Consider the following 72,089-nt stretch of genomic DNA (forward strand, 5'->3'; position numbering starts at 1 on the left):
ATGTCCGAACGACCATAGGTGTACTCGAAGGCTTCGCTTTATCCTCATTAAAACATCGCAACACCTTCTGGGTATAGTTTGATTGATGTAATAGGATTCCATCCGAACAATGCTCGATCTCCAGGCCTAAACAATATCGAGTTTTCTCAAGATCTTTCATCACAAATTTCGATTTCAAGTGCGCGACAATTTCCTTAAGTTCTGCAGAAGTTCCAATGAGGTTCATGTCATCGACATAAACTGCAACGATTGTAAATTCAGAACGTGACTTCTTTATGAACATACATGGGCATAATTCGTTGTTCATATAACCTTGACTTGTCAAATATTCACTCAAACGGTTATACCACATCCGCCCGGATTGTTTCAATCCATAGAATGACTTCCTCAATCTAACAGAGAAAGTGTTCCGTGGTCTAGAACTATTCGACCCAGTTAATGGAAGTCCTTCTGGAACTTTCATGTATATTTCCATATCTAGATCTCCATAAAGATACGCGGTTATCATGCCCATAAGCTGCATATTCAGTTTTTTGGAAACTACCAAACTGATTAGGTAGCGGAACGTTATAACGTCCATTATGGGAGAATATGTTTCCTTGTAATCAATCCTAGGGGCGCTGAAAGAAGCCTTGTGCTACGTGGGGTGCTTTGTATCGCACTATTTCAAACTTCTCATTACGCTACCTCAGGAAAACTCACTTGTAGCCAATGGCCTTCATGCATGGTAGAGTAGGAGCTACAGGCCGAAACACCTTACGTTTCACGAACGAATCGAGTTCGACCTGGATTACTTGTTTCCAATTTGACCAATCTATTCTACGTCAGCATTCATCAACGAAAAGTGGTTCAATGTCATCACTAAGAATGATGTCAGTAGCTACTGAGTACACAAATGCATCATCTCATTCTAATTCCAAACTTCATCCAATACTGCTTAGTGGACCGAAATCTCGCAATTCTCGAGAGGCCAGTTTGTCTTGTCTAAGACATTACCATATTCTAGAATAACCTCATGCATTGGAACAGATGAGTGAGCGATGGTCGAATCCAAACTAGGGTCACCAGTTGGTGCCGATTTCCTCTTTTGGGGTTATGAATCCTTTGAAACAAGGGGTCTGCCATGCTTTAAGGTTGGAGCAGATGATTGCCTAGCTGCTAATGTACCGAGCCATGTGGAAAGTACGGGCTTCCACCTTAAAGGATGGTCTAGCTTTACAGGTGCGTTTGCAGCAGGTATATATATGATCTGGTCACCTTTACTAGATCAGTAAAAGCATCCGACATGCTCTGAGCAATGCGTTGAAGATCTATAATTCTACGCACTTCAGTTTCAGACTAAGCAGTGCGAGGATCTAAATGAGACTTAATGGGAGCACATCATGACAATTTGCGGCATTCTCCAGGAACGTTAGCATACTTATCTCCCCCTAACGACGGGAAGACTGTCTCATCAAAGTGACAATTCGCAAAACATGCGGTAAGAGATCTCCTGTCAAGGGTTCTAAATAGCGAACAATTGATGGCGAATCATAACAGATATAAATTCCTATTTTTCTCTGAGGACCCATTTTGGTACGTAATGGCGGCGCTATTGGCACATAAACTGCACACCCAAACATTCATAAATGCAAGACGTCGGGCTCGTATCTAGTAACCAACTGTAACGATGAATGTGGTTGGGTAGTGATGGGCCTCAGACGGACTAACATAGCTATGTGTAATATTGCATAGCCCCAGGCAATTACCGGCAGTTTGGTTCGCATAACCAAAGTCCGAGCTATCAATTGAAGGCGCTTTATGAAAGCTTCTGCCATGCTGTTTTGGGTGTGAACATGGGGTACAAAATGTTCCACTTTAATTCCTACTGACATGCAATAATCGTCAAAGGTCTATGACGTAAACTCTCTAGCGTTATCCACTCAAATCGACTTGATTGGATAATCAAGGTGGTGAGCCCTTAGGTTAATAATTTTTGCTAGGAGTCTCACAAATGCGACATTGCATATGGATAACAGGCAAACATGTAACCATCGTGTCGATGCATCAACGAACACCATAAAGTATCTAAATAGTCCGCATGTTGGTTGGATAGGTCCACAAATATCCCCTTGAATCCTCTGAAGAAACTTGGGGGGGGGTCATGAATAATCTTTGTAATCGAAGGTTCAGTATTCAACTTCCCTAAAGAACACGTTTTGCATGGTGAAAATCCAACGTGGAAAGGTAATTAATGCCTATAAGATGATTTGAGGATACAGCATATCATGTCACGTCCGGGATGTCCCAAACGGTCATGCCAAAGCAGCAAAGTGATCTGGAACTTAGGCATAGGGTCGGCCACATGGTGGGCTTCTATGCCGCTAGTGGCTGGGATATACAACCCACTTGGGAGACATTTCAACTTTTCATAAATACGCTTCTGGCCATATTCATACGAAATGATACAAAGAAATTCAGAACCATTATCTTCAGTGGTTTCAACATGATATTGATTATCTCGAATATCTCCTTAGCAACGTTCTTCAGGAACGTGAAGAATAGAGGACCTCTACTGTACCATTGGACAACAAGATACGGGCTTTTCCGTATCCTTCAATCAGGTTGTATAAGCCTAAGAGAGTTGTTAGAGATGCTTTCTTAGGTACAAAGTTAGTAAAATAGTGTCGTTCACGCAATATGGTGTGCGTGATAGCACTATCAACTAGACAACTAACTTCCTCACTAGACATATACCTAGAAATAAATTGATTGAACTGGTCACATGCATAAATATAATTCCATTCATTCAATTAATCAATTCAAGAAATAATATCCATAACATAACAATCCATAATTCAAAATAAACCAAAACCAAACAAATTATTCCAAAAACTTAGAAAAATTGTTCAAAATTAAACCATAATACTAGAAAAATAGAGGGGAGGGTCCAGCCACTCCTAGTGGGTTCAGTCACTAGGGGTAAAACACCCTAAAACATGTCTAAAATATATTCGTCCATAAGAGTTGATGCCTCCTGAAAATCTGATATCTCTATGGATGTAGTAGCATCTTCTGGATGCTCCACATGTGCAAAGTTAGACTCACAACAGGAATGATACATGGCGATGGCCTCTAGGGTAGCTCGGCATACGCGTTACCAATGATCCCTTGATCCATAGCGGTAACACATGTCCATTTCAGTGGAAGCCAATTGAACGAGAGCTTTTCCCTTATTCTTGAAGTTTGGGGTCTTAGGGGCAACTGCTGGGTCACATTTCCTCCCTTGGGTGGGTATTGACTCTGTGGACATTGGGCCCGTGGTGAGGCTTGCCACTCATTGCCACAATCACAACGATTCTTGAGTCATTTATGCTCCTAGAATGTGTCGCATACACTTCAGGCACGGCGTTCGAGCCAGTCAGTCGAGTTTGATGATTCTTCATCAAAAGCTGGTTCTGCTTTTCAGCGAGAAGTAGGACAGAGATCAAATTCAAAATGTTGGTGAACGTATGTGCCCTGTATTGTTGCTGCAGGACAATATTGGTGGCATGGAAGGTCCAATAGGTCTTCTCCAAGAGATCTGATTCGATTAGTTTCATTTTACAGAACTTTAGAAGTGATCGGATTTGACAAACTTTAGAGTTGTATTCATTCGTTGACTTAAAGTCCTGGAAGCGAAGATACTGCTAATCATGTCTTGCTGCAGGCAAGTAGATGTCTTTCTGGTGATTGAAACGGTCGGCCAGAGCAAGCCAGAGGGTGCGTGGGTCCTCCTTAATGAAGAGTTTTAAATGAAGATTATTGCATTAGCTTTTTGAGCTTTGTCGACGGGTTTGTCGTTGGTAGGTGCCTTGATGGTGGCTTTAATGCTCTTTGTAATAAGATGGAGCTTCATGTCTTAAACTCACTTCAGTAGTTTCTTCCAAATACTTCCAGAACGATGAAATTGAGCTTGTTCAAGTTCGACATGTCCCTAAAACAGAGGGTACAACAAAAACGTGATTAGTCATATGGTAATCCATAGACATATAGCATACAACATTCGAGTTCTATAGACATGTATTGGTTTAATTTATGCATGAAAGCTACAAATTTCATGTGGTAAGTTTTAAATGAAAACTTCAGGTTTCAAAGGCACTAAATATGAAACTACATGTTCAATTTAGTTTTATGAACGATTAGTTCATAAAGGAGAGGTTCCTACAAGAAACACAAAATGCAATATGCTAATTTAAGTATAGTGGATTTGAGTTTCTTCGGGAACTCAGGTGTGAGAGCATCGGGACTATGAAATTATGTCAACGGTTCAAATTATAAAAATAAATTATTGAATCATTTATGTCCAAAATTGATCTGTAGGTCAATAATTTTGGATTCATTTTCAGATTAATGGACTGCAAGTCACTTTGAATTAATTTAATAAATCGGGACTAAATAGGGTCGATCGTGGAAGCAAAATAATTTAGGATAAAGGCCATGTAGATTCGGCTATAGGCCTATTGGGTCTCGGGAAGGGCTACAAGCCTCGAGCCAAGTTGATTTGGGGAGCCCAACTGCATTAGGCTAGGGCAGGTGCACGGGGCAAGCTCAAAGGCTTGGTGTACGAGGTAACGTTATCCAAAGCTGGGTTTCGATTTTGGGCTGCAGAGACAAGCCCAACCATCTAGGCTGGCTTATAGTGTCGCAAACCGTGGCAAAATCAAGCCCAGTAAGTTGTGGGCTATGCTGGAGTAGGCTTGAATGGACCGAGGCTTCAGGCTCATGTCAGGGACAAACCCAGCATGCTTTTGGTATGCGGGTTTGTGCTCGGGTTGGACCAGGGCTACAGGCCCGTGTAGCAGACAGTCCAAGCTAAAGCCTAGTTGGGTCAGAAAGAGGCAGCAAGCACAGAGGGTTGCGCACATGGTCCATGGTGTCAAATGACATCATTCCCCACGCGGCTAGGCTTCAGGCCAGCACGGTGGTCCGTTAATGATACCACGGTGGTGTTGTGGCGGCAATGTTAAGACGGCAGTGCCGCATAGTTCCAATTTGTTAGACTTCTCTAGGGTTTGAAAAAGCCTAACATGCTTCTAATTTATTTATATGCATTGACTCACAATTCCACATAGCAATTTCATTGCATAATGCATGAAACATATATATATATATATATATATATATTGGAAGGAAAATATAAACATAGAGGGTTCATGCATCATGGAGAATGTTTTCATGATTCAAGGTCGTTTCAAATATCTTCCTTTATTTTAAACGTACCTGATTGGCAGAAAACAAATAAGAGCCTTGAATTTTGTGGAAGATAGTCTCCTCCTACGATCCGTCAGTTCCTCATCTTCTGGTAAGTGCATGCTGATAACGTGTTGTAAGCCTATTTAACTGAGCTATTCTAAGGGAATAGATAGAGGGGACCGGCCACAGTGCCAGAGAGAAGAGAGAGATGTAATTGTGAGGTGTATGCTGTATCACCTCATTGTGCCTTTATTTATAGTAGTAGAATAGGTAAAATCATTACCCTTTTGAGGATTACAACCCCTAATAGGAACAAAAGAGACATTCCTAAATTCACTAGGATTTACATAATCACATTCTTATTTTAAATGACTGCAACAACATCTACTCTTTCTTTGTTCTTTTCTTGTTTGTTAGTAAACGAAGAGTATATCAAGAATAGAATGATATCTATACCTTGTATTATCATCTATGATAAGGAAGCATTCCATCAAAACGACATGTGATCAACAATGTGGAGTAATTAATTCAATTCTCATTTTTTACTTACCTATTCTCAAGGTCTCTGATTCCCTACTTTCTTATTGTTTAGTATCCGATATTTACATTAGATAGAATTTAATTATAGTGTATTGTTCTCAACCAAACTTAAAATTTAAATGTAGGAAATTGAAAGAAGTTATGGTTTCATCATAAAACTAATCAATGAGAGAATATCAGTTCAAGACTTTATAAGGACATGCAAGGTTCTTGATTTATTGATGTGAAATACACACTTTCTACATGGCCCCTCACGTGTGGGTCATTTAAATCTAGCTAACACGTAGACAACACATATTGAGTAATGGGGAGCACGTTTGGCAGCCGTTAGGCTTCCACGCTTGAGTCAATTTGCTATGATACTATGAAGAAAATTAACGTTTCACTATAATATCAATTGACAGTACAAAAAATAACCTAGCACCACAAAACCAATTTAAAATGGAGAATTCACTCCCAACAAAAATCCTAACACAATCAATACCCCTAATTATGTTGCTAATGACTGGCAAATGATCCTAACTGCTGGTCTGCTAGGATAGTTTTGCACCAAGTTCACCATGTTCGAACTCATGCGTCCTAATCCTGAATAATGAATATTTCCTTTTTGTCCGATGGTTTTGCAAGGACTATTAATTAGTCTCAGCTGGGAGGGTGGGACGATGGGACAAATAAATACTCCAAAGAATGTGATTAGAGCACAATTAATTACTAGATCTTACAAGTCCAAATTCTATGCTGGTTAAGACTCGTATCCCCAAACTATATTCGTATCTCAAGTTCTCAACTGCTACTTAAATTAATCCTTAGTCTCGCTCGTCTCTTCCATTGTCCATTTAGCTTTTTTATGCATGCACTAATTTTAAAACCCAAAAGTTGACCAATCAACCATGATAAGGACTCAAAAAACATGAAACAGAAGTGAATGGAGACTCACCATTAGCCTGGCACAGAGAAGGTACACAAAAAAGGAAGATTAATTGGGGGACAAAGAACATGGCATTAAAGTTTCCAAAAAAAAAAAGAGAACATGGCATTAATCGTCAAGTGGTCACACTCACACTCAGCCTCCAGCGTACATATACATTATCAGCCGATTGACATCATTATATATATAATACAACATTCATTATCGTACTCATAATAATGCCTGGAGAACGGATTATTCCAACAGAAACAAAGGTGTACATTGAAATTAAGGAATTTCATTTGATAGAAGGAGTGATTGATTTGAATATTAGAAACAGTGACATGAATCAAATGGGACTGTATAAGCTTTAATTTTTGCCAATTAGCATGAATAATCATTTTTTGATATTTGGTTTCAAGGTCACGTTGGTCGTTATGTCACTGTTATCTCGTCATTATTAAAAATGATAATTTCTACAACTAAATGTTAAAAAATGATCATTCCTGCTAATTACCCCTTAATTTATTGGTCATTCATACATGATTTTGTCAAATAATTTAGAGGCAATTGAGAGGCCAACATAGGTCTTGCCTACCCTCACTCTTCTACCTTTCTAAATAATTTAGTATTATCCTTCTTTTTGTGTGGTAACTTAAAATTATACTTCTTTTAGTTACAAAAAACTCTTAAATTTTATTCACCAATTAATAGTTAAAAACAAGAGTTCATATTTTTCTTTTCAATTCCAATTGGACTCATTTTAAAACTAAAATTTAACATCTAATTTATAAACAAATCAATAAATCCTAAAATTAAAATCTAAAGTGGTTTAGTTTTATTAAAAAAAATATTCTATCACATTATCCAACCAAACAATAATAAACTTTGAGCTCTCCCCCCCCCCACCCCCCCCCCCCCCCCGAAATTTCATATATTTTGTCCTCCAAATTCTCAACGCACAAATTATTAAGGTTTGTAAATCTCTCTGTCACATCCTGGCCCGAGCCTCCACCATATCTCGGGCTCGACTCCACCATAGCACGATATTGTCCGCTTTGGGCCCTGACCATGCCCTCAAGGTTTTGTTTCTGGGAACTCACACGAGAACTTCACAGAGGGTCACCCATCCTGGGAATGCTCTCGCCCCTTTCTCGCTTAACTTCGGAGTTCCGATGGAATACAAAGCCAGTGACCTCCCAAAAGGCCTCGTGTTAGGTAGAGATGAGAATATACATATAAGGCTTAAAGGATTCTCACCCCTGGGCGATGTGGGATCTTACAATCCACCCCCTTTAAGGGCCCAACGTCCTCGTCGGCACACTTCCAGCCAGGGATTGGCTCTGATACCAAATTGTCACATCTCGGCTCGGGCCCCCACCATATCCTGGGCTCGACTCCACCGTAGCACGATATTGTCCGCTTTGGGCCCCGTTACACCCTCACGGTTTTGTTTCTGGGAACTCAAACGAGAACTTCCCAGTGGGTAATTGTCATATCCCAGCCTGGGCCGGGATGTGAGAATTTGGTATTAGAGCCAATCCCTGGCCGGAGGTGTGCTGACGAGGACGTCGGGCCCTTGAGGGGGGTGGATTGTAACATCCCACATCGTCCAGGGGAGTGGATCATGTAAGCCTTATATGTATATTCCCATCTCTACCTATCACGAGGTCTTTTGGGAGCACATTGGCTTCGGGTTCAGTAAGAACTCCAAAGTTAAGCGAGCAACGCGCGAGAGCAATCCCATGATGGGTGACCCACTGAGAAGTTCTCGTGTGAGTTCCCACAAACAAAACCGTGAGAGCGTGGTCGGGGCCCAAAGCAGATAATATCGTGCTATGGTGGAGTCGAGCCCAAGATGTGGTGGGGGCCCGGGCCGGAATGTGACATCTCTGTCTTTTTAACTTTTTTCCAAATTTTTAAAATTTCAAATATTTTGTTCTCCAAATTTCGAATCCATTCTTCTCACTTTTATGTTCTATAAATCGATTCTATATTGAATTGGGGTGGTACTAGAGAGACTGTCTACTTAAACCATATTTTGAGACCACATGATGTGGCAGTTAATGGTTGGACTACTTCTTTAAATCATTAAAGAAGAAATCCAATCATCAAGCGCCACAATATAGGTGACACACCCCGACCAAAATCAAGGCATGTTGGCCGTCACGCCTTGATTTTGGTTGGGGTGTGTCAATAGGTCTCCAATATATAGTCTAAAAACATGGTCTCCTTGACATTTTCATTGCCTTGATATTTGAAGGTTAATTTCAACATGAAAAAAAGCATTTAGCACCTCAACAAATTTAATTAACTCACAACTCCAAGCATGTATTCTACTCATTTGTAAATACTATCTATTTATTTAATTTTTTTAACATTTATGTGAGGCCCCTCCTAACTTAAAATCATGGTTCCGCGACTAACAAATCATATGCATCTCTAATACTTTCATTTCTAAATCATTCACATCCATTTTAACGGTTAAGAATTAAACATTTTATTTTATTTTTTATTTTTATGTTTTTAAAGCAAATACGTACAGTAAAATCTCTGTATAGCCATAATACCCAATTTATAACTATAGAGGTTTTACAAGATCAATTTTAAAAAATTTAGCACTTTTACAAGATCAATTAATCATCAAAATCTCAAAAATCAAATGATTTAAAAAATTACTAAAATCAAAAACCAAAAAACAAAAATCCCAATCGTTCTCATAAAAGAAAGAAAATACTATAAATCTATGGAACAATACAAAGATGAAGGATAACGAGAGGAGGAAAGAGAGAAGTACGAAAAAAGAAATAGGAGATAAAAGGACGAAAAAACAAAGAGGAGATGAGAGAGACAAAGATAGTTGTAGGAAGAAGAATGAGAGAGAGAGAGAGAAGTACCGAAGAAAAAAGAAGAGAGAGAAAGAGAGGTACCGAAGAAAAAAAGAAGAGAGAGAGAGAGAAGTACCGAAGAAAAAAGAAGAGAGGTACCGAAGAAAAAAGAAGAGAGAGAGAGAAGTACCGAAGAAAAAAGAAGAGAGAGAAAAATAAGAAGATAGAGACTCATATGTCAAACATAAAGATGTAAAATTATAATTTCAAGTCACTTAGTACTACAGTTTAGTGATATTCATGTTTATTTATAAGTGAGATGTCTTATGTTTGATTCTCGCCAAATGCAAATTTGAACCACATTATTGCTAGCCTATTGTGAGGCTAAACTCATCCCTTCCCTCTTAGTGTAGATAATATCGTTTGTTAAAAAAAATTATAAATTCAAAAACAATTAAAAATTAACCATAACATCATCTGCCACATGGATAAATTTTGTCCCTCGACGAAATAAATTAAAAATGTTCTCTCTTTGTGTAAAATATAGTCTTCTAATTTGTTTATACGTGAAATTTTTCTCAAGTCATGACCCGATTTTTTTAATGATTACAAGAAATTATTGCTTTATAGAGAATGTTTTAATGTAGTAACAACAAAAATATTTTGAGAAAATGAAAATTCTCAACACCTGTATTTTTATCTCCTTTTTTCTTTATTTCTTAAATTATCAATAATTTTGGGAAAATAAATGCTCAAAAGCATATCCTTATAACAGAAAAAGATTATGTATATATACGACTCATTTTCTTACCTGGATAAAGCAACATTTATGTAAATTTAGCTTGTGCATGCATCTAGGCATATTGAGTTAAGTTAGTTTGTGCAGGTTTAATCAGAAATCTTGTAACCATTGACAGTACCTTTTCCAGCTCTTGTTTACTTGTAGTTGTCAAGCAAAATTATATTAGAAAATAAGTCGGAAAGTCCAATTCAGAAACTCCTTTTAGGAGATTCTTCTTGTATCTGAAATATTCACTTCGCTACATCTAAATCAGTAAATAAATTCCTTCAAACAAAAACGATATTAAAAATTCTGGAAATTAATTCTTTCTCTCCATGTTTATCATGATCTAATGACAGTTGAGATTGCAGGTGGTATTTTTCCATCAACTTTTTCAAGAAGACAGACATGCCAACTAAAGGCCTATACCTTTTTATCTACATCTCATCCATAGCCAATCCATAGACGTCCTATTACTAATTTCAGTGGCTAATTTTCTCTCCGAGTCATATGCATGCATGGTGTGAATATCGCGTCTCTCTTTTTCTTTTCAATAAAGCCTAATAAAACACGCTGCATTGGAAACTTATCGCCAAAATTGGAGTGCAAAATAAGATTTTTAGAATGCCAATAATAATTCCTTAAGCATCGAACTCACAACTTTGAACTAGTACTTATGAAATCTACTCCGGTAAATTAAGATGGTATTAATATTTTATTTTTTAATTAAATAATTCACAAACTACATCCGTTCATGGCATAAAAATTAGTTCACCAGTCAATTACCACAATGCCCCGCTATAACTAATTAATAAGGTGCAGAGTCTAACTGCGTCGAGGGATTCGCCGACTACCCCACATAACCAACCAGTTGATATATATGCCATCATGCTCGCCAGGTATAAAATGGTTGTTGGCCATGACTGCATCAGTGAGCCTCCATTGCTGTCGATCTCAGCCATGATTTTTCCAAATTCATCATCACGATGAAATGGGACAACTAATTTGTAATGTCAAACACCAACAAAATTCACTAGTTGGTGAAGTGGGGCAGTCCACTGGAGGCAAGATGTTACGTCTGGATCGAAATAGCAGCACATACAATAAATGTAATTTGTTGATGAAATCATGGATTTAGAATTTGAGAGGTCATGCCTCTAGAAAGCTAATCACCTTTTTGAAAAACAAGGGCACATGAGAATCAAATCGCAGACGTATCAATTTGATGGGATTTTAAGGTGGGAAATTGAAGCCAAAGCCTTTTTGCCAATCAATTTCTTTAATTTCTTGAATTAATCATATTATAAATCCAAATTTTCTATGAAAGAAGTGTATTACTTTCTTAATTTTTAGTCACTTAATTTAGAAACAGATATTCTCCTCTCACTAACTACAAGACCACAAGAAAACATGAGGTTTAGTTGAAGAGGTTGTTGAAGTTCAGATATATCCTACACTCGACACGTGATTTGTAAGAGATTCCCTTCGAACTTTATGATGAACTGATCAAAAAGTTGTTGAAGTTCAGACATATAATTATCGGCCAGTAATCAAAAGTGAGACGAAGACGTCATTTCATTCGCAATATATAATTATTAGTTCGTGTTGAGAATGAGTTTCATATTGATGGAAGAAGCGATCTTGTGTGAGCCTATAAGTAAGTTAGACCACTTCTCATATGCCTAATTGGTTTTATAGTGGAACCTCAACATTTTGCATGGTATAAGAGCATATTGTCCCGTATGTGAAGTCCAACAGCCACACGAGCTCCACGTCACCCCATTGTGTTATAAATGTGCTAAGCTTAAAAATTCGTCACAAGTGAGGAAGTGTTGAGAATGAGTCTTACATTGATGAGAGAATGGATTTTGTATGAGCTTATAAGTAAGTTAGGTCACTTCTCATATGCCAATTGGTTTTATGATGAAATCTCAACTTTTTTCAATTCATAGTATTTAGAAGTTCCTGCTTAAGAGCTTTTGTAAATTTTTATTTTCTTTTGCATCTTTTATTTTTATTTATTTTTTAATTTTAAGTAGTAATATATTCTAGGCTATACTAAGACAAAGGAAAATAATTTGAATTTATGACGCAGTAAGTTAAGATGAAAACTCTATTCCATGAGATGATCAACCACTTGCGCTTCTCTGTAACTATTTATTATGCAATTTTATTAAAGCGCATCATTTTATTCAGACTTTCTACTCATGAGTACTTTAAAGGTTCTATCTGCATGTATGCATGGATGGGTTTTTTTAACAAATTTCTAATCATTGGTGTTATTTGCTAAGCAAAAGGATACGGATGTCACAATACAAAGAAAACTACAAACAGATAAACACAAAAGAATGTTTGGTGTGTGTTTTATTAAGTGATCACAGCTAGCTTCCAGATTCTAATTGTTGTTTTATTAGGTGTTATATCAAATCGATGTAGCGTGGAACAATGCATATGGGAATTTGGCTTGCATTTTAGTAGGGTCACAAGGGGACACAAATTCTTAAATTCAAAGAGGGATCCAAGCACAGGAGACTATTTGATGGCCGTGGCCCTGTGGGGAAAATATATTTATTTGGGCTTCATATTTCTTGGGTTTCAAATACTTTGGGCCAAGTTTTTAAGCAAACTCTACTTTGTTTGGACTTATAATTTGTGTATGCTTCAATATTATTCTTTTCAGCTAGAAAATATATATATAGTTGTACAACTTTAATCACAGTAAATCTAGTATACCTATTAAGGAATGGAATCCTCAATACAATTAATTACAATTTACATTTCTATTTTTAACTCCCCCTCAAGTTATAAATAGGGAAAATTTTTGAAATGTCAAATGAATTTGTTAGCATTTTTCAATTTGTCATATAAACTAAAATTTTAAGCAAATTGTCATACCAAATTGTTGAGATCATTAATTTGTCATCTCTCTCTAACTCCGTTAAGTTTCTCATCCAATATAAATCATGTGCATTGCACATGACTTGTGTTTAGGGTTATTTCTGTCATTCTAATACCTTACTTCCCTTTTATTAAGTTGTATTCGACAAAAAACTGTAGGGTTTCTCAGGCAATGGAACAATATTTTCTATATGATAGCAATGAAATGATCATGCAATGCACTTTCTTCTGGTTATTCCAAATATGTAATGATACATAAGTGGGAGTTTGTATTTTAGCATGTCACGAAGACATAATTTCATACGGGCTCTATAAATAAGAAACAGGTTGACGTTTTGTATCATAAATGGAGTTGTATATGCATATGCGCTAAAGAAAAGTAAATAATAATAATAATAATAATAATAATAAGGGTTTGTACTAAATAAAAGTAAAAGACTTGTGAAAAGATGTTAAAATGATCTAAATAACCTTGAACACAAGTCATGTGTGAGGCACATGACTTATATTGGATGGAAAATTTAACGAAGTTGAGGTGAGATGACAAATTAATGATTTTGTAAAGTTGGTATGACAAATTGCTTAAAATTTTAGTTTATATGACAAATTGAAAAATATGAACAAATTCATATGACATTTCAAAAAAAATCCCTTATAAATATTGAACATGCACAACTTGATCACAAGTTTTGTAAATATCCTATTTGACATTGCTCTTTAAGACATCCACAACTTGATCTTCCAACTTGACTCTTGGTATCTCAATAATCTGTCATCCTAACTTATCCTGGATGAAGAACCCATCTACTTCCACATGCTTCGTTCGATCATGATGAACTAGATCAGCTGCGATCTCACATGCAGCTTTATTGTCACAATACAACTCTATGGTCTTTTTCGGACTATATCTCAAATCCGTCAAGATATTTTGTAACCAAAGTATTTCAATAGTTCCCAAAAAAGCTCCTCTGTACTCTGATTCAACACTCTAGCGAGCAACAACATTTTGTTTCTTACTCCTCCAAGTAACTGAATTACCTCCCACAAATGTGAAGTAACCTAATGTAATCGCATGTCATCAATCGACCTACCCAATCAGGATCTATATACACTTTAACCTCCAAATGAACATTCTTTTAGAACAACATCCTTTTACCTAGAATTGACATTTCATATCATAAAATTTGCATCAATGCATCCATATGTTGCCCCTTAGATCATGCATAAATTGGCTTACCACACTTGAAGCATAAGGTGTACAAGCCATATACTTCAATCTTCGTACCGACCTTTTATATCTCTTCTTATCACATGGTAGTTGATATGGATCATACCACAACTTTAAACCTTCTTCCAATAGCCTATCAACTGGTTGACAGGTTGACATTCCAGTCTCATGTAATAAAGCAAGAGAATATTTCCTTTGTAACAGAAAGATATCGTTCTTCGCACATGCCACTTTAATACCCAAGAAATTCTTTAGTAGACCAATATCTTTCATCCCAAATTCTCGTGCCAAATAGCTCTGCAATGCTTGTCGCTCCTCAGTACATCACCAATTACTACCCTATCATCCATGTATATAATGAGTATCATAATCTTACCTTTCTTCTTCCTTAGGAACAAAGTGTGATCATAATTACTTTTTATGTAGCCAAAGACTCTCATAAACTTCGTGAATCGTCCAAACCAAGTTCTTGGCAATTGCTTAGGACCATACAATGATTTCTTTAACTGACACACTTTATTCCATGTTCAAATGATCTATTGAAATTAGGTGGAAGTTCCATCTATAATTATTTAGTTAACTTACCATGTAGAAACACATTCTTCACATCGAATTGGTGTAAGGCTAGTTGAGATTTGCTACCATTGATAGGAGAACTCTAACGGTGTTGAGTTTTGCTTCTGGATCAAATGTCTCGTCATAATCAATTTCATATGTATGAGTGTATCCTTTTGCCATAAGTCTTGCTTTGTATTCTTTGATTGATCCATCAAAATTATATTTCGCAGTGTAAACTCATTGGCACCCTGCATGTTTTTTACATGGTGGTAATTCAACAATCTCATATGTCTCATTCTTCTTCAAGGACTTCATCTCTTCATCCATTGTTCCTTTCCACCTTGGATTGGCAAAGGCTCCTTGCACATTCTTAGGAATAGATAGAGAAGAGAATTAATTCATAAGTGTTAAATATGACTCTGATAACCTATGGGGTTACACATAATTATTCATGGGATATTTGACTTTGCTAGTAAAGTTCGGTTCATATGTCCCTTTTGGAATACCTCTCGTGCTACAAGGAAGAAGTTTTCTTCGAGGTATATCAAACAACAATTGGTTCAAGGGTTCCACAGACCACTATGTACTAGGCAAATGATTGGTAGAATCTGGTGAAGACAATTCAGGATCAGGCGAATGGTCGTGGGTCGTTGAGGGACCGATCGCTGAAGAGGTCAACTTCTGGTCTACTGTCTAATCATAGACGATCAGTCGGTGCATAAATTTGCTCTCTGGTCTACTCTTTGATCTCGGGCAACTGGTCAGTTAGCTCTTTTTGGTTACTTGATACTGTCTTGATAACTAGTTCATCCACTTCACCCAGTTCATCTATACCATTTAAGTCTAAATTTTCACCACTTGTTTCCAAGTCAATAATCAAGTTTTGTGGAACCTTATTTGTAGGAGAATATGTATAATAACGTTTGTGCTTCACTTCTTTTCTTACCCTGAAGTGCAAACTCGTCAACAAAATACATAGTGGATTCATGGAAGAAAACATCCATGGTCACATACATATTTTGTGTAAAGGATGGTAACATTGGTAACCTTTTGTATTAGCAGCATATTCCAAGAATACACATAGAAGAGCTCGAGATTCAAATTTGTTTCATTGATGTGGATAAAGATGAACAAATGCAGTACAACTAAACACATGTGGAAGAAGGTTGGTTGAGGCTGACACTTGAACAAGATTAGTGAGGACTACATGAGAGGTGCGAAAATCCAATACACTAGAGGAAAGCTAGACTAACCTCAAGGAGATGTCGGTTCTTCCGTTCGGCCATCATATTCTACTTGGGTGTGTAGGGACATGTAGTCTGGTGAACAGTACTACAATCAGCTAAGTACTTTTTCAAATCTGCGCTCGAATATTTGCCTTCATTATCATTGTGAAGCACTTGTAGGTCAGCCTTGTACTAACATTGAATCAACTTATGGAACCATTGAAACAATTATTCACTTCACCTTTGGATTTCATAAGACAAATTCCATCATTCAGATACAATCATCGATAAATATAACAAACCAGCAAGCATCTCCCAAAGTAGTGTGCTTGTAAGTTTCCCATATATCGGAATGAATGATCATAAAAGGAACTGAATTTTTATTCAAACTCGGGGAATAAGAAATACGATGACTTTTAGGTAGTTCACAAGTACCACACTAAAACCTAGAAACATCAAACTACGAAAAAAAATTCAAAAATAACTTCTTCAAATAACAAAAGGAAGCATGCCCTAGATGATGATGCCATAGCCAAATCTTAAATTTTTTTTCTTTTCTCCCTCGGATGCATCTACGGACAGAACTTGAGTCAATTGTCTTGTGCTATCAGATACTAAATCAAGGTAGTAAACCTTCCATCATCTAACCCCATAACCAATCATCTTTCTTGTCCGGATATCTTTCTTGTCCGGACATCTGTTGGTTCAATTGAATCCTCGCCAGTTATCGGGGTAGGGGTTCCATCAGCGGTGGAGACATTAGTTTTGATGGAGGGTTCTAATTCGTAGACTTATCTAGAATCGAAAATCATATGATTCGTAGCACCGAAATCAATTATCCATTAGTTGACCACAGTGGTTACATGTTCGATCTGAAGGAGGATGATTGGATCCGTTAGTTGACCGAGCAGCAAGAGTTCTGAATTAGTCTGGTGGTGGGTGGTTTCGAGTTGTCAGTGCAGCAACATTGGGCTTCAATTCAGCGGATTTCTTCTAGTTGGCCATGGTGACAAACTTGCGGAGGAGTTCGATTAGGCTTTGTGGACTTTGGGACTAGCGACGACACGAAAGGCAGGCCAAAAATTCGATTCGGCGTTTGGCGTTGAGCAGCAATCGCTCAATATGTACGGTACCAAGAATCCGATTCTAGGTTTATGTCGGCGGAAGCGAGCTGAACTACAACTTGTTTTTTGGGAGACCGCGACAGAGAGCAACGACGTGGGCTGTTCGATGAAGTCGGCTGAACGACAACTTCTTCTTTAGGTGGGCCACGGCTGGAAGAAGTTTTTTTTTTTTCTTTTTTGATTTTTTAACCTAGGCTTGTGATGCCAACTTAGAATCCGTGAATGCTTCAATATCATTCTTCTGGAAGAAATATGTATAGTTGTACAACTATAATCACAATTAATCTAGAAAACTTATTTTAAAAAAAATCCTCAGTACAATCAATTACAATATTTACATTCCTACTTTTAACATGATCTTTTTTTAATCATTTTGGTGATAGTAGGGGACTGTGGCCCAAAAGCTAAAGAAATTTGTATTAGCCAAATTGATTTTTTTTAGGGAAATGAATGAAGATGATTATTTTGTAAATTTCAATTGTTGAAATAATCAGTTTTTCAGTTGGTCGTTGATGTCTAATTATTTTATTAATCATTGATCACTATGCATCAACATTTAACTAGTATGTTGTCAAATTAATTTTGATTATTTCAACCATTTAAATTTAATTTATGATTATTTTAATCAATTTCTCTTCTTTGTAAAAGGTTTGATTATTAGATGCAACTGACAGAGAGAAGGGATGCTTTAATCTTTTAGGAGGTCTTTAATTAATAATATTCCCAAAAAAGTAATCAGGTTACAGAAAGAGGGCTTGGAGGGAAAGCGTTTTACCTATTTGGCATTCCAATCAGGTATTTGCTTATCTGATGCAATAATGAAGTATATATAAAGAAGTAACCAAGACCTTGTGTTTTAAGAGAGACTTTTTAAACACAAGAAGATGAAATAGTCGCAGTTCCACCGAATTTTGTAAAGAATATATGTAATGCTATCAAATTTCTGTAGATTGCCAGCCAGATGCCTTTGCTTGCAAGAAATCTAGTTGACTTCCCTATTATCCAGATTTCATGATCTTATTATAATTGTCATGTCAGCTGGTCCATGCTGTGAGAAAGCCACCATGCATGTGTCTCTTTGCAGGTAACTCTCACATTTTTGTTGGTGGAGATCTTCACGTAGAAACTCATTCCATATCTGATACAGTACGGGAACTGTATATTTCCTAATTTCTTTTCTTAGATGTCGTTTTACTGCATTTTCTGAGTTAAGAATCTTACTTACAGTCTTACTGTTTTACTTTAAACTTTAACTCTTGTACATGGTTAATTAACTCACCTTCTCCTCTTACCCTTCACGGTTCCACCAGTGGGGTTCTGAGGTGTAGAGCTGATGATTTCATTGTTACTAGCTCGGTGTATTGAAGGACACAGAAAAATCAAATTTCGTTTTGTTTACAGCAATATATAGGGTCCATATAACCAATCTGACGCACCAAATAATTCATTGTCATATTGGCTTTGCAACACTACCTTTAACAGCAAGGAGCTCCTCAAAATTTATCTGCATACATATAGTCCCTGTGGTCTGTTTTTAGCTTTTATGTTAGGGAAAATTAACATCCGATGCCCTTCACTTCAACGCTTTCATGTTGTTCACTAACTTTCTTCACTACACTTGTATTGGTGAAGTCCTGAACTGGGAATCTAGGGAAGATAAATGAATGGACATGAGATCAATATACCCCTTGCTAATCTAATTTGATTTAATTTTCAAATGTTGAATTATATAATGCAGTGGCAGAACCAGAACTTTGTAAAAAACTACTAATATAGAGCCAACTAGAAGATAATAAGTTAAACACACAATAAAGAACGGATGAAATCTGTTGTCAAAGGTGGAAAGTGAATTAACATATGTTTAATAAAAGTGCAGCAAGTTGTATGTTCTTTCTTAGTTCTTACAAAGTTCAAAAGGAGATTGAGTTCAAGCCAAGATAAAGCATAAGAATTGAGCTCGGACATTGTGTTTAATTGAAAATTAATTTAATTTTGAGAAGAAGAGAGATAAAGGAGGGGAAAAAAAATATAGGAGTAAAGAGTTGTGCTACAAATGGAAGAAGGACTAAGATAAGATAAGCTGCGAGTGGAGTACGCTGGCCCAAAAACGCTAAATGTCACCCACAAAACATTGCTTTCATTGAAATTGTTATAATGGTCAAAATAAATTAATAAGGAGGATTACATTGAGTCGTTGGGTCATGTGCACTCAATACCCCCACTGAAGCTTCGCCACTTACCAACATACTTTTAGATTCTTTAAGAGTTAGCAGATGCACGAGAGTAAAGAATCAAGTCATTTTAATACTCATGTGTTAGTAAAGGCAAATAAAGTCGAGAATAAAAACCCATATGGGGTAAGTGAGCTTCTCCTTATTTAACAGGTTTAGTGTCATCAGAGAACTTGTAAGCTAAATTAATGGCTATACCTTTACTTCTTCGCCATGCTCATTATTCATAGATCCTCATCAATAAAATCAAAATTATTTAATCTTATTTATTAAACAATTGTGTGTGTTCATATTCATAGACAGATTCACAACAATCTTATAAAGTTAATTATTCATTAAAATATAGGGAAATACCTAAAAATGGGACAATTTCTTAATATTAGGACATAAATATGACATTTCTAATATGCACACAGCATGCACAACAATCAAACAGAAATAGGATTTTTCCTATACCTTGAACTGACCAAATTGTCCTTCCATATAAATGGGTTATCTAGAAATTTCAACTCTCATTTCTCATTTTGTAGAGAGAAAAACATAGAGGAGAAAGATGAGAAATCTCTCTCCCCCAATTCTAGTTCAAAGAACCCTAAGCCACCCATCTTCTTCATCCAAGAGCTCTCTCTAACCCACCCATCTTCTTCATCCAAGCTCTCTCTCTTTCTCTCTCTATGCTCTCCCTCTATATTTAGAATTTCGAATATGCTCAAGAGCTTTTTCTCTAACCCACTCATCTTCTTCAATTTTTACCTTTTCATTCGTAGGCTTTGTGAACTGGGTTGCTTAATTTTGTTTTTTGATTGATGGATTTATGGAGTTGAAGTGATTGTTTTGGTGTTTCTTGGAGGAGACCCAAAACCTTCAATTTTGATTTTTGCTTTTTTATCATTTCTCTTATTTATATGTGGGTTTTCATTTCTTCTATCTTCTTCTTCCCTCTGCTCCTTCTCTCGATCCCAAATTTACAAGCAGTAAAATAGGGTTTAGCTTTTGCTGCAATTAAATGAAAAAAACGTAGTAAAGGTCAGTTGCCTTCTGGAGAAGAGATAAATTTGAAGGAAAAGAGATAAATCAGAGTGGAAAGAAGAAAGAGAGAAAGATATGGACAAAATTGTTTCATGTACTCGTTCGCTCTCTTCGTATTAAGCTCACGCATACACTGTATGTACACGACATGCACAGGACATGCACATGTTATGCTCATAGATCTAGGCTCAACCCAAAAACCCATAGCTCACAGCTCTCTTTAAAATCAGAAAAAAATGACCCGAAACTTTATATGAAGAATCGAAGATTAATTAATTTGAATTTGGTATCAAATTTGATTGGGTTCAAATATTTCAAGGATTTGAAAAACTTGCAGTTTGAATAAGCACGAAAGAACCCAACTGAATCAAAGGAAAAAAGTAGTAAACTACATTAATGCGAAGAGTATCAAGGATGTAAATACGCACCATCTACACATAATACACTATATGCACACCACATGCACATAATATGTACAGTACATGCACATGATATGCACAGAACGAGAGAAACTTTAACGGCAACATATTGGTATAGTGGATACAATTAAAACATAATTGTTATGTATATATGGTTACAGTGATAGTTTGAAAAGTCTTGTTACATATATCAATCACCGCTTAACCGTGCACGTGGAAAACATGATACTCATTGACATTATTTCACGGACACGCATGACTCTTAACATCCTCTAATTTTATTTTATTTTTATTTTTTTTGCAGAGGCTAACTAGGCTGTGATCATACTCGTTGAATTTTGGGGCACAACATACATGCATCATAATTAGTGAACATTCCCGCTTCTCATATTAAGATGTAGCCATGCACACCATATGTGCACCACATGCACATTACGAAAAAAATTTGCACAAATTTCTGTAATTGGACACTTGAATCAAAAAAATTTCCATCTCAATCTTGTAGCACATCAAAACTTGAAATTTATTCCACAACCCATACGTCCCAACATGAAACACAAACCTTAATTTAACTTCTAAGTATTAATTCATCTTACAACAACCCATTTATTCCATAAATCATTGATAAAGGAACTTGGAACTAAACACCCTACCTTACTATGTCTACATAAACTTCAGTCGTCGGAAAAAAATGGAACTTTCCGGCCAAAACAGAAAATATGGTACAAAACCCAGTTCACTCTCCTAACCTCTCTCTCGCATCCCTTTGTTCGAAATCAGAGATATGAGGTGAACCCAAAGCCTAGCTCACTTTTCTCGCATCTCTTTGGACTTCCATCGCTTTGAAATCAAAGCTTAGAGATCTGAGGAAGGGAGAGAGAGTAGAGAGAGAAAATGAGAGAAGAGAGAGAGGAATGGAGAGAGAGTAGAGATAGAGAAATTAGAAAATGGGAGGAATAACCCATTTAAATGCAGGTATTTTAGTAATTTCGATTTTATGCATGGTTTGTACATGGTCGGTTTATCCTATTTCTGTCCCAAGATTAAGAAATTGTCTCATTTTGGGATATTTCTCTAAAATATATGGTGCAATGGTTACAAAAGCTAACCATTATGTGCCTAATCCTATATTTATAATTGCAATAATTTGTAGAGAATTTTTATTAGCACTCCAAAAATCTCATTCTACACTCTAAGCTTTTTATATTAGGAAAGAAAAAAAAACACTTGTGAGGAGTGTAAAATGAAATTTTTGAAGTGCTAATAACACTTCCCTAATTTGTATCACTTCTATAAAATATAATATGAAGTACAGTGCAGGACACTGTATCAGTATATTTAATATTTATGCCATAAAATTTGGTTTTTGTTCTGGAATAAAAACAAGAACAGGGGGATCAAGCTGTTTGACTGAGCTTCCAAAAGCTGAAGAATCTGTGAAGACCATGTGTATCACTAAACTCTATGGCCAACTGTAGCCAAAATCCAGTACACCTACAACCACGAGTCTTACCAAGAGACCCAGAAAAAAATTTTATGGACCGCCACTTGTTGAATTAGAAGATGCCGTGATGCCTTTACTCAAAAGGTCCTCAAGTATTTGTAGAACGCAAGTGTACAGTGGGAACTGCAAGAGAAACTTACGCGTAAGCCTATTTCTAGAGTCATATATGACCTTTTAACTTTTGAAGTGCATTGAAGAGTAATTGAATCTAATTTTTAGTTAAATATAATTTTTTTTTACTTCAAGTTTTTCGGTGTATTAGAGATAGCCTAATGCGTTGCATAGATGCTTTTTTTTTTTTTTACCCTCTCATTAACGATGTTAAAGTACGTAAAGTGTGGTATCATAAATCTGATTAAGTAATACATAATATTACTAATTACATCAAGGCCTTTTGTGTAATTCTACATTTTAAATTCTACAAGTATTTAAATTAAGAACAATATCGATATTGATTAACAATGAACTGCTGAGTTGTCTTTGAAACTTTGATAAACAAACTTTCTTTAAATATACTTTGAGAAACAAGTTTTGCAAGTATTTTGCAAATTTGGCGGTAAGTTATTATCGAACAACTCTCTATATCTCTTTCATCATGTATTACTTATGTGTTTAAATAAATTCAAAAGACAGTTTTGACAGAAAATTATAAGTTATTATCAAACCTAATTAACGATAGAGGTTGAATGTATGAAGACGGCCGTAGGCTCGTAGCCTTGTATATAAGTTGTGGAGGAGGACCACCGCGGTGCATCAACCACATGATAATTAACCCAACCTGCTGTCTGCATCCACGTGACAGCATGAGAGCTTTATGCCCTAGTTTTTTTTTTTTTTTAAAGAGAAAAGGCCGCAACAGACCACCTTCCCCGCTGACACCCTTTTCTACCCAGAAAAGAAGAAGATAAGAGGGGGAAAAAAATATATATATATAAAATTATTGATAACATGGAGAGTAATTTAATTTTTTATAAGTATATGTAACCTTTTTTCCAATATGAGATTTATAGTCTCAACGTACCCTTATATGTGGCAAATTCTCTGTTTTTAGAATGGCTCTAATGACTATATTTTGTAAGAATAGCTTACATACATCATTATCAACTAGCATATAGAGTCATAATTAATCCAAGTCCATACTAACAAAAAAAATAATAGACACATACCTAAGGGCGAAGAAGACATAATGCTCAGAAATCAAGAAAGTCTTCTACTCCCACAAAATTGTATGCTTATGCTTTAAATAGGACTTAACAATTTTTTTTTAACAAACGATATTATCTACATTAAAAGGGGAGGGGGTGGGCTTAGCCTTACAGTGGACTAACAATAATGTGGTTCAAATTCGTTTTTGACGAAAATCGAACCTAAGACCTCTCGCTCACAATGGACTTAACACATTTTTAAGCCAGTATTTGGAGAGCAGGGACCAACCTTTTTATAGTCACATAAACCTATTGATATCCACGTTGTATGCTTATGCTTTTAATAGGACTTAACACATTTTTAAGCTAGTATTTGGAGAGCAGGATCAACCTTTTTATAGTCACATAAGCCTATTGTTATCCACCTATAAGGAATACAATAAGCCTCTCAATAACTCATAATAACTACAAAAAGTCCTTTACATTATTTTTTTTGAATGTTTCATATAACCTACCTTTACAAAACTCTATTAACTTAATCAATACAATTCTATTAAATAATGATTATGTCTACTCAAATTCTTACACATTTATGTTAAGTCTGGTTGCTCGGGCCGTTGTACCTTTTAAAATTTAACATGTAGACAACACAAATTGAATGACGTATATCACGTATAGCCGTTGAGCTTCATATATAAGGCAATATGTTCTGATAGTATAAAAAAAATTGAAATTCAATCTTAAAATCAATTGAAAATGTAGAAAAGAACTCAATTACTTATACACAAATGCAATAAAATGAATGAATCACTTTTCTCATATTGATATTGATGCTCTTGACAAAGAAAAATATATACTGGCTAAAGACAGAGCACTACCGTTGGTTCCCGCGCACCCTCAACGTGCTCTGTCATTCTTTTTTTACTTCTCTCTCGGTCTTCAACATCCTCGATAATCGATATCACTCCCGAAACACCAATTTTTCTCAATACTTTGTCACGTCCTCTATTACATTTTTAGTTTTATAAAGTTTTGTTGAGGTCTTCTCTGACAACACCACCCATTTCTGTCCTTCAATGCCCCGCAAAAAAAGTAAAGTATCGGATCCCTTTCCACTTAATTCATCTAGATCGAAATTCGAACAGTTGAAATTTAATTCAACGGTTACAGTTATTATCATTTTTAAAGGATCCCTATTTGTAATCGTTGGATCAAATTTCAACAACCCGGATCATGAACTAGGTGGATTAGGTGGAACGGGATCCGGAAATGATTCATTTCCCGCAAAAAAAATCTAAGTTTTAAGGGAGTTTTAACGAAACACTCCCGGTACTGTTTGTTTTTAACAAAAATGACATTTTTACCTTAAAAAGTAACTTCTGGTACTATTTACTTACAACACATGTTGATCATTTTAATTAAAACTAAATGTTTTCAAACATTTTTCATTAGTTTCTTAAGTTTTAACCTTTCAAACAAAAAAAAAATGCCATCGATTCATTAGTATTTATATAGAAGTTTTTGTAATAAATTTTAGTAATTTGTAAGTTGAGAGAGAACATCAACAGTTAACCGCTCTTATTCGGAGGATTTAAATGGACTGCGTAAACTGTTGTAGTGACTGCACAAACAATAATTTGTGTTATCGTCCAACAACATTAGAGCAAGACGTCATGTAACAGTGCCCAGTGCAGACTCGAAAAACATCGACTTTATATAATACTTGATTGAATGAATCTTTTATTATTTTTCCATTTTTCCATCAAATTGATTGAATGAATCTTAAGCTTTTAGCTGAACAAGTCACATTCTTGGGTTTCTCTCTCGAGCTTTCTATATCAATCTTTAGAGTTAAAAGAGGTCGCACTTTCGTACAAGCCACGGTCATCCCCACTGTCATTATCTGTCACTTTGTGTTCTCTCTTTCTCTCTCTCGGCCTCCTACTTGCTGCTGTAAATGCAGCTGGGTTTTAGTTTTACTGTATTATCTGATGGGGAGGAAGGGCGGCACTTCCTGGTTGACTGCTGTCAAAAGGGCTTTCAGATCTCCCACTAAAGACGACGAAGATCAGAAGGTCCATTCTTCTTCGTCTTTAAAACCCAAAATCTTTTCACTTTCTTTGTTTTTTGTATCTCTGTTTTTGTTACTGGGCAGCAAATCCAGAAAATGTATATTTACCTTTGGTTTTCTGGGGTTTCTGTAGAAAAGAGAGAAACGAAGGTGGATTTTCAGAAAACCCACAAGTTTAAACCAACAAGAAACAGTGACCCAAGAAGCAGCCGCGGAGCAAAGGCATGTTTCAGCAGCTGCAGATCAAAAGGACGTGCTTTCTGTGGCGGTGGCCACGGCGGAGGCAGCGATGGCCACCGCCCACGCAGCCGCGGAAGTGGTTCGGCTGACTAGGCCATCCAATCACGCCAGAGAAAATTACTACGCCATTGTTATCCAGACAGCTTTCAGAGGATACTTGGTAGGTTTACAGCATTTAATATGACCAGATCTAAACTTCTGTTTGGTTGCGGTGAAAGTTAAACAAGAAAATGGGAAATTGGGTTTGAATGTTGTGTGATTTTGTTTGTGGTTTAGGCAAGGAGGGCGCTTCGTGCGCTTAAAGGGCTTGTGAAGTTGCAGGCACTGGTGAGAGGCCATAATGTCAGGAAACAAGCAAAGATGACGCTCAAGTGCATGCAGGCTCTGGTTCGAGTACAGTCTCGGGTGCTCGATCAGCGAACCAGGCTTTCTCATGAAGGCAGCAGAAAGTCTGCGTTTAGTGACACCACCAGTAGGGTTTGGGAATCGCAGTATTTTCAAGAAATTTCGGATAGGAAGTCCCTGGTGAGTTAGATACATTCCCAAATAGCAACAAAGTTTACTTTTGAAATGTTAATCTTCGATGCTCAAGTGGTTTTCTTGCTTTTGACATTGAAAATTGCAAACAGGAAAGAAAGGAATTGGCCGTCTGATAACTGTTTGGTTTTAGTTTTAAGTTTCGTGTTATTGTGTTAGATATGCTTTTAGAAACTGCAGAGGAATTTGTGCGCAATGTTACTTAAAAATACCTTCTTTGTTATGATTAGTGTTAGTGGAAGTAATTTTTTTTACAATGTTAGTGGAAGTAGCTTTCTTGCTCTCTCTTGCTTTCACTTACAACAAAGAAAGAAAGAAAGAACACAGTAGTTCCAAGATAATTGAATTTGTGTATTGTTGTGTGTAGCAGTCTAGAGAGGGAAGTAGCATAGCAGATGATTGGGACGAACGTCCTCACACCATCGAGGAAGTAAAAGCCATGTTGCAGCACAGGAAAGAAGCTGCCATGAAGCGAGAGAAATCGTTGTCCCAAGCCTTTTCTCAACAGGTCTGTTATCCGCTTGAATCCGCTATAACTCTGTTTTTTTCCTTTTCTCAATGGTTTCATTTCATTCATGAGCTAATCGGTCTCAATTTTCTGTGTGATCGAAGATATGGAGGAACGGCAAGACCCCATCTATGGGAAATGAGGATGAGCTTGAAGAGAGACCGAAATGGCTGGATAGATGGATGGCCCCAAAGCCGTGGGAGAGCAGAGGAAGAGCTTCAACTGACCAGAGAGACCACATTAAAACAGTCGAAATCGACACTTCTCAGCCTTATTCAAGTTTAGCACCAAACTACAGAAGATCAAGCGCAAGCCAATACCACCAAAACCAACAACAAAGACCCAGTTCACCAAAGCAAAGACCCGGCTCACCTAAACAAAGACCCAGCTCGCCACTCCATAGAGATAGAGCCTACCAAAGCCAACCCTTTCATCATCACTCCCCTATCACACCCTCCCCATCGAAAACCCGGCCTGTCCAAGTCCGGTCTGCCAGCCCTCGTTGCATTAGAGAAGATAGAAGTTCCAATGCATCTCAAACTCCAAGCCTTAGGTCCAACTATTTCTACACTGGTGCTGTGCACCAACAACATAGCAGCAGGGCTGGTAGCACAAGCAATAGTAGCATTGCCAATTCTGGTGTTGCATTGCCTAATTACATGGCTGCAACTGAGTCTGCCAAGGCTCGGATACGCTCTCAGAGTGCACCCCGGCAAAGGCCATCTACACCAGACCGGGAACGAGCAGCCGGATCAGCAAAGAAAAGGCTCTCGTTTCCAGCTCCTGATCCTTATGGTGTGGCAATTGGATATGGAGGTTATGGACACAGCTTGAGGAGTCCAAGCTTTAAGAGTGTGAGTGCATCGCATTTCGGCATGGAGCAACAGTCTAACTATTCTTCTTGTTGCACTGAGAGTCATGGTGGTGAGGTTTCCCCTTGTTCAACTAGTGACCTTAGGAGGTGGTTTAGGTGATTAAAATTGATTGTGAGCTATAACTTGTCACAATCTTTTAGTTTGATTTGAATTGTGATTAAGAGGTAGTTTTGACCACTAAATAATGTTCTAGTGGCAATTGGGATGTAATTTTAGAGAGCAGTGAGTATTTGGGTAGGTAGCAGAATGAATCTGATTGAAGTTTCCCCCCCTTTTTATGATTGGCTTGAAGTTAAAGGAGCAAGTGTGCTTTTTTTTTATTTTATATTTTATGATGAACATTTTATTTTATGTCTTTCTTGTTGATAATCCATGAAAGAGACACAAGATACAACCAGTGCATCTATGTGCAATGTGCCATTATTGACAAACTTTGTGACTTAGTTGATTACAATCTTCCCTCTCTTGTTTTCCTACAATTTCTCTGTCACATTCCGGCCCGGGGCGGATCATTTCCCGGGCCCGCTCCACCACCGTAGCACGATATTGTCCGCTTTAGGCTTACCATTCCCTCACGGTTTTGTTTTTGGGAACTCACGAGCAACTTCCCAGTGGGTCACCCATCATGGGATTGCTCTAGCCCCCTTCTCGCTTAACTTCGGAGTTCCTACGGAACCCGAAGCCAGTGAGCTCCCAAAAGGCCTCGTGCTAGGTAGGGATGGGAATATACATTTAAGGATCACTACCCTGGGCGATGTGGGATGTCACAATCCACCCCCCTTAGGGGCCCGACGTCCTCGTCGGCACATTTCCGGCCAGGGATTGGCTCTGATACCATATTGTCACATTCCGGCCCGGGGCGGATCATTTCCCGGGCCCGCTCCACCACCGTAGCACGATATTGTCCGCTTTAGGCTTACCATTCCCTCACGGTTTTGTTTTTGGGAACTCACGAGCAACTTCCCAGTGGGTCACCCATCATGGGATTGCTCTAGCCCCCTTCTCGCTTAACTTCGGAGTTCCTACGGAACCCGAAGCCAGTGAGCTCCCAAAAGGCCTCGTGCTAGGTAGGGATGGGAATATACATTTAAGGATCACTACCCTGGACGATGTGGGATGTCACATTCTCACTCTCTTAGCTCCTAATTTAAACCAGAATTCCGCAGGTTCTCTCTTTGAGAAGTTATTGTTCTTTCCACTTATGTATTAATACACGTTTATTTATTCATTTTGTACTCTAGATGATTCGGATTCAAAGTCTAAATTAATTGTTCATTTACATTGTAACACGTGAATTGGGATACCAATGTTCCAATCCTACATCACAATTCTTCATGTTCTTCACTATAATTCTTTCATGTTTCCAGCCTTTTACTTAATTAGTTGCACATTTCCAAATTAATTATGCCGCGTTTAAAATTTAAAGACAATGTGAGGCTTATAATTTAAGTAGTTAAGAACGATAATTTTTGCATATGAGGCCCTTCCCTGTTTCTTGTATATAAAGTTTGGATTTGGATCTCATCTGAATCCAAATTGTGGGGATCTTAGTGATCCTCACATATCAATCATTCATCGTATATCGTGCAGTCAAAAATCATTTGAATTTTATTATTTAAAATTAAATATAAATAGTAACTAACAAAAATCAATTACACGATATACAATAAACAATTAAAATATAAAGATTCTTATAATTCTCATAAACAGTTAAAATGTTAAGATTCTTATAATTCTCATCCACAAAATTTAAGGACAATGGATCATTAACTATTTGCACTTTAATATCTTTTACGCCTCCTTTTTTATCCATTAAAGGTGCAGCCTTTTTATGATTATTATCTGTCTGATCGAGTATTTTCTTCAAACTTCAGAAAAAATCATGGACCAAATTCATAGGGAAACAGTGGCACTGAAAACTCCATGTGCATCTTAGTACAGCGACCATGTCCTGGGTCTGAAAAGTGGCCCTCTTGCTTTTTCCTACTTTATGATTATGTCTGCAAATGTAGGTAGCATCATCAAAGTGATAAGTAGAATGACTACTTACTGAACACCCTTTGGAAATTGATGAAACTGTCTTTCCCACTTCAATTTTTTTTTTCAAGGAAAGAAGATAATATGTGCAATGGTGGAGATGCCTAATATATCTCAAACTGTTTTGTTTATACAATTATATATGTGCAATACGGGATACGAGGGTTTTTGTGTGGAATATTTCTCTTAGTGCCGCACATAGTGGGAAAAATTTCATCGGTGCCTAATGTGGTCACCTAGTCATCGTATAGATTGCTTGGAAACCCAACTGAAATTTGGAATATTTACTCAGCATATCATGTGCCCACTAAAGTTTAGTAAATTTGAGAAATATGGGCAAAATGGGTTTCCTATTCTGTCTGACTTAATTTAAGGAAGTATAGATACATAAGGATTCCTAATGGGCTTATGATGGGCGTATCCTATTAAGGCTATGTACTTTATATCAGTAAGAGCAATTTCTCCGTTGCTAAGGCCCCCTAGGGCTATTCACTATTTAATCCATCCAATGAACAGTAACTGCTTTTTGCATCTCCACCCCTACACTGAATAGTCCTGACAATAGATAATAAAATAATAGTATTTTTTTTATTTTTCAAATAATACAAAATAATTATTTTAAGAAAAGTAAAACAGAAACACCACCCAGTGGTGACTCAACAGAATTGAACAAAATAGAATCGAATAGTTCCCAGTTCCGTCTCTCTCTGTTTCTATCACTCTTTGCAAATTGCAATGTCCGGAAACCACCATGTCCTCCGCTTGGTGCTCTCATGCCGCAAAATCACAGCACAGGTGACGAGCCCCAGCAGCTCCTCAATCATAGTCATGGCCTCCTCCTCCGAGCAAGAGTTCGTTGCCCGCTACTGATCCAATCTCAACCGCTTCCCTCACTCCCAAACCTTCTGGGATGCCAAGGTCACCTATCGCGTCAGTGAGAAACTCGCCCTCCGTCTCCAGGATATCGACGTCACCGGCATCGAGATCGACCTCTGCGAAAAGCTGTTCAGGCCCGTCCACCACCGCATCAGGGTGTTGCCGCTCTTCGACTTTGTCTAGGCCTGTCCACCATGTGGCTGACGTCGCCCAGACGTCAACCTTGTGTCACGTGGCCTTCGAGCTCTCGGGCCCGCTACTTGTGCCGGGCCTCTCCCTCGGGCTCGCTTGGGGTCAATCGTCAGCACACGCTAGACCTCATTGCTGGGACTATCTGGCCCTGTTTGAGAGCCAGTCCATCGAGCTATTACCCACGGTGGAACTGCTCTAAGAGTCTGTGTTGGTGTTTCACATAATACATCACATTTGGTATTGTAACTTCTTGTGGAAACCAATAGAAGAACTCTTACTAGCATGCATGGAGAAACAACAAAAGGAAAATGTCTTTGAAACTTTGTGATTGAGGTTAGTACTCTAGTGTGTTTTAAATATATGAACACCTTAATTAATATTTTTTAATTAAGCTACTTAACGAACTTGCTGTAATAATTTGCATCAAACTCGCCATTTACAAGAGTCGAATTTTAGACCTTCCAGTCCTAACCTTCCACTTAACAGTTGAAAAAATATATATCTAAACCGTAGCACTAATTGATAATTGTTCATTTATAAAAAAATAATTATCTTGTTATTAGTTATTTTTTAGATTGCAGTGCAAATTAATTAGCAGAGGACAGTTCAAAGCTAACTGAACAACCTTTTAACCTTTTATGCGGAATCCTGTATTTTTTAAGGAAAACTAATGAAAAAGATTTGAAAACTTTGAGTTTTAACGATAAGGACAAAATAAAGGGTAAAGTGAATAGTACCAGGATTGACTTTTTAGTGTAAAAATATAGTTTTTTGTTAAAATGAACAGTACCGGAAGTTTTTCGTTAAAATCCCCTATTTTTTATTGCAAAACTCTTTATTTTCATATGCGAAACTATTGCATTTTTTTTACATTTTCTCTGTTGCGAGAAGTGGTTTCTTCCTGGTCCATCTCTAAAGCTCTTATCATGAAGAAAATCCTCTATCGCACCTTTCTCTCCGCAACATTGGGGATCAAAGCCAATCGAAAGATATGAAGAAGTTGAGGTTCCATCATAAAATCAATTGGCAATATGGAGAGTTATAAGTTCATGCAAGGTCCCTCATCCTCCCATCAATGTGGGACCTATTCTCAACACGTCCCCTCACGTGTGGCGAATTTTCAAGCCTAACACGTGAACAACACAACGGGGTGACGACGTGGAGCGCATGTGGCCGTTTGGCTTCACACGTGGGACAACCTGTTCTAATACCATGAAGAAGTTGAGGTTTCACTACAAAACCATTTGCCAATATGGAGAGTAGCCCAACCTTTAATAAGCTCATGCAATGTCCGTTTTTCCATCAATATAAGGCTCATTCGCAACAAGATGGCGACGTTGCCATTCCGCAGAACACCCCAATGCCCTCTTCCCCCGAGTTTCACCACCCAAACCAGCACTTAGAACGGCCAACCCCAAACAACCCATACCCAACACCAATCATTTGGATATTTAGAATGGAAGTGGAGTCCAGATTGTTTGTTGTTGTGGACTGTTGTTCTTTGCAAATCTTTGTTTTCAATGTTGGTGTTTACTACAAGAGTATTTCTTAGTAAGACATTCATTCGAATTCTATAGCTTTTACTACGCGAGATTTTTGTCCTTCATAATTTATCTAGCTGCGCAGGATTTTGCGCAATGTAGTACTTCCATAGAAGCTTTTTGGATCTCTCAACCTTTTTTTTATAATTTTAATCTTGCAGGTTATGTTAGAATGACTCGTGAAAGTTCACCTTAGTTAGGACATGGTGAAAGTTCACCTTAGTTAGGACATAGTGAAGGTTCATCTAAGGGAGACTTAAAACTAAACTCTTGCGTCCTTGAAGCCAAGAGCAAAACCTTATGCTTGCGTGTTTGAGTCTTTTTGGCCTTGGGAAGAGCGGACTGCCGTAGTTAAACCACTAACTGATTTTTTTTTTTAAATAAAGAAAAAAAATATTGAATTTTAACATGATAAAGTGTAATATTAATTTTATAAATAAATTATCTTGAAATTGGGTATACCTTGATCATCAACATTTTGAATTTTATTACATTTTTATTTATGCTTTAAGGTTTCAGGTTTGTTATTTTGATATTTTATAATGTTTGTTTGTCAGTGATTGTTTTTGGGTTTTTGAAGAAGAACTAAGGGTTCAATGTAGTTTGGGATTAGGGTTTTAAAATGTTGTTTTGGGTTGTTGTAATAATAAGGATATTATTAAACAAACGAGAATGCCAAAACAGCTTCAAAATCCCAGGATGCTACATCGTAACTAACTTGTTATTCATACTAAACTGTAAGCTATATTTATAGAGAGCAAAACCTAAAAATCCTAATTCGGATGGGTTAGGCCCATATACTTAAACTAACAAGCAAACCCAAGTAATCATAAAATACTAATATTTTCCAACAAGTCCTTATTTAAGGACTGGCCCACCACTTTTGAGTACTCATGTAAGGACTTAAAGGGAATCTTTGTATCCCTGAAGGAATATTGCCTCCAATGGTAGAATCCCTAAATTTGAAGTTTTTATGATTTCATGTGATAATTTAATTAGATGCACATTTTTTGTTTATGTTAACTTCTTTTAATTAATTAAAAGCATTAATACCCGAGGTGACTATATTGTTAACAATGGCTATCTGGTGGCTAGGGAGTTGGTGCAATCTAACTTGGTCGGTGCTTCTATGTCGGCGGGGAGTAATTTTTTTCACCTCTCTGGAAGTCAATATGGAGGCCTAAGAGTCCCCCTAAGGTGAAAATTTTTACGCGAAAAGTTAGTCAGGACATTCTTCCGACCAGATGTAAATTTGCAAGGAAGGGGGTGCATCTCAATATGGAGTGGGGTGTGTATGAGGAACCTCGAAATGGAGGCGCATGTGTTCCGTGAGCGTAAGTTTGCAAAGGATGTGTGGTTGGGGTCTCCAGTGAGGTCTAGTTTCATGTCTGTACTGAGAGTGTCGATGCACGAGTGGCTACTTTCAGTGGTTGAGAATCAAAATTTAAGTTTGAACTTGTTTTAGGGTTTGTGGCAGACTTATAACTTTCTAGTGTGGAATGGCATTGGGGACAGACAACCTATGGAGGTAGTGCAAAAGGTGGTCTATTGGTACCAGGCGTTTTTGGCAGCCCATGAAGTGCCGAGTGTGCCAAAGCCGCTCCCTTAACTCAAATGGATGACCCCCTTTGATGGGTGGGTCAAAATCAATGTTGATTGGGCCACACAGCTGGAGCAGTTTGCAAGGTTGTGGGAACTGTGTTAAGGGATTGAACGAGGAAGTTCTTAGTAGCAAGAGTATGGAGGAAGGTGGGAATTGGGTATGTTTTCCACATAGAGCTTGAGGCAGTTTTGGAAGGCCTCTAGTTGGCGAGAATGTTGCAGGTTAGGTAGGTTATTGTGGAGAGTGATTCCTCTCTAGCTATTGCTGCTATCAATAACTATTCTTGAGATTTGTCAGAGTTTGGTTTACTAGCAGAGGATGCTAGGCAAGCGGTGGAGTTTCTTTCCTCGATCTAGTTTGTGTACATGCCAAGATCATGTAATGGGGTTGCCCATAAATTATCTAAGTTTGTTGTTTCTATTGGCAATGAAATTGTATGGTTTGAGGACCCTCATGATCTCATTCAGGACCTCCTCAGCCAGGATTTGATGTAGTTCTTTTTTAATTCAATAAAATATCAAGCTTTCGTAAATTTATAAATAAAAAAATAAAAAATAAAAAGCATTAAAATCATAAGCGTCAAAAGCACTAAAATCTTCAATCAAGATTTATGGGTCTTGTTTTCCACTCAAGATGCACATTTTTTTGTTTATATTAACCAATTTTTAATTAATTAAAAGCATTAAATTAAAAACATTAAAAGCTTCAATCAAAATTGTGAGCTCTGTTTTCCACTCAAGGTTGTCCCTATATGTGAGGACATACATTATGTATTAGGGACTCACTTTCTGCTCCTTTAGAGATTAATTTGTCCCTATATTTGTTTTATACCTATTTTATAAGATGGTTGTCCTTATTTAAGAACTCTACTGGAGATGCTCTACTTGTTCAATGATTCGGTTTCAGATGGAATCTTCGCATATTTCTCTTAATAAGTAAGTGGTTCGGATGAAAATGATACTGAAACCGCTTCCAAAGACTCAGCGATAGGGTAAGGGGGCATCCTCGCAGGGGCCCCTCTTCTGGGACATGACTTAAGGTTCCGATCTCGAGTTTGGATGAAGCCCAAAACCCGCCGGAGATAAACCCTGTGTCATAAGCAATTAACCATATAAAATATTTTTAAGTCTAAACTACAAATATAAATAATTAAAAAATGAGTCTCAAACAAATAATCACACTAAAATTTATTATTAGATGTGACTAATAATATTAATAAAAATTGCAACGCATATCATGAATCGATAAAACTAAAACTATAATGCACTATTAGGTAGTGGAGCAAGGAATGAGTTTTTGTCTAAGTGTTTGAAATACCAAATTTCCCAATAATTCTGCATGGAGCAAGGACTGAAATTTTCTCTCATGTCCATGCATGGCATCCCCAAATGGGATTATTGCACATTGATTAGTGCTTTCTTTCTTGAGTTCATCGTATCATCATTTGAGAAGGTGACGACTTCATCACGGCAGCATGAAAAATGGGGGTAGTTGCCTTAAGTAGCTTTCATCTATGACTTGATAAAAGTCGGCATCATCACATCACTATATTAGATATGGTGAGTACGGTGTACCTCATCACATAATTTTATCTTCTCGTATATATTAAACCCATTCTGGAACCCTAATTTAATAATAAAACAAGGGATCTCTTAACACACACACACACACACACACACACACACACATATATATAGTTATAATTGATGCAAAAGTGTGATGACCAGAACCACTTAAGCCACCACAAATTCCACAAAGAAGAAATACCACTACACTGTTGCCACACTACAGAAACAACTAGTCTTGTGGAGCACTAGTGCAGTATTGGTTTTGAAATACTTCTGATAGGGTTTCTACCTGTTTAGTATTATTTGTTCGCATGCACTCCACTCATCATATAAATTATAATGCAGTAGTATCCAAGTTGAACAACAACTGTCTTCGCTTCCCTTTCCCCACTCTTTATCTGTCTATGTACTTCAACAGTTCATTCATTTGGAAGGTACCATGCACTAATTGCAAAGCAACAAACACTCCGTGGATTTCAAGCTAAAGAAAATAATTCAGATGTTTCAAATAAGGACCACACCTGTCTGCATGTGACGATGCCAAACCGACAATATCAAGTATGGAAAAAAGGAGTATGATCTTTGCCTTATAGTTATAATATCTGGTTGATCAACTCCGAAGTACCAACTAGAATTGAAATAAAAATAAATAAATAAAGCGATATCACCTATACATACATACATACATATATATATATATTAGTCAAAATGGTCTCTGAGATTTGCATAACTCCTCACTTTGGTCTCTAATATTAGAAATTGATAGAATTGGTCCTGAGTTTGTTTACAATCAATCATTTTGGTCATTCCGTGAAAAATCTCCATAAAATAAGAATAAAATGACAAAAATATCATCAATTTTGGTCAAATTATTTTGGCCTGTCCAATTCAAAAAAGTTTCTCTCTTTGTTTATTAAATTGAGAGTAATTTTGTCATTTTGATCCTTATTTAACATAATTTTTCACCCAATGACCAAAATAATTGATGGTGGATAATCTCAATGACCACTTTTATTGATTTCAAATCTCAGGGATCAAAGTGAGGAGTTATGCAAATATTAAGACCATTTTAGTTAAAAAGCCATATATATATATATATATATATATATATTTATATTTTATGTTATAAGTATGATAAACCGATAATATTAACTTTAAGTTTATCCTTCATGTACTGTCTACAAAGCATTCCAAACTTTAAAAGTTTTTAGATTTCGTGCTAAGTATATATAAACAAGTTTATAAGTCATATATATATATATATATATATATACTCTTCAAGACCAAGAAATTTGAAGAACCACATCAATCATGTCTTTGTTATACACAAACTCAGTTAAGTTGGGGATCCTTCTCCGATCAATTTGTCTATTCATATTGTCATTCTCGGTGTGTATTTCAACCCCTCCAGAGGCCCACATAAAGTGTTCATCATCAACCAACACAAACTGCACCATCACAAACTCCTACGGCATCTTCCCCGATCGATCGGTTTGTCGAGCAGGCAGCGTAGCATATCCTTCGGATGAGGAAGAACTAATTTCAGTAGTGGCCAATGCAGCAAAGAAGAAAACCAAAATGAAGGTGGCAACTCGTTACTCTCATAGCATTCCAAAGCTGGTTTGTCCAAGTGGGGAAGATGGGTTGATCATAAGCACCAAGTACCTCAATCGTGTGGTGGAGATTGATGCTGAAGCAAAGACCATGACATTGGAGAGTGGTGTGACTCTTAGGCAGCTTATCAGTGAGGCTGCCAAGGCAGGGCTGGCCTTGCCTTATACACCATATTGGTGGGGTTTAACCGTTGGAGGTTTATTAGGGACTGGGGCACATGGTAGTACATTGTGGGGCAAGGGAAGCTCGATTCATGATTATGTGGTGGGACTTACAATTGTGAGTCCAGGAGGGCCTGGGGATGGTTATGTCAAGGTCCGAAGGCTCAATAATGGTGATAAAGATCTTAATGCAGCTAAGGTTTCACTTGGAGTCCTAGGAGTAATTTCCCAGGTATTTTTTATTACTGTTTTTGGCATTCCTAAATTACTTCATAGACTATTCATGTGCACAGAAGGCATATATATTTAGAACAAAAATGCTACTCTTACCACATTTTCTATATTATATTTGTATCATATCTCTAATAGAGATAAGACTCACATGTGTTAGTGGGTCATACCTCTATTACCGAGATGATACAAATTAAATATCTATTACAGAAGTGATGCAAATTAGGTATAAACAAAGTAATAAATGTAGCATTGCTCTGTTCAAAATAACCAATTCATATTTATAAAGATGCACCAGAGTCCATCTACTGGACAACCATGGAAGCTGAACTTCATATTTAATACGCATGGTTTGAGGGGCACACCCTAGGCCGTAGGGCTTTGGCTGGTACACGTTCGGAAATTAACTAAATTAGCTTATCTAATACTTAATGAAAATAGTGAGGATATCATATTTTTTTGTATCGAATTTATATACATGCAACGTCAATTAATGAATTTATTTCATTAGATATTGGTTATATGTATCACTTGTCACATAAAAATGTACTTTAATGTAGTATAAATTAATAACCAATAAAAGGAGTTTTAAATTGTACCAAATGACGCATCTCGACAAAGAGAAGGTATCAAATGATAACCTTAAAGAACAAGAAAATTAGAATATACCAGAAGTAAGATAAAATGTTAAAGTTTATTGATTGAAAAGTAAGAAAATTCTTAGGAGACTATTTTTTCATCACATTAGTACCATTTTATATGACAAATGACGTGCACATGTTATGTCAATTATTAAGTTTATCTCATTTTTTTTAATGAAATTAAGTTTATGTCATTGAAAATTGATTATATATCATAATTTTGCTATATCATGTGGTACAACATGTGTGGTCTCCTTAACATATTTCTTGACATTATGAAAAATGACCAGCTCTAACACTTTAAAGGTGATTTATATAGTTCTAACTTTCTAGGACTAGGAGTAAAACAGTAAAAGAATTCAACAAATAACTAAATACCAAAAAAGGTCCTAAAGTTAGAATGCTAAAAAACATTATAAACTACAGAAATCGGCCCAAAAAACCCATTAGTCACGCCAAAGAAATGGTTGAATTCTTGACGTTGTTTTCTTTATCGGTTCAATCGGATACTAGAGCTAAAATCTGCATAGATTTCTTTTGTTACCGAATTTGAACTTTTTAACTTGATCTTTGATTCATTCTGTCATTTAATCTACGTCACATTTTTGGAACAAAAACTTGTACCATGAAAAATGCTTATTTTACTGCCCTATGATAATGGGATCAGTTATTTACTGGGATTAGTCCTATGTGAGATACAGTGGGGAAAATGTATGATTAATATTAGGATAGGTCACATATATATATATATATATATATATATATATATATATATATAAAGAAACGTTTTAATTAATAATTTACTTCCAGTAAAATTACTTGCAAACACCAGCCATGACAGTAGCGATGATGACATGACCACCGAAAAAAAAAAAAAGAAAAAAAAAAAGAAAAAGGCCAGTTTATATTTTGGTCGACAGATTTAGTCGATCGTTACTTAAGTTTCTAATAATTTAAGTTGCTATCATAACCTTGTAATGTTTCATTTACTTTCCAGCCAAATACAAAAATAAAGCAAATTAGGGAAAAGGACAATTGGTGGAAATCATTGATAGTGTGTTACCCTGTCATCACTCACTCCATCAAAATACTAGATGGAGGTCATTTTTTGTCTTTAATTGCAAACTAAATCAAACTTCAACGCATCTTTATAAACTATAAAGATTGGATGGAAATCAAACTGAACTAAAGGCACACAAATCTAGATATATCTATTCTATATATTAACAAAATAAGAACTTCAACCAACATTTTCATAAAATAACAGTTATAACACTTTATACATAATTGAATTTAATTAAACATGAATAAATACGTCAATAAACTAATAAAAGCAAAAAAAGTTAAAAGAAAAATCACGTCTCCCAGACTCCCACTTCAACCCCCACTCCATCCCCTTCTTCCACGCCCCAATTTCTTTAATAACAAATAATATTAAGAGAGATAATTATTTTAATGACAAATAATAAAACAAAAAAATCTCAAGTGGCGAAATTATGCTGGTTGTTAGTAAGGAACCTCTCAATAAAATATATAAGCAGCATGTTTCATGCTGTAGAGACTAAAATATGCTCTCTCTCTCTCTTGGGTAGGTTACTCTAAATTTGCAACCCATGTTTAAGCGATCCATCACTTATCTGAGCGAGGACGATTCAGATTTGGGAGACCAAGTAGTTAAGTTTGGCAAGGAACACGAGTTTGCAGACATCCTATGGTACCCTAGCCAGCACAAGGCAGTCTATCGGATGGATGATCGAGTCTCCACCAATACCTCTGGCAATGGCTTATATGACTTCATTCCTTTTCGAGACACACCTTCCCTTGCTCTTGCAGTTGTCAGAACGACAGGTTTGCATACTATATATGTATATAGTTAACCACTTAATTACTAATTAGTGTTTAGAAAAGCAACATTACATTTCAAGATGTTACCTTTCATATATATATTTATTCCATAGTGTGTTGTTATTAGAACTCCAAAAGATCATTATGCACTCCTCCTAATTACATTTTTTTGTACGTTCTTATAGTCCAAATAATTATTTTAGAGTGTTAATGCAGTTCCCTTTATAAAACTTATGTGACAACAAAACATATCAAAATAATGAATTGGATTAATTGATCCCAAATGTGACAACAAAACATGTCAAATTGTAGATATCAATTCAGAGTGTGGCACCATAGCAAAAAATGTTTCAATTTTATTTATCCATGTGTCTTTATCTTGTTATTATAATAGAGGAGAATCAAGAATCCAAGAGTGATGCTGATGGGAAATGCACGGGTGCGAAGTTGGTTACATCTACACTCATTAAAAGTGCTTATGGTTTAACAAACAATGGTATGCACTCTGCCTGGTATTTCCTGCTTTTCTTGCTTAATCATTCTGCACTCCATTTCTAAAGCAAAAAAAGTACTTCCAAATAATATTAACTTCAAACAGGTCTGATTTTTACTGGCTATCCTGTTATTGGATATCAGCACCGGCTTCAATCATCAGGGACTTGCCTAGATAGTCTTGAGAATTCAAGAATCACAGCGTGCGCATGGGATCCCAATATCAAGGGTGAGTTTTTTCATCAAACAACATTCAGCATCAACTTGTCTCTGGCTAAGAACTTCATCCAAGATGTGCAAAAGCTGGTTGAGATTGAACCAAAAGCGCTTTGTGGAGTAGAAATCTACAATGGAATCCTAATGCGGTATGTTACAACCTCAAGCGCTTACCTTGGCAAGCAAAACGATGCAATCGACTTCGATATCACATATTATCGAAGTAAAGACCCTATGACTCCTAGACTCCATGAAGGAATACTTGAAGAAATAGAGCAACTTGCTCTTGTTAAGTATGGAGCATTGCCTCATTGGGGAAAAAATCGGAACATAGCATTTGATGGAGTGATGAACAAGTACAAGGGTGCTAAAGAGTTCTTGAAGGTAAAAAATGTTTACGATCCAATGGGCCTATTCTCTAGTGAATGGACAGATCAAGTTCTTGGACTTAAGGATGGGGTGACAATAGTAAAGGAAGGGTGTGCACTAGAAGGGTTGTGCATCTGCTCAAAAGACATTCATTGCGCCCCAAGCAAAGGCTATTTCTGTAGGCCTGGCAAAATCTTCAACGATGCAAGGATTTGTACCCCTGTGATTACGAACCATGCTAATTAACTAGTTAATGTCACATTGTCGATAATGTAATTTGATTGAGAGGGTTTTGCTTGCAGTACTAGTTGTCCTTGTTTGTAAAATTGCCTTCCGTTGACTGTTGTAGTAACTGAATAAATTAAACATCCTCTAAGTAAAGGTAGCAAGCTTGGAAGCATAAGCATATATACACCAGTCTTCCCAGATGTTATTTTCTCCTTTCTCTAAACAGTCAAGAAGCGGTACCAGAAAACTGCTCATAAGCTTTGGAACAAGACGTCAATATATAGTCTATTCCAATTGTGCCCAAAATTCCATTCCATGAAGCAAAATGACCATATGATTATAAAGAAAAAACAGTAATAATGAGGATCCATTCTGTTGTGGTATGAATTTAGAGAGAGGGAAGAGAGGGAAATCGGCAGAGCGTTGTGATATTTCTGATGTTTTGTATCTTTATATATACGCTAGTAAGGAAGAGAGAAATTTGTTGTCCAAGTAATACAAACATTAATAGAAAAGATCTTCTAAATCTCATAGGATTCTTATAGATCTCTATTTAGGATTTGCACAATCACACATGTAAGCTATAATTCTAATTTTGTTAATACCACTGGACAATATAGGACAGTGACATGCCCCACAATCAGGTTGGATAAGCCTGAAGGGGTTATCAGCGGGTAATTAGGTATGAAGTTAGCATAGAACCAAACAGCAGCTAATTTCCCCACAAAACATACCTAAACATGAATTAATTGTATTAGTCACATGTGGTAATTTTTGTTAATTAACTCTTATTCGAGAATAATAGTGACATCCAAACACCAATGTTAAACCCGAGAACAAAATAAATTGTTCACAAAGTAAACCAAAATATACAAGGGGGTTCAGCCAATACAGTCTTCCATGTCAAATTTTGCTAGCCAAATGTGTTACGTGGAGCAAAATTAGTCTCATAGATTGATTACGGGAATTGTACTCCTTAACAACATTGTAAAAGCACAGAAAAATGCATAAGCAATGATCTATTTCATCAAAACGGAATTAGATTCTACATGGTTAAGGTTCAAGAATACTATCCCATATTCTTGAAGTTTTAGGTCTTAGGTCTGAGGTGCCAACGATCATGCTTTGGCAAGTCCAGATTCTACCATAGGTTGTAAAACAAATTCAAAATTAGATTGTGAGTAGACAGACAGACCTAGACTTGGGTTCGGTAAGCTCCTGTCGAAGCTGGAGAGGTCTGTTCGATAGGCCTCGGCCGAAGCAGAACATTACCGTTCAGTGCACCTCTCCCAAAGCAAAGCATGCCCTTTGGTGCATCCCTGCCAAAGTAGGACACCACCATTCGGTAAACTCCAACTGAAAAAATCCCGCTAGTTAGTACGCCGCACACCCCGAAAAAGTTAATTAGTATGCCCAAACCGAAAAAATCCCGAACCGAAAATCCCGAAAATTTTGGTACCAATCCCAAACCGATCCCGAACCATTCGGTACGGGAATTGGTCTCATATTTTTCTTTGTTCGGGAATCCCAAACCGATATATACATATATATATATTATTTAATCAACCATTCCTCTGCCCGATAACTTTAATCAACCATTCCTTTGCCCGATAACCTTTCTTCACTGGTTTTTCCTTTTTTTATTCTTTCTTTATCTCATGACTCATTGTTTGTCATTTTTACTAACCTTTCTTCTTTATTTTATTTCTTGATAACTCGCACTCTCATCCCACAGACAGCCACACGCTCTCTCTCTCTCCCTCCACGGAGTCCCTAAAATGCAGAAGCAAGCTCAAGGCCTCCAAATGCTTTCTCAATTTTCAAAAGCAGCCACACCCGCAACCTGCTCTTCCCAAAACACCATACCCATTGCAGCATTCGTCTGAGGAACCCAATCGTTCTTCCAAGACATCAGATCCATCACTCAAGCCTGCAAAGTAGAGTAGCCTTCTAATGGAAATTTCGTTTGGCAAGACATGGAGAAGCTCACACATCGATGATGGTCGATACCTGATTCTGTTCGATGCACTTCGCAAAGCCTTCCAACTCCCGAAGGCAACAAAGACAAGCCCAGGAATGAGAAGGATGAAGATGGGGGTGGGAAGGTCGATGAATCTAAGATAAGGTGTGGCCGTGTGGGCTGGCAAGGAAAGTGGGCGGTCTATGAATCCCGAACCATATTGAATCCTGAAAAGATTTCGGGAATACCTTCATTTCAGTTCGGTTTTGGTTTTCAAAACTCTGTCTCGAAAAAAATCGGTTTGGGATTTGGGATCCCATTTTTGGTTTGGGATCCTATACCGAACCAACCCTACTCTATACTGCTACTTCCGGAGCAATATAAAGTTATGGAAGGGCGAGAAAGATTTTCTCTAGTCAAAATTCAATCAGACATAAACTTAAGAATTGTACCTATTCATAGACATAAAAAGGTTTCAATCATGTCTTGCTTCGGGCAAGAATTCATTTTTGCATGATTGGAAATGATATGAGCGAGTCAAAGAATCATGGAGTCCTCGACAGTGAGGTACTACCATTTGATATGCTTAAGGCATAAGTTTTCGAATGAAGATCATGGCAAATGCTTATTCAGCTCTTCCATACCATAACTGGCTACAATGATTTCGCAACTAGTCGTAGTCAAGCGGGGTGTCACGTCTTGTATCCACATTAAGTAGTTTCTTGATTGAAACTTCCAAATCAGTGAAATCGAACTTGTTACGGTTCGACAATACACTAAAGGACGGAACACAAGAATGTGATTGATGCTTTAGGAAATAAAATTTCCATAAATAGCAAAGTTAGAACAATCAGGTTTTAAGACATGGTTTGGTTTAAACGGATTTAAGCATAGTGAACATCGGGTCTCAACATTAGTGTTGCGCGTTAAGAAACTTCAGGTTTCTATGGCACTTTTCCGAAACTTCGGGTTCGGAAGTATAAACTTCAAGTTCATAATTCCTGCAAATAAACACAATATATACAAGACATAATATAAACCAAAAGAAAACAAATACATTAATAGTGGGTACCTTTGGGACCATCTGTGTAAAAATTTAGGGAAATGCCCTATAAATAGTATAGAGCTTTAGGTCCAAAAATTATTATTTTAATTGGCTTGGCTGCCGGCCTGGGAGAAGAAAATTGGGTTAATAGAACCCAGACCTAAATATGGGCTAAGAAAGAAAAAGTGAAAACCAAATCCTGATTTGTAGGGTTTAGGATTTCATATGGGCTAAGTAAATAGGCCCAAAAAAACACTTCTTTTTTTTTCACACGAATTGGACTGCAGGTCTAACTGGATAAAAATATAACAAAAAAAAAAAAAAAGTAGCCTGAAAGCCCAAAATTTTTTTTTGAGGAATGAGCCCAAGTCCAGAATAGGTTGCTAGGCTAGCTGCTAATGCAGCAGGTCTAAAACCCAAACGGGCCAAGAGGTTCTAGGCCCAAACTGGGGCTGTGAGCCTTTTGATATCCAAGCCCAGGAACGCTGGATTTGAGTTTCGACTGGAAACCTCGACGGTGGCTGCTGCTGGCGACGGCGCAGACACCAGAACAGTGTCGGATATCGATCTCAGGTGAGGAGAGCCAGGGTTCGTTCTGGAACCCTTAGTTTCAAGATTGAGATATATTCTCAATGTCGGAGTCACGAGGAACACGGTTGGGGAAGCTCTAGGAATCGCGATCTGTGTCTAAAAAAAATCCGACGAAATGTTTTGACCGGGAAAATCGATCTTCATCGTCGAGATCGAAGGTGGTGGACAACTTCTGGCATCACCACAATCCTGCAATCGCCGAGATTTGGTGACGGGTGCGGCTGCTGGCGTAGTCCTCGATTTCGTCGAAATGCAAGGGGCTAGGGGAAGAAGACGTTGTAAACAACGTCGTTCTGTGCTGGGGCCAAGAGCTGTGTGGCTTAACTAGGCTTGGCGCAGCCGTGGGCTGCAAGCCATGGTTTAGACACAGGTCTAGTGCGAGCTCGGTGCTCAAGCATTGGGTTCTCATACATTAGGCTCAAATTTGAAACATATATATCCATGTTTTCAGGCCCTACTTGAGTTCTAGGGGTTTCTTCTTTCTTTTTCCTTGCTTATTCACACATATTCAATTCACTTAATAGCAATATTATGAATGTAATGCATAAACAATTTATGTAGAATCTAAAATCCATAAATCGTAAAGTTGGGTCATACATTATGGTGAAGGTTCATGCAATCAAGACTAAAAAAACATCGAGACAAACACCATTATTTTAGAAAAACCTGGATTGTGTGATGAATATTGTGAATGGGTTTGTAGAAATTCTTTCTTCAATTTCGGCTTTTATCTTCAAGCTTGCATCACATTCAACATAAGCAAAAAAAAAATTGAATCAATAAAAGTATATGAATTCAATAAAATCAAAATTTAGTCAATTATAAATAATTGAAAGTAATACTCCCCTAATTGAAGACAAATAAATTCTCTTTAGCACAGCATGAAGAGCGTGCTGATAACGTGTTGTGACCTATATTTAGCTGAGGTGTGCAACATGGAGAGGAAGAGGGTGGAGAATGGACTTGAGGAATTGTGTGTAAACTCCCCAGTCCTTGTGCCTTTATTTATAATAATAAGGAGTAGAGAAACTTGTTCTTCAAGTGATACAAAGTGTATTAGGAGAGATCTTCTAAATCCCAAGGATTCCTAATCTATCTCTACTTAGGATTTACACAATCACAATATGTATTAGAACATATGTCACATCAAAACAATTGTTTTAACCTCAAAATTTTTGCTAAAAAGAGAGTATATTCTTACAAGAAAAGACTATCGGGGTCTAATTTGAACGCATCGTCATCGTGAGTATTTATGCATAAAAAGAACTTATTTGGTGATGCCAAAATAACCTAGAAAGAGAGTCGCACATGTGTTCCCATGCTTAGCTTCGCATAACTAACATTCATATTTTTTTGTATCACCTAGATCTTCGCTTAGTGATATCTCTCTTTTTAGTTTACAAAGAGATCTCGCTTTCGAATCTCTCATACCACACAAATTTAAATAAATAAAAAATGTAATCAATGGTGATATTGTCATTTCATAATAAGGAAAATATGTTACTTGTCCACACGTATGTAGATAGAAATCGTTGATGTAGAAATGGTAGTCGTTGATTGGGGTAAAACCGGCACCATTTAGTGAAGCAATTGACATGTATGCAAACATAGTAACTGTTGATGCATAAATGGTAGTCGCTACTTGGTGCAATACTCGCACCATTTAGTGAAACTACCCACGCATATACCGAAATAATAATCGTTAATGCATAAGTGGTAGTAGTCATTAACTGGTGCAAGCCTCGCACCATTTTGTATGCAAATACCACGTGTACATAACTGTACTTAGCATAATTTTCAAAATAAAATTAAGAAAACGTTATTCTTATGATCTATTTATACTATTATTTGTATCATATCTTTAATAAAGATAAGACCCATATGTATTGGTGGACTCTTTCTATATTAAAGAAGTGATACAAACAGACAGTAAATAAAACACTGCTGAAATAAAATTCAGCTAGAGAAGCCAAAAGACAACGTGTCACATTTTCATTCGTCAAGAGAAAACTGTCTCACAAATATATAATGTCAACGCAACATTTGGCATTTCTCTCTGAACACTCTCTTTCCCAAATAGGGAAATTTGGGAAACGAAAACCCAATTCGGGGCTCGTCGGATAGCAACATAAAGCACAACACGCAGACACACAGCACCCGAGTTTCTGCCCCTCTTCTTCCTCGACTCTGTACGAGAAACAAGGCCAAACGTCAAAATCCCCAACACCCAAATCTTTGCTCCCAGAATCACACCACACTGGTACGCCGCAAAGTCTCACTCTTTTTTTCAATTTTCTGATAACTTTGCAGTAACCGGAGTTGCCTTTGCCTTTGTATTCTGATTCGCTTTTGAGACTCTGACGGCCTTAAAATCTATGATTTTTTTTGTGGGTTTTGTTCACCTGCCTCTGTGCTAATTGATCCTCCATTGGAGGTCCCTGATAGGCATAGAATGGATTGCCCTATTGGGGTTTTCAGACAGATGGAGGGTTTTTCTTGGATAAGTAGATTGAAACTCTATTGGGTTTTTGTCTCCTGGAACAGTTTCATCAATTGGGTTCTTGGGTTTTACTCAGATGAACTTTTTATTGCCCCCTTTGAACTAAGTATATTGCTTTGAGAATTGCCAGAGATGGGTTGCCCAAGTCTGTAATTTAATATGTATTGGAAAGAAAGGGTTTGGTTTTCTTTCTAATCTAATTTGTTTTTAGATTTGGGAGTCCTTGAATGTGAAAATTTTGGAGATTAATTCTGCATAACCCTTTAAACATAGTCTAGTTTTAGCTTCTTGTGCTCAGTTTGCTTGATGGATTCGCGACGTAAGGAAATAAAACTTGGATTTGATAAATGGTCCGTAGTTGGTGTGGCAATAATAAGGTTCCTCTGTTGTTTCTCAGAAACCGTGGGGTGCAGAGGAAAGTTGGCAAGTTTTAATGCACTTGTTGCCCGCACAGCACCAAATTAATTTTACACTTTCCTCCTACATATAAACTACTATTTGGTGTTTTTAAGAAGAGTATATGACATATGCTCATGGGGTGGGTGCAAATCCATAATAATAGTGTGAGCTTGCAGCTTATTCAGCTGACCATTGGGTTAGTTATTGGATGACAAAAGTTGGTGCGTGAACCAGACATGGCAGAAGGAGCGGAAGTTGAGGACCGGGTGGATCTGGATGAGGACAACTTCATGGAAGAGATGGACGATGATGTAGATGAGCAAATAGATGAAGATGGAGTAGATGGAGGCAGTGATGAAAATGTGGAGGATCATGTTGAAGAAGCACATGAAGATCCTGCAACTAAGGCTAGCGACACAGATCACCCACCCAAACCAGATGAAAGCCACCATGCTGGTGAATTTGTGGAAGATGGAGAGAAACCTTCTAGTCCTGTCAATGAAGAGGAGAAAGAGAAGCATGCACAACTTCTTGCCCTTCCCCCCTATGGGTCTGAAGTTTTCATTGGTGGACTTCCTAAAGACACTTCGGAAGAAGATCTGAGGGATCTATGTAATGAAATAGGCGAAATTATTGAGGTCAGAACTTTGAGCTCTTGTGCTTGTGACATTTTAGCCTTATGTTTGGGGTAGACTGGAGTTGGAGTTGTATTTTCTGTGAGGATTTCATTCTTTAATTGTTTTCCAGGTAAGATTAATGCAAGACAGGGAAACTGGTGAAAGCAAGGGTTATGCATTTATAGGATTTAAGACTAAAGAGGTTGCACAAAAAGCCATTGAAGAGTTGCATAGTAAAGTATTCAAGGTAGTGATGTTTTTCTTTTGTAGTGTTGTGTACTATCATCTTTATTCCTTTTTAAGATAGTTCCAATGTGATTAACACCTATATCGTGTTTCATCTATGCAGGGTAAAACCTTAAGATGTTCACTTTCTGAAACTAAATATAGATTGTTCATTGGTAATGTTCCAAAAATCTGGACCGAGGATGAGTTTCGTAAAGTCATTGATGAGGTTGGTCCTGGGGTTGAGCACATTGAACTAATAAAGGTTAGATTTGTTAATCCATCTGTAGTCATGTTCATATAGAGATTAATGCTGCTTGGATTAATATTCTTATGGAATTATATTTGGCTAATTGCAGGATCCTCAAAATCCAAGCAGAAATCGTGGTTTTGCTTTTGTTTTGTATTATAATAATGCCTGCGCTGATTATTCAAGACAGAAAATGTCAAATTCAAATTTTAAGCTGGATGGAAATACCCCAACTGTTACCTGGGCAGATCCAAAAAGTACTCCTGATCATACTGCTGCAGCTCAGGTATACTCCAATTTCTAATTGAATGAATATCCAGTTTCAGGGGCTTAAAAGACAAGTTTAAAGTTTTTGTTTTTGTTTGGAAAACTTAAAAAAGAAAATATTTCCAAAGATTAATCTATTATGTCTGAACTGCATCTGGTAGCATATCGATGCAAGCGAGTAGTTTATAAGAATCTGTGCAATGTGAGCATGACTGTAATGCCCCAAAACTTGGAAATAAATTCTTTTTCTTCTTTTTATCGAAGTTTTTCTTTATTGGAAGTGTATTTTATTTGCAAGTTTATTTTAATGTTTAGTGAGGGATTTTTTTTATTTTCAGAAATTAAAGAGTGAAGAGCCCAAATGAGTTATTGGCATTTCATATTAGTATAGAGATATACTCTAGTTATATTTTCAAATCGTTAAATTCATGAGTCACAGTTTGACTTGATATGAACTTAGTTAATTTGTTTAAAAACTTTGATGGAGAATTTAAAACGCAGTTGCTCATTTGCTTGAAGTTTAAATGTTATGTTTTTCTTTTTATTTAAAATTTTCAGATTATGTTACTGCCTACGAATTGACATTTTCTTTCTGGTATGTTGTTTCTTGTACAAGTCCCAGGTGAAGGCTCTTTATGTGAAAAACATACCTGAGAACACTAGCACTGAGAAGCTGAAGGAACTATTCCAGCACCATGGTGAAGTGACAAAAGTGGTTATGCCACCTGGAAAAGGTGGTCAAGGAAAACGAGATTTTGGCTTCGTCCATTTTGCTGAAAGGGCAAGTGCACTGAAGGCTGTCAAAGACACTGAGAAATATGAAATTGATGGTACGTATTTTGCACTACTTCAGGGGCTTTTTGAGAATCTAAAATCGAGCAAGATAAAACTCTATTTAGAAGTTGTTCTTAGTAGTTTTTAGTTTGATGCAATGTCATCGATGCATCTTTTAACTTACATGCAGCTTGCACTAAGTTAAGTGTATACAGTTGATGATTTTGGAACTCCTTAACTAAAGAAACTAATAAATCTAGCTAAACTTGTTATGGAAATTCTATCAGTTGGTTTTGCATCTAAAGTCAAGTGTATGGAGGGGTGTCTTTGTTTTGAGATTGATTCTTTGTAGGGTAGAGATTAGGGGCCTGAGGCCCAAAGATGCAGAAACTAACTGCAAGAGGAACAAACAGCCCTAGGCCTGTGAATACAAATAATGCTTTAGAAAAGGATTATACTCATGCCTGTAGGGGGTGCACTCATAATGCTACAACCACAGGCCTGAAGATATCCCAAAGTGGGTAAGCTAATCTACCACACAACTGTCTCCCGGTAAATTTGTGAAATAATGAAATAACATAGGGGGTTAGTTCATAATGTTTTAAGAATTGGTGTTTCGTGTCAGGATTCATGGTGTAGAATGAAATGCTATATGATTTGGTTTGACATAGGAATTCATGGTGGAAGCATTAACTCTACTGTCCATTCTTTTCATCATTGCGGTTAAAGTTACTTCAATTAAATCAAATGTGAAACTTGTATTCCTATTATATTATAACAAACATATGGAACTTAAAAAATTTGTGGCTTCCATTAGGAACTCTCTCTTAAAATTTTAGAAATAACAGCTTGTAGGCTTGTAAATATCATGGTTATCTTAAAAAATGAAAAAGGCCTGAGGTTAAATGCTTTGTTTGCTTGTGCAAAGCTACTTAATGTGGATAATAATCAATAATCAATAGAGAGCTGGTCTTAGTTGAAAATGCTTCTTTCTGTTACATATGTTTATTTGATTTTTGTATAAAGTATCATGAGTTGGTCGAAAGACACAGGTCTGAAACGTCCTCTTTATTTCTTTGTTGAGTTCATAGTGTCTCCAAAATTAATGTACAAAGCTATTTGTTTATAGGTCATCCACTGGAAGTTGTCCTTGCGAAGCCTCAGACTGAGAAGAAACCTGATGGGGCTTATCCGTACAATGCAGGGCCTCATGCAAGCCACCTTGCACGCCCAGGGTATGGTGGTGGTTATGGCGGAAATCCATACGGCTCAGTGGGGGCTGGATATGGTGTTGCTGCAGGCTTTCAGCAGGTACATCACTGAATTATATTGGTCATCTTGTACTTTGGTAGTCTAATTTCTTCTAACCGGTTTTACACGTGAACAGCCAATGATATATGGTAGAGGACCAATGCCTGCAGGAATGCACATGGTGCCTATGGTTTTACCGGATGGTCGAATTGGCTATGTGCTGTAAGTTGTCATTTGTTCTCTGGGGGAGGACCTTTAGAATAAAAAATGATAAAATGTACAGAACAATGTCTCATAGAGATTGGTATTGTGCAGTCAGCAGCCTGGTGTACAGATGCCAACTCCTCGACCTCGAAGAGCAGATCGGAGCAATGGTCCAGGCAGTGGACGAGGAAGTGGCGGCAGTGATGAAGGCAACCGTGGTGGCAGAAGGTACCGACCATACTAGTGGGCAGAGGATTGAGGCTGTTTTTGGGATAAAACAAGGAGCATGTGATTGGTTGAAAGAAGAATTACCCTAAAAAAAGGGGAAAATAACAGAACCACCTCTCCCTATTCCTTCTTTCTCTTTTCAATGGAAAAGATGGGGTAATAAAATGGAAAACAAAAAACCAAAAAAGGCTTCTAGGATTAGGAAAAACTGAGGGTTCTATAACTGAATGTTGGTGTCTCAGCGCAGTTAATGTATGCCCACAAGGAATGTTCAAGACTGATTGATAATCTAGGAATTGTCTCTTCTGTATAATGTAATGCAATTGTTGGCATTTTTTAATTGACACCTAGCAAAAATCAAAGTTTGATTTTATTGCCGGTACAATGCTACTGCATCCCAATTTTGTTGACACTGCTTTTTTCCTTCTGTCACATTTTTTTTAATAATCAAGGCTCGTTTGGCACTGCTTTTAGAACGGTTAGAAGTTCATTTTTGGCTAGGCTTGGTACAATGTTTTGTCGTGATTCCAACAAAATCATGTCTGACAGAATGAGCATGCAAAAGTATTTTTAAACGGGCCTTTAAACTATTTTAGGCGAAAGGATTCTCTGTGGATCCATTTTGTGGGGATCTTAGGGATCCTCGTATTCTAGCCGTTCATCGTACATCGTGCTGTCAGTTTTTGTCAGGTATTATTTGTGTTTAATTTTAAATAAAAAAATCAAATAATTTCTGACCATATGATACACGATGAATAATTAATATGTGAGGATCTCTAGGATCTCTACAATTTAAATCCGGATGAAATCCAAATTCCTATTTTAGTTGATTACGTGACTATTTGATCTGTTATGTAACAATGTGTATCGATGTAATCAACGTATATAGCACGAAAAAATATGGTGCCTCTCGCTTTGCTCTTAATGTATATAGCACGAAAGACATGCATAAAATTTCAAATAGAACAACTACGCTTTTAATTCCGGTTAATGATACAGTGCTATATGAATTCTTTACGTAGGCATCGTTTCGCACACCATATTAAGCATCGGATGGTATTAATTTGGAGACTTACGTACTAAATAGTCGCCGGACTGACGAGTTCGGTCCAAGTTAATTAGTATGCCGCACACCCGCTAGTTAGTACGCTCAAAAAGCTCGGTATAATTAGTCAGCCTCAGAACGACTCGCACCGCTCTCGCATCTGCTCCGTTATTTCGTGTCTGTTGCTGGAGATTCAGAGCTAAATCAACGGAACCACTCCCGCTCACACTTGATTGCATAATCTTCCTCATGGGTGTTTTCTCGTTTCATCTTCATCCTCTTCCTCTTGCTGCAATTTTCCTTTTTTTTTCCTCTTTTTTTTTCTCTTTTTCTCTCTCTGTCATGTTTCCTTTAGTTTGTGATTTTTTCTATTTGATGGATTTGTGATTCTTGATAATTTGTGATTTTTTCTGTTTGATGGATTAGTTTGTGATTTTTGTTTTGGTATGGGTTTCAAAGGGATCTCGAATCTCCGAGCACTTCTCCCCTGTTCGTCCTTCTTTGGTTTCTTTTGATTTATTTATTTATTTATTTTTTGTCGAATTTATTTTAATTTGAATTATCATTCCTAAAATACTATTAACAAGTAATTAAAAAATATAACATAATTGATCCTATTAATACGGTGATTAGTCCGATATTTCACCAAACACCCGATTAATTTAATCAGTACTATCCGACAACTATTTATCCTATCCGATTGAAATAATCAGTACAGTCCAAGCTGCTAAACAAGACCATAATATCATACTAATAAAACAGAATGTCACGGTAATTGTCTACACGTAACATGATATTTGTGTACACGTAACATGAAGGTCTTCCTCTATCAGGGCTCATGATATTTGGCAACTGGCATAATGAGGGGACCAGCTAACGTTTTAGCAAATTAAAAGTTGTCTGTGGACAAGTCAGTTTGTGGATCAAAATCCAAAATCCAAAATCCAAAGTGGGTTTCGTTTTGTCCTAATTTGTGGATGAGTCACTCAATTACTCCAAAGGGACCCAATTATATAAGCTGCATCAGATCACAAGAACCAACACACAAATGCTGTCGGTGTGCTGACAACGAAAACACCATTTACCAGAGTAATTCACCATTGCGTTTTTTAACATGTATTAGGTGCACACTTGCTTTGGGCTTCACCTTGCTTTCAGCTTTGTCTCAATTTTCTTGAGCTTGAAATCAGTTTATGATGGATCCAGGACTCGTGCTTTCTACCTCTCAATTGTCGTTCCTAGCTGGGAGTCAGTACACCGACCTCTTGCCACTCAGCTTATCGAGTGTTTACTCTATGGATTTCATTTGGACACATGCTCTGGCTTTGGGTGGCTCATAAAATACAATTAGTTAGCATTATTTGGTAAGATTATGAGAGAGCCCGTAGCACGGTAGCTTGTCCACCCCCATTTTCTGTTCATCCACTTGGTATGTTGGAGGCAGCTATTTGGGCGGAGGCAGATGGCCCCTTTTTTAAATTTTAGGCATGGGCTCCCCTTTTAGGGCTATTTCCTTGTATTTCTTATATGTTTGGTTGTTTTCGATTGTCTTTGGACTTTCGTAACCTCGTATCAGCTTTCTATTTAATGGAATTAGCTTGTTTGACACACCAAAAAAAAAAAACACACATAGATCAGCATTTGGTCGTTGACAAAGAGTTATTCAAGCAAAGGAAATAAAGCAGACAGATGCTTTTTTCATATTCTAGTAAATCTGATGTCCAATTCAAGAAAAGGCCATCCATGCATACCTAATTTGACTGGACAGACAACAAACTTGCTTACGAGAAAACCAAATCATAGATGTCCCATAGCATCAAGTATTTGAGTGTTATGTAAGAAAATACAATAAGAAGTTTAATGAAATGGAGCATCACATCATTTTCCCTACACTTGGAACGCCCAAAAATATTAGGAGCCTAGTGTTGTGGCTACTTTTTCTAGACTCTTCTCGAGATAGGAAGAATTGCACCACTATTTACTTTAATTTAATCACGTAGGTCCGTCATAGAATGACCAAATCTATTTCTACGTGGAGTTTTATATCAAAAGGACTCGGTGCAATTTAGAAAGAAGTAGCAATCAGTTCGATAATCATTTCTTAACTTAATACTCCATTACGATTACATAGTTCTCTTATGCGTAACGATTTGTATTCTACGATTTCTAAGAATGAGAAATACATGTATCTTAACATTTGAAGAATTTCCATCCAAAGGAAAACCCAATGGCAAGACTTGCATTCTTTCTTAGGCATAGAAAGACCAACCAAGTAATGCAAAGTTTTCCGATAACCATTACCCAAAAAGTTCAAACATAGGCAAAGTTAAAGACTAAGAAACACAACAAAAATAAATTATTGAGTGATGAGGATGATAAAGGAGTCCATATTCAACTTTCCAAAGTCAAGAAGTAAGAAACAAGCTTAATTGCGACGCAAGAAAAGGTTTACTACATCATTAAAGAAAGACTAGACTGCCTAAACATGAAGCCAAACAATTCAATACGGCACTTCCTCCACCATATTACTTTATCATATATGGCATGTATGACGGTGGATTTATCTCAATGGAAGAATGAATGCATGAATTTTTAATTAACATGTAATTTTGTTGGTGTTGCGCATTAGTTTGAATTTCCATTCTCGTATTTGTAATGTTGTTGCACATTGTTAAACTAAGTCTGCGCTTTCAATTGGAAATTACCTAGTTTGAGTTGAGGACCCTCCCGGTATTGTCCTTCTCAAGATTCGTTAGGTAAGAGAAAGACTGAATCTTGCATGATCCAACGTTGAAGAGAAACTGAATCTTGCATGAGCTTATAAGTAAGTTGGGCTATGTTGGATTTATTTATTAATTAATATGGAGTTGTTACATAATATCTAATATTACGAAATTGGCTTTTAGGGCACACTTCCAACAAGCTACTTGTCACATCCCGGCCTGGGATGTGGTGGGTCTCTAGTTGGGCTTATCATCGATAATTATTCCCAAAAATAAATAGTTTGGAAGTGGGGCGTTATAGATTGTGCATTTCACGCCATGTTGTATATATAAATTTGGAAACACTATGTTATGGTTGAGTATTAGATTGCATCATGGCATATCCATATGTATATTATCTGCACATAATTATTGTGAATGCTTTGAAGTACAAAGGTGTTGGCCAGCAGGGCTCCATTCGGGGTCCTAGTGGACATTCCGGGTCGGGGTGTGTCACTACTCACAATATTGTTAAATGGTTTTATGGTGCAACTTCAACTCTCTTCACGCTATTGTCACAGTGGACACTTCAAATTTGATATTTTATTTAGGATGAGGAAAAAAAATCATTCAATTGTTTAAACGTCTCAAACTAAACCAACATGATTAGTATACAAATTTGGCTAGAGCAGTGTGTTCCATGCTTTGCATCAAGCTCGAATTCTTATTCACATAATCTTGATGTATTTAGTATAATTATCTTATCATTTGTACCACATTTGTGTATCATATAATGTATCAATTGATAAGTTTATCTCATTATATGTTGATTAGAAAAAACTTGATTAACTTCATTTGGTTTTTTTTTTTTCACTAGGAGAGTTTAATATTGATTCAATTTATTTATGGTATAATTAGGAATCTCCTAAAATAACATTTTGATAGTTTTAATTAAAGCTTTGTTATAAAATATGAAGCATGATCGGAGATGCTCTTACACCAAAGAAAACGATTGAACCAAACTAGTCACCAATTGATCAGTTTAATTTATTTATGCTACAAATGTGAAATTTAAACCAAACCAAATCACGCACTAAATTTTTGTGCATGACAATAAGTAAAGGTTAACAAATAATATAATTCACACTAAAAATTAGGAATACATAGATGGGCATAATTCCAGCCTCAAAGGGCCTTGGAAGAAAGCTCTTGAAGGCGTTTTCCCAACTCATCCAACCTACTACCCCACTCGCTTTTCACACGCAAGGGCCTCACGTTACCATACTCGTCCACAGCTTCCTCTTCCCTGTGACTGCCCGCATAGGATGACGACGACGACGGCGGTGCCTTCTTCTTTTTCGTAACGCTCTCTCTATTTTTCTTCGCCGCTGCTCTCTGCATGGCGAAAAGCACATCCGACCCACTAATTACCTTCTTACCCTCTTCATCTTGCTTTTGCTTTCCTTGTAATTTTGGGTTGGGATTGGATTTGAGTTTTGTGAGCATTGATTGGCCTAAGCCTCCGAGGTCTTGGGATGGCGGCTGAGACTTTGCGGCAATAGAGAGGCGGACGGGATACGTTGGAGGTGGTTTGGGGATGAGAGGTTGAGATGGTGGTGGCGGGGGCGGGTAGGTCACTGCCCACATGGTGTGGTTTTGGTATTCGGGTTGTGTTGCTGATGGGTTCGCTTTCGGCTTTTATGTTGGCCATACATAATGAATGGGTTGGGTTGTCGGCAAGTTGGAGATGGACTTTCGCTGATCCACGGGTATAAGTTCGGAGAAAAACTTAAATAGTACGATTACATCGTCCAATAAAATAAAATAAAGACTTACGTAAATTTTTGTTTAATTATTTTACTGTATGGGCATTAAAGGCCATATGATAATGTATTTGTGCTATATATGAAAGATTTTTCAATGTAATCAGCACATGGAGTAGTACATCATGTATCAATATACAAATAGTGAGATATGTGTGTTAAAAAGTTAATAATTTAAAAAATAAAATTTCCCACCACTTTTATAAAAACACGTGATATATTATCCGTGTTCCGGTGACAATAAAAAATTTAACGCTATATATGTTATTCTCTTCATGTTAGGTCAATACACGTGTTGTGATTATTTTTTGCGGTTTTATCACAAATAGTCCTTGAAATTGACCCTCACCATCAAGATGGTCCCTGAAATTGAAAATCAATCAATGGAGTTCCTGAAATAGGTGTCGTAAATTCATGTGGTCCTTCCGTTACAATTCTGTTAAAAATTTCGTTAAGTACTGTTGTGGCACATAAATGGGTCTCATAAGCCATTTTTTCTCACAAATGGTCATTTAAATTGACCCACGACATCAAAATAGTCCCTGAAATTAAAAATTGACCAATGTAGTCCTACAAGTAAGTGTCTCAAATCAATGTAGTCATTCCGTCACAATTCTGTCAAAATTCTGTTATGTGCTAATGTGACACATAAATGAGTCACACAAGTCTAATTAAATTTAAAAAAATTACAAATAGGCTTAATAATTTAATAGTTAATAAAAAAAATTGTCAACCCAAAAACCCAGTCCTGCAATCACCTACGATCTCAGTCCACATTTCTCTACCTCATTCGCTCTCTATTCTCTAAAAAAAAATTCAATACACTCATCTTTACACACTTCGACACCCTTCACCGAATTGAACTTGGATCGAGATCACCTTTGGTGACAATTTGGCCCATTGGCAACGACTTCTGGGACATCACCGTTAACATTTAGGCGATCAACACCCTCACAACCTTAATCTTGGAGAGCTTATTCGACGCTTCCCTGGTGGTCTGGTGATGCAAGGAACGGTGAGGTCTACCTTGAGATAATGAGGTTATAACCGAGGTGCGTCTATTGTTGGTTGAAGAATATTTCCACACCCCCTCTTAGGCATTGGTTAAGCCGTGTGTCCTTTGAGAATTTATGGAAGAGATCTCTCTTCAGAGTATGCCCTACTATAAGAAGAAAAAAATTCATCGTGCAAAAAGGTATTTAGACAATTTTTTTAATTAATTATTGAACCCACATCATCACATAACAAATTTTTTTACAGAATACTGGCGGAATGATCATATTGATTTGCTACACCTATTTTTACGGACTACATTAATTAATTTTAATTTTAAGGACCACATTGATTGTGTGGGTCAATTTCAAGGGCCATTTTGATGGTGTGGGTAAATTTCGGGGACCATCTTAATAATGTGGGTTAATTCAATGACCATTTGTGATAAAAACCCGTAAATCTTATGGGGCCCATTTATGTGCTACATCAGCACTTAACGAAATTTTTAACAAAATTATGACGGAATGACCACATTAATTTGCAACACCTATTTTCAGGGACTACATTAATTGATTTTTAATTTCAATGACTATTTGTGATAAAAACCCTATTTTTTTAATCCACGAGAGATTGGCTTTGGTAGTTCTTTTACAAACTAGCCAACCAAAAATAAACTTATTCAAAAAAATGTAATCTCTTCTAGTTGTTTATGACGAATATACTCTCAACTTACTATTCATATCATATCGTGTTAATTTCACTAACTCCTGAAATTTATAATTTTACAAAAAAAAAAACATTACACTAACATCTCTTAAGGTTTCAATTCACTTTAAAATTTAGAGTAAATCGATCTACAAGTTCTAACTCAATTACTGCATAGTATTAAAAAATTTAGTTTATAAAATAGCTCTCATTTCCTTCTACAACCATTAAAAAAAAAAAAAAAATACACATAAAGACAGAATAGTACGAACATGCCCCTTCCCAATATGGGTGAGCGAATCATATGGTTAGCATGTTAGCATGACTTTAGCACGTGTGAAAGAGCGATACCAACAAGTTAGTATTGAATGACCTTTATACATACCAACAACTTATACATATCAACAACCTTTACTTATCAACAACATATACTGTTATACATATCAAAGCGCCAGTGTGACAGATCGTTACCAACAAGTTAGCATGACACGTGCACAAAAACGACGCAGTGTGAACAAAGATAGCCTTTTTTCGCGAATTAAAAGTGAAGCGATTAACTATTTCCTAATAAATGCCATTGTTAGGGAAGGGGCAGGTACAACATTGAATTTTCAGTCACCTTTCCCAAATAATTGATACAATGCAATGTGGGATGGGAACAGGATAATTGACCAAACAAAGTATTGAATGTTCATCGACACTCAGTATTACGATCTGATGGTATTTCTCTTCATTTAGAAGTGAGAGGTTTTATGTTCGAATCTTGTAGATGACAAATTCGATACTAAATTAGGCTTCCTATTAAGTGGTTTAGCCGAACTCCCCTTCTTTTTAATGTAAAAATATGATGTACTAAAAACAAAAAGTTTTGACCGAAAAAAAATGTCATTAATTTATGGATAATCACAAAAACCAACAAATCGACGTTTGGTCACTAATTTGGGGTACCAACCTCTGTAACATGTCCCAATCAAGTTTGCTAAGCAATCAAAGGCAAAAGAAAAATTCTCAACCAAATTTCCATACCCTTAACATAACATCTTTTTTACATGTGTGGTCCTTCCATACTATGTGGATAGGAAGGAAGATTGGAGCAGATTGTTTATCCTTCTGTTTGGATGTTCTTTACATCCCTTTCTATTTTGTACGATCTCGATTAAGTCACGTTAATATTTTATATTAAATTTTTTTTATAGAGATAATAAGACAAAAAACAATAGGAATATAAAATGTTAATGTGGCTTAACCGTAACCGCATAAATAGAAGGGGATGAAAAGGGCAAACAATCTGCCTCCAGGAAGATTAAAACAGATATGCAGAAAGAGGGACTTAATTGCCTCTTCCAATCCTAGCCACACGATTTTTCTATGTTAGAGTTACTCTATCTTCAAGTTTGGGTTCATTTCATTTGAGGAACTTTGATGACACGAGAGAGACTTTTATTTAACAAATTAAAAGCATATACACAACAGATGAAGTAATACCTAACCCTCGATCAAGGGGCGTCCTAAACGAATAGGGTGCACGAAGTTGGATTGTAAAAAAATTTATAGCCACTAGAGAGAAAATTGGAGTAGGATTCTCTCTCCTCTTTTTTTTCCCTTCCCTTCCGTCGCCTTATATTTAAACGGTCACGGTTAAGTCACGTCAACATCTTATTTGAATTTTTTTTTTTATAGAAAGAGAAAGACAAAATAAAGAATATAATAAAAGAAGATGGAAAAAGATGAAAAGAGAAGATGAGAGAATCATACTCCGAGAAAATTATACTGCCTTCGACCCCTGGCTTTATCATTTGGTGACATCTCTCTTGTCTCTTTCATGTTTCTCGTCTTCTAATCGTCTCCATTTTCTGGTTATAGAGGCTCTTTCGCATTGCTGAAAAAAAAAAACTTACCTGGACCTCTTTCTGTCAAGGTGAGCCTATTGTGGTGACTCTGGCCTACTGCTCAACATTGAATATTGTTGAGATATGAGATTGTGGTTTTTGTGATTCATGTTATTTGTGCACTTGATAAGTACTATGAGGAGGAAGCTCAAATTTTTTTGGAGGCAAGTCATAACAATGTTTCTTATGCCAGGCATTGCAAGATAATCAAGGGGAGCTTGGACGGTAATTCATTGGCTTGCAAGGTTTAGTCCTTTTGAATGTTATATTCGTTGTCGCTTAGATATGGACGCTCCTAAATATATTGTATTTATGATGAATTCGTAATTGTATAGTTCTTCATGGATTTCCTATGTGGTTTTTCTTGGGTGAGGTTTGCCCCCACGTTTAACAGACATGTCGGTCATATGTAATATTTATAATGATTTTCATTTTGTTGGAAGAGATCTTAATTTATTAAACTTTTTCTCTAAATGAAAATTTGAATTCAAAACTTAAGTTTAATTATTGTGTTGTTCAAATAAATAGAACAAAACGATGAAATTTGATAGTTCCATGCCCACGTTAAATTTCCAATTTCAAGTAGTTGAGATTGGGATAGATCAACTTGTCCTTTTTATGTGCATTGAACATAACTGTACGACGCAGAAGATACGTATCCATGCCCATTTATGTACGAAGATTTTCAAAAGGATAGTGATATCCACATGCCTACTCTTACTTTTAACGTGCTCTTTATAATTTTCAGTTTCAGATTTAATGAATTGAAGATTATTAGGATAAAATTAACAAGGATGTGTGGATAATACTATCATTTAAAATTCCTTATCCTCTTCCAATTAAGATGTTAAAAAATAAATATCAAATATTAATTTGATGGCTGACGTGTCAATTTTAGATTTTCTCTTCTCCAATTCTTTTTTTTTTTTGTTATAATAATATTTGTAGGACACATATTAGAAGAAATTAGGTAAAATAAAATTTCATGATTTATAATTAGTGCATTAATGACTCACACAACAAAATAGTTAGAAAAACTAATTGACAACACATTTTTTTATATGTGAAAAATGACAGCAAAAAATACTTATAACAATTAACGTATGATTGACGTATCGATTAAAACTTCTTTCTAGCAACATACGCATCATAGGATCAATGACTGCCCATAACCCCAACGACTTCATATATCCCCCTTTATATTTGAACGAAATAAACAATTAAGATCAAAAGATGGAGACTATTAAAAAATTCTTAAGTTGAACATGTTAACTTCTCAAACGAGCATAAAGCCTCCTTCCACAATGCACTCTGCATGTATTTTCCTCTCCCTCCACTCCAGACTCCTGCGAGCTGGTTTGGTATTGCTGTGCTTTGAAAAAAAACTGCTTCTGCTGTGCTGTGAGAATAAGCAGTTGTGAAATAAAGCAGCAGAGTGTTTGGTAAACTTTTTTGTAAAAGTGCTTTTGAAAAAAAAAAAAAGAAGCAATATTATAGTGTTTGGTAAACTTTTATGTAAAACAGATGTGAAAAAAGCCAGTTTTTCAAAGCTGGGTTTTGCAGCTTATTGTTTTTGGCTTTTTTTCATCCAAAACTGTGAAAAAAAGCTGAAGCTGAATGTTTACCAAACACAAAAACAGCTCCCAGCTTTTTTTGATACCAACTTTTTTCAGAATCACCTCAGTACCAAACCAAGCCAGCTTCTCTCAATTCCAAGCTTCTCTAGCGATTAATTTTGGTCAGGCACGGTACTTGGTTGTATCAAGGCTTCATAATTATATGATTTTCTATTTTATCCTCTTATTTTGTGCAAAGTGGTAATTTAGATAGTTAGTTATTAGGAGAGAGTTGCGTTGGCAGAGATCAAATCCACATTAAAGTGCATAAGTTTGATTACTTTTCATCATTGTGGTAAAGTGTTATCTGCAATATTTTTCTCATCTTAGGTTTTGGGGTTTCAAGGGTTCTTTTCTATTGATTGATTAATTAGGAATGTAAATTTACAAACTAAATCTTATGAAATATATGGGGGTTAATTCTTTCTAAGACTTTTGGCTAGGTTTTCTTTATGACCTCATTGTTAGACGTTTTTGGCTCCGTCATAAAATTTTTAATTTCCAAATTTGATTGCGTAGCCTTCCGTTAAGATTTTGGACATCCTTTTGGAGATGTTTTAAACTTTCAATTGTAATTAGCAAAACATTAAGCATAATTTCCAAAAGAAAAAAAAAATTACAATGTGCATTTGCAAATACCTTAATGTTCAGTTATTTTTTAAATAATTCATTCTACAAGTTGGTATAGGAAATTCAATAAACAGAAGGAAAAAAAAAAAGAAAAAAAAAAGGAAAATAATTGCAGCCACAAGTAATTCCATGTGCGAGAGTACGGGTGGAGCTCCTCGTCCACTGAAAACGCCACGTGGACAAGCAGTCTAAGCTATCGGGATTTTGACCGGGTATTTATCAATCGAGTCCATCCACGGATTACCCAACCCGTCCCCGACCGAAATCGGCCGGAGGGCCCGCCAAACCGCGCTGTTACACTTAAAACCCGACCCAAAGGCGATCTGCCAAACCCGATCACCCCTCCCAACCCGACCCTTCGCCTCCGCGTACGACAGCTCGTACCACAGCGAACTGCTCGACGTGTTGCCAAACCGGTGCAACGTCATCCGAGATGGCTCCATGTGCCACTCAGTGAGTTGCAGATTCTTCTCCAACTCGTCCAGGACGGCGCGTCCGCCCGCGTGGATGCAGAAGTGCTCGAACGCGAGCTTAAAGTCCGGAATGTACGGCTTGACCTTCGCCTTGAAAACCTTCTTCCGAATCAGCGTTATGAAAAACAGCACTTGTTCGGTAAACGGCAGGACGAGTGGGCCAAGCGTCGTTATGTTCGTTTTCAACGCGTCGCCCGCCACGGCCATGAGCTCACGCGCCAGCGAAACGCCGACGGTGCCTTTGTCGTCTTCCCGCTGGTAAACGCACTTGTAGTTCTTGTCGTCGGCGCCCTTATGGGTCCGGACGGTGTGTATGAGCTCGTACTTGGACCGGGCGCGGTCGCGGTTCTTGTTTGATAGGAGAACCGCGGCCCCGCCCATTCGGAAAATACAGTTGCAGAGGAGCATGGATTTGTCGTTTCCGAAGTACCAGTTTAAGGTTATGTTTTCGGTGCTGACTACGACGGCGTAGGAGTTGGGGTTTGCTTTGAGGAGGTCCTTGGCTAGGTCGATGGAGATCAGTCCGGCGCTACAGCCCATGCCGCCGAGGTTGTAGGATTTAATGTCGGTTTTGAGCTTGTAGTGGTTGACGATCATGGAGGACAGTGACGGCGTCGGGTTGAACAGGCTGCAGTTAACGATGAGGATGTCGATTTGGTTCGGTTTGATTCCGGTTTTTTCGAAGAGTGAGTCGAGCGCGCCGAACATGACCGACTCGGCCTCGGACCGGGCTTGCTCCATTGACAGCTGTGGCGGGTTGGAGGTGATTCCGCGAGGCAAGTACGTCTCGTCGCCTAGACCGGACCGGTTCGAAATGCGGGTCTGGAAGTTAACCGTGTCGGGAGCAAATGCGCCGTTGTCTTCCGTCATTTTTAGAAACGACTCGACGGACATTTTGCGTTCGTCTTCCGGTTTGTAGCATGAGAAGTCGACGAGGTAGACCGGTCTAGACCTCTTGGCCCAGTAGAGGCCAAAGAAGAAGAGAAGGACCCCTGAACCGGTGAGCCTGGTGGCGGCGTCGATGCTTTCGAGCCGGACGGCCTGGTTGGTCCAGAGCTCGGTGATCCGTTCCAGCTCCAGACCGGTGAGCTGGATTATTACGGAGACGAAGAGCGGTAAAATGAGGAGGAACAAAATAATGGTGGCTGCGTTAACGGTATAGCCATACCCGAGCTTGACGTACTTGAGCTTGACGGACTGTAAGAAATCCGGCAGGTGCTGCCGGATTTTGATGACGGCGGAGGACGAGTCCTTGAACGCCATCTCCGCCGTCAATCTCTCCTTGTCCATGTTTATACTACTACTGTTATCACTACTACTTTTAGGATGAACAGAAGCAGCATCCATTGACAATTGGTTTTGTGAGTGACTGCTTGAATTAAATCAAGAGTCGCAAGCAAAGTTGAACACGTCTAGGGAAAGAGAGGGAGGAAAACTTGCGAGGAAGAAGAAACGGGGAAGCTTATAAGAAGAGATGGTGGTGTTGTTCCACATACAAAGTTGAATTAATGGTGAGTAGTTCTTAGAAGGGAGATTGGATGGGCAGATGGCTCAACCACCATCAGGGTTTATAGACTAAATTAATATTTGGGTCCAACTTCTAGTTTTGGAAATGTTTGTTATATAAAATTATGATACGAGTGTGTGCGGGTTGATGGTGCCAATTGACTATATGGCCCATGTGAGATAATAGAGAGAGAGAGAGAGAGGAGAAAGAGAGAGAGAGGGCAATTGACTATATGGCCCATGTGAGATAATAGAGAGAGAGAGAGAGAGAGAGGTTTGCAAGCTAGGGCTAAAGGAGACTTGTTTTATCTCTCGCACTTATTTGTGAATTTGACATCAAACGTGAATATTAAGTAGACAGGTTTTTAATTTTTACTCTCAATTATTGATATTAAATTCGAGGATAAGTGATTATAGACTAGAAGAATGTACGCTAAGATCATGTTTTGTCATTGTGATTTGATTGACGGTAGAATTGAAATGCATTATTTTGGAAAAGTTAACATTTGATATATGAGGTAGTAGTACGATTATCGTTCCCTCCTTTTCGTAATTAGTTAACCTACAAGAAAGAAATAACGAGGTTACGAAAGGATTAAATTTTTTATATGAAACCCTAGTCATATTTTAGCACCAAATATAGGGTTGGATAACTACTTTCTACTAATAAAACGAGGTCTAAGTTCTAGCTGAATGACGCTATTAAATTGAACAACGGTTCAACATATTGTAGCTTACATATCCTTTATCAAGCGGGTGAGATCCTATAGGAAATGGACTCAACCCCGGCCAAAATGTTGAACTCTTTTTCTTCTTTGTTGAACAGTTACACATTCTTGACATTTCCACATATGCAAGCGTAAAAGCTGGGGACCATTTGTGCTGCTGTTTTTGGCCTTTTGGGGGGAAAGTTGTTACGTTCAATAATATTTGGGACTTTGGATGGTAAGCTATAAATTATATATATATATTACATGATGGGAGTGTGGGGAAAGAAACAAATTAGGGGAAGGGGTATTTTGGGAAATTTGTGTAAGAGAATGAGTGGGGTGGTGGTGCATGGTGGTTGTGGGTGTAGTTGACTGACCAAATCTTTCAAAGAAACAATAAATGGAGGTAAGAGTCAAACCAGTTCATGTAGCCGCTAAACTGTCTACGAAGAAGCAGAACTAACGGACCAAACAAACAAACCGTCCAAAACTTCGCCACGTCTGTTTTTATTGCATTTGATAATGTTAGAGATATCAAAAATTTAAACCATATTTACAAACCAAATAATGTGTCACTGATAAGAAATAATCACATTAATCAACACTCAAATAATAATTCAATCATTAACATTCACATCATTTGATTTACAAATTTTAGTTTAGAAATTTGGTCTTCCTTGCAAGTAACAACTCGGATAAGCTGTGAAACTCGTGTAAATAAAAATAATTAACATATGTGATAACCATAAAACAAGTCCATCGATCTCAGTGTAGAACATCATTCACAAAACCATACTTATAATCATAAACCATTCATTGGAAATCTCGAAGGAGTCACCCAGACATCCATCGGTTTTTCTAAATCAAACCACAAAGGTTCTCAAATCTCTAGTTCATAAATACGTTAAAAACTAGGCTAGAGCGACACAGTTCAACCGAAGTGTACAATAAGTAATCATCAGTAAGTGGTCCTCCAATGCGGATTAACCAAGTTTGCCCAATATGATACCAAGTTTGCCCAATGCGGATTAATCAGACGCAACCCTTAAAAAGTATGGTTCCTAATGCGAATTAACTAGGCAGAACCATCCATGTACCATTGCTACATGGTGCAGGTTTGGTATCACATAACCCATCGGCACTAGGGCAACAGTCATCTACGAACCTTCACGTTTCTCAAACATCACAAAAATGCATATCAAGTCACTTTCATGAAATAGATCGATAGTTGAATTTAAAAGAAACATTTTAATAAAAGTACTAGCACGAGAATTTTCAAGGTAATACCCATATCACATATACTAAAGTCACTCACATGTGCGCTGAGTCAACTGAGATATTTCGTCACTATGACGAAATATTCCGTTACACTCGACGAAAATTGTAATGGCATACCGGACGAAGTCAGGAATATTCCGTCACGTGATGGAATATTCCATCGTCCCTTCCTTCCTTCTGTAGTCGGCGTCGCCGTGTGCTGTTGCCCGCCGCCATCAATTTCACCGAAAACTGTAAAATTGGCCAGAAAACTTCTCGAAGATATAACTTGTTCCTTTTTTCAACTAAATTTGACGATCCTTATATCAAAATGAAGCTACAAAGACAAGGAACAAGTTCATACCTACTGGAAGTAAAAAAAAAAAAAAAAAAAAAAAAAAAAAAAAAAAAAGAAGGTCAGAGATGGCCTAAACTAGTCGAAAAATCTCAGCTCAAATCGAGGTTCTTGGAGTTTTGTTATTTGAGGTAAACCCAAGCATCCAATGCTCGAAACTGACTTCTGGGGTGACCGGACTCAATTGGTGGCCGAAAATTCGATCAAAATTGACGTAAAAGATACAGAATCTCGTCGGAAAAGCTAGCCTGTTAATGGGCTCGTGGGTTCAGACATATCCTTCATGAATCTCCGCAAACGAGTGTGGTGGTGATCAGGGTGTTGAGGTGAACAGGGTAGTAGTGATGTTTGCAAGGACTAACTCGCCGAAAAAATGACGGCTTGCCGTCATGAGTAGCTCGGGTAGGAGGACGTTGAGAGAGAGAAAGTGCAGAGTGAATTGCATGAGAAGATAGAGTGAGGGAGAGAGAAAGGGAACACGGAAGAAATGGGAAAGGGGTTCCACCAGCACGCAAAAAAGGCCATAAAGATGCAAACAATTTGTGTCCCATGACAGGTAAAATTACCAAAACTACTCTCGGTTTTCGAGCCCCATAGGATCTCCATTCTAGTTCCAAATTTTACTCCGCTTATGCAGATGTGTTCGTAACGATTGTTTGTGTCCCATTACAGGTAAAATTACCAAAACTACTCTCGATTTTCTAGCCCCGTAGGATCTTCATTCTAGTTCCAAATTTTACTCCGCTTATGCACACGTGTTTGTAATGAAATGAGAATTTCTCCCAACATGGGCATTTTCATCCTTTTGCAAATTCGAAAAAAAATAAAATAAAATAAAATAACGAACGTGTCGTAACAACATCGAAATACGAAGTTTGAATAATGAAATCCGGAGACGGGAGTTCACATACAATCTAGGAATTGACATGCGCCATAAGTAATCACACTCCTAAGAAGATACAATATAATATCCTAGATATCCTCTTAGATTATCCCGGTTTAATACAGATTTCATATACTAAAAAGTCTTTATCGACTAGTATAAAACCCCCATCTTGGGTTCATATGTAGGAACACAATTATCACATTCTCAATATTCTCTTGTTCATTTCTTAAGTTTTAATATTTTTTACTAACTTAACCGTCAAATAACCTTTGATCGATATCAGACTGGCAGCCAAGGACAATCATGGTTGTCTGTTTTTTTATAGGTAGTCGAGTTTGCTCAAACCCTTTATTGAGGATGGTACGCAAATTGGATTTTAACAATTATTTATTAGCGTGACAGGTACACATTACCTGCCAAACTGAAACCATCGGACTATTGACTTGTTTATTCTATAAAACTAATAATTTTTTACTCATCAGTAAATGATGGATCATTCTAGTGAATAATGTCTTATCTTTTAACTTAATGCTTTCTGATTTCAAATCTTTTTTTTTTCTCTATTTAGAATAGATTATAATAATGACATCGCTTGTTATAAATAAATAAAAAATAATAAATACTTTGCTTGTTATATATAACAAATAATAAATAGTAAATGCTTTGGCATCACAGTGAATATAGCCGAATAAAGTAAAGTATGTAGCAGCCAAAACAAGAAAAATAGTAGAAAATCGCAACCCTTTTAATAAACAATTAAGATTGTAAGACTAAAATTTAGGAGGTGTATTCAATTGAGATTTTAAAGGATTTTAATTTTTTTGATGAATCTAGGGGTATTCAATCAGGATTTTAAGTGATTGTCTGAAATTCAAGGGGTATTCAATTATAATTTTAAGATAGTTTATTAAAATCCTTAGAAATCCGGGTGTATTCAATTAGGATTTTAAAGAAATTTATAACATTCCAGGTGTATTCAATTAGAAATTAATTTTAAAGAATTTGAGAAAGTTGAGGAATTAGAGGGAATTGGAGAGATTTCGTAGTGTATTTTAAGCATCTACAAATCTTATCTCTCCTTATGAGATTTCGTAGTATAAAACCCCATAGAGATTCTATATAAAATTTTGATTCAATTCCCTCGAAATCTCATAAGGGGATATGAAATTTGTGGATGCTTAAAATACACTACGAAATCTCTATAATTCTCTCTAATTCCTCAACTTTCTCAAATTCTTTAAAATCAATTTCTAATTGAATATACCTAAAATGTTATAAACTTCTTTAAAATCCTAATTGAATGCACTCGGATTTCTAAGGATTTTAATAAACTATCTTAAAATTCTAATTGAATACCCCTTGAATTTCAGAGAATCACTTAAAATCCTGATTGAATGCCCCTAGATTCATTAAAAGAATTAAAATCTCTTAAAACCTCAATTGAATACATCCCCTACAAATCAATTAAACTCCATAAAAATCTATGGATATATAAATCCATTAAAATATCTCAAATTCTCAATTGAATACACCCCTCCTCCCTAGACTTCCACACTAGAAAATACTCGTCCAATAGACTGATCGAAATATCCCCCCGCTTTCGGAACATGTTCATCTTTCTTCTCATACGTCCATGATAATTTCTTTATTTTTCAAAAATTAATTAGTTTTTGTTAAACAAAATCGATGTAATTTTACTCAACAAAGCAACAAATAGCGCTAGCATTAGACTTCGAGAACATTAGACGAGCATGACTATAAATCAGGGCTCGATTGTTGAAATACTGTAGCTATTGTTCACTTCAGTAAGAGCGATTGGAAGGAACCACACCTCAAATAGACTACACTCTCCCTAAAAAAACCACCATACTATAGTAAAAAAGAGTTACAAGTGTAAAAATAACATCAATAATGTCATGAGAAATTTTCTCAAACCAACTTCCAACATCATTTATGCTAAGAGCAAAACGAGCTAATAGGTTATTAGTCTATTGGCATTAAAACCAATTATTTAAAATATATTTACATATAATCAACACCATCGAATGAATTTGCTTATGATCATCGCAAAGATGAACGATTGAGGATTATTAGTTGTGAGTTGTTAGGGTCGACAATGAATCAATGAACTTTATTACAAGGTATTATAAGCAGATACGTCTGATGATTAGTGATACATCAATGAATCATATGAATAAAAAATCTTTTAATTAGATATGCTAGAAATTGATGTTGTCCTTCAATCACAATCACAATCACAATCAAAGAAAAAACTAAATTGCATATAGACTGGCCAGTCTGCCCCCATGTGAGCTTGTCCTAATTAACAAGGTTCTTTAGCTGATCTTGGTCAACTCATAAGTAACCTAGATTAACCACAAAATAGAATAGGATTAAGGGGGTAACTAGCTATTTAAAGTGAAACGAACAACCAGAATGTGTTACTTAGCTCATAAGATCTTGCATTTTATACTCTTATCTTATTAACAAAAGATTCTTCTATGTAATCAAATTTTTGTTCAAGTAACGTTATCATCCAATAAATGTTGGTTACGTGTTTAAAAAAGTGCAATACTCATGGTAAGTTGGTGAGAATTCACTGAATCTACAAGTTGGTCTTGTTTGATAATTAACTTTGACGAAATTTATTGTAACCAAGGAAGCGTGAGACGTGACAAATTTTTGCATGTGTGGAGCTGCTAACTAGAAACTACAAATTCAATCAATGACCAAGTGGCACATTGGGCAACGGCCTGTCTGTTGCCAACTGTGCCTTTTCCAAAACTAATTGCAACATAAATGAAGCTTGGGTGGCAGTGGGCTGTGGATTGTGTTTTAGCCGTGTAGGGTTTAGTCCATTTGGTGAGAAAAAGATGCCGACCAAATTTTATGGGAATTGTTATTGGTATTCCAAAAATTTTATTTTACATTTCAAACTTTCTACATTTGGAAAGAAAAATACACTTGTAGGGAGTGTTGAATAAGATTTTTAGAGTGTCAATAACACTTCCCAATTTTATTTGTTGTGATTTAATGGATTTTGAAACTTCGAAAACGAAGACTTCGAAATAGAAACAAAAAGAAAAAAAGTTGGTTTGATTTTCCAAGATACGTTTACTTCATTTGAGACATTATAAAGAAATCAATAAACAGTTTTTATAATGTTTAGGTGAGTGGTTTCTAAGTTTTAAGAGACTGTGATCACAATATTAAGGAATAAATCACAAAATGTTGACAATAAAATTAGAAAATTTCTAATACCAGCATAACAAAGGCATTTTAAGAGATTGCGATCACGTTATTAAGGAATAAATCACAAAATATTGACAATAGACTTAGAAAATTCCTTATAACAGCACAACAAAGGCATGTTCGTAAGAGAGATAGGTAAATGACACATTCTAATTAGGGATTTATAAACTTTTCTAAGTAGGTAATCCCTCCTATAGACATTTTGTGATTCATTTCTTACAAGCTTGGCCTCAATCTCTTGAGACTTGGAAATCCTTTGTCTAAACATATGAAAAATGTTAGAAATTAAGATTACATTGTACTACCCCTGCATCTCAAATAGAGGCGAGTCTTACTTGTATTGGTTTTTCGGATATTAGAGGTAGATAAATAGTTACAACACTTGGGATTATTAGAACCCTTATATCATAACAAGCCTAAAAGCAAGCATACCAATTAAAAAAACCAAATACTCATGTT

At 36.9% G+C, this 72,089-nt stretch overlaps 5 protein-coding genes across 8 annotated transcripts; 3 read left to right on the forward strand and 2 right to left on the reverse strand.

Annotated features, from left to right (window-relative positions):
* The first annotated feature begins 25,401 nt into the window (after positions 1-25,401).
* On the forward strand, positions 25,402-28,214 carry LOC137720978 (protein IQ-DOMAIN 17-like). Of its 2 annotated transcripts, none has more exons than XM_068460105.1 (5): positions 25,402-25,707; positions 25,837-26,103; positions 26,220-26,468; positions 26,848-26,988; positions 27,093-28,214. In XM_068460105.1, the coding sequence occupies exons 1-5, from the start codon at positions 25,408-25,410 to the stop codon at positions 27,960-27,962; spliced, it is 1,827 nt and encodes a 608-aa protein (XP_068316206.1). In that variant the 5' UTR covers positions 25,402-25,407; the 3' UTR covers positions 27,963-28,214. The 2 variants fall into 2 exon arrangements, with proteins under 2 accessions (XP_068316206.1, XP_068316207.1); XM_068460106.1 differs by having other exon boundaries at positions 26,851-26,988.
* An 8,777-nt stretch (positions 28,215-36,991) lies between these two features.
* LOC137719523 (probable L-gulonolactone oxidase 6) lies at positions 36,992-41,660 on the forward strand. The gene is made up of 4 exons (XM_068458567.1): positions 36,992-37,687; positions 39,920-40,175; positions 40,567-40,668; positions 40,771-41,660. Exons 1-4 carry the CDS (start codon positions 36,992-36,994, stop codon positions 41,493-41,495), a joined length of 1,779 nt encoding a protein of 592 aa, XP_068314668.1. The 3' UTR covers positions 41,496-41,660.
* Positions 41,661-47,139: 5,479 nt separating this feature from the next.
* Positions 47,140-52,246, forward strand: LOC137720380 (heterogeneous nuclear ribonucleoprotein Q-like). Of its 3 annotated transcripts, none has more exons than XM_068459445.1 (9): positions 47,140-47,333; positions 48,136-48,610; positions 48,720-48,836; positions 48,939-49,079; positions 49,174-49,350; positions 49,948-50,161; positions 51,235-51,416; positions 51,493-51,578; positions 51,672-52,246. In XM_068459445.1, exons 2-9 carry the CDS (start codon positions 48,209-48,211, stop codon positions 51,802-51,804), a joined length of 1,452 nt encoding a protein of 483 aa, XP_068315546.1. In that variant the 5' UTR covers positions 47,140-47,333; positions 48,136-48,208; the 3' UTR covers positions 51,805-52,246. The 3 variants fall into 3 exon arrangements, with proteins under 3 accessions (XP_068315546.1, XP_068315545.1, XP_068315547.1); XM_068459444.1 differs by having other exon boundaries at positions 48,149-48,610; XM_068459446.1 differs by having other exon boundaries at positions 48,207-48,610.
* A 4,376-nt stretch (positions 52,247-56,622) lies between these two features.
* LOC137721446 (uncharacterized) lies at positions 56,623-57,298 on the reverse strand. The gene has a single exon (XM_068460541.1). The coding sequence runs from the start codon at positions 57,180-57,182 to the stop codon at positions 56,721-56,723; it is 462 nt and encodes a 153-aa protein (XP_068316642.1). The 5' UTR covers positions 57,183-57,298; the 3' UTR covers positions 56,623-56,720.
* Positions 57,299-63,197: 5,899 nt separating this feature from the next.
* LOC137720268 (3-ketoacyl-CoA synthase 1-like) lies at positions 63,198-65,370 on the reverse strand. Its single transcript, XM_068459316.1, has one exon. The coding sequence runs from the start codon at positions 65,009-65,011 to the stop codon at positions 63,380-63,382; it is 1,632 nt and encodes a 543-aa protein (XP_068315417.1). The 5' UTR covers positions 65,012-65,370; the 3' UTR covers positions 63,198-63,379.
* Between the last annotated feature and the right edge of the window lie 6,719 nt (positions 65,371-72,089).

This window comes from Pyrus communis, chromosome 16, assembly GCF_963583255.1.
Source record: "Pyrus communis chromosome 16, drPyrComm1.1, whole genome shotgun sequence".
NCBI lineage: Eukaryota > Viridiplantae > Streptophyta > Magnoliopsida > Rosales > Rosaceae > Pyrus > Pyrus communis.

Coding starts and splice junctions, on each gene's coding strand:
- LOC137720268 (XM_068459316.1), bottom strand. CDS start 65,011: ATGGATGCTGCTTCTGTTCATCCTAAAAGTAGTAGTGATAACAGTAGT.
- LOC137719523 (XM_068458567.1), top strand. CDS start 36,992: ATGTCTTTGTTATACACAAACTCAGTTAAGTTGGGGATCCTTCTCCGA. Junction 37,688..39,919: donor TCCTAGGAGTAATTTCCCAG/GTATTTTTTATT, acceptor TCTCTTGGGTAG/GTTACTCTAAATTTGCAACC. Junction 40,669..40,770: donor TTATGGTTTAACAAACAATG/GTATGCACTCTG, acceptor AACTTCAAACAG/GTCTGATTTTTACTGGCTAT.
- LOC137720380 (XM_068459445.1), top strand. CDS start 48,209: ATGGCAGAAGGAGCGGAAGTTGAGGACCGGGTGGATCTGGATGAGGAC. Junction 48,611..48,719: donor AAATAGGCGAAATTATTGAG/GTCAGAACTTTG, acceptor ATTGTTTTCCAG/GTAAGATTAATGCAAGACAG. Junction 49,080..49,173: donor AGCACATTGAACTAATAAAG/GTTAGATTTGTT, acceptor GGCTAATTGCAG/GATCCTCAAAATCCAAGCAG.
- LOC137721446 (XM_068460541.1), bottom strand. CDS start 57,182: ATGTGGGCAGTGACCTACCCGCCCCCGCCACCACCATCTCAACCTCTC.
- LOC137720978 (XM_068460105.1), top strand. CDS start 25,408: ATGAATCTTAAGCTTTTAGCTGAACAAGTCACATTCTTGGGTTTCTCT. Junction 26,104..26,219: donor CAGCTTTCAGAGGATACTTG/GTAGGTTTACAG, acceptor TTTGTGGTTTAG/GCAAGGAGGGCGCTTCGTGC. Junction 26,469..26,847: donor TTTCGGATAGGAAGTCCCTG/GTGAGTTAGATA, acceptor TGTTGTGTGTAG/CAGTCTAGAGAGGGAAGTAG.